The sequence below is a fragment of the Telopea speciosissima genome, chromosome 2, assembly GCF_018873765.1.
Source record: "Telopea speciosissima isolate NSW1024214 ecotype Mountain lineage chromosome 2, Tspe_v1, whole genome shotgun sequence".
Lineage (NCBI taxonomy): Eukaryota > Viridiplantae > Streptophyta > Magnoliopsida > Proteales > Proteaceae > Telopea > Telopea speciosissima.
Genome location: NC_057917.1, coordinates 48560379 through 48632467, shown reverse-complemented (window position 1 = coordinate 48632467; position 72089 = coordinate 48560379). Strand labels below are relative to the sequence as shown.

The following is a 72089-nucleotide window of genomic DNA, read 5'->3' as shown; positions in this document are numbered from 1 at the left end:
ATAAATGAAAAGACCTAATTGCCCTCACTTATGTATTACCCTAACCTAATTGAAAAAGACTATTTTACCCCTAAATATTTGTTCCTAAAAACCAACCCAACCTAACCGTTGCATACCCAGTGGAGAAAGAATTCAAGAAACGAAAAGCTTGGGAGGACCTACTGCTCCGACAAGGCGTCCAACTCCCTGCTCCGGTGACTTCCTTCCTTCTCCGGCTACGATCTAACCCTGCAGGTAACTCTTCTCAGCTTCTCCTTCTTCTATGCTCTTTCTTCTCTGCTCCTTCTCTGTCTCTTCTTCTGCTTTCCTTCTTCTTCTCCTTCTTCTGATTTCGCTGTTTAACCTAAAACAAGTGAGTGACTCTATCGAAGTAAAACAATCTATGTTGCAGCTAGAGATTTCCCCAGTACGTCGGCTGCAATCTTCTCCCACTGATTCTCGGAGTCCTCAGGATGAATTGCCAGGGCATTCTCGAACGCTTTCTCCTGCTCCCTACTCCACAAGGACCTACTGCCCGTCTCATCTGTGGTCATCTAGCCTTGTTCAAATCTGCCCAGAACGGTTTCATCCACAGGGAGATAGATAGCTTGAAAGGGGACACAGAATAGGAAATCTACCAAATTATGGGAAATCTACACCAGAGTCAATCCCTAAAATCATAAGTGAATGCACAGAAATTGAATTAAATCTAACAAAAGCAACTCTTTTAAGGACTCAATCTCATGAAATCCCTATAAAAACTGAAATCGTCGAAACCCAAATTCCTACTAAAAGGAAAGTGTAGACGCTGAATTTTGGCACCTTGGAAGTGTGACTCAACGATGATGATTAAAGCTCGACTGGCTTGCGTGGTGACCAAATGATAGAAAATTACCAATTTACCCTTATCCCACTTTTTGTAACCAAACTGTCCCAAGTAGAGCCCAAATCCCTAGGATAGCCTTGTTTAACCATTTTAAGCCCACATGTGAAATTTCACTCCAATCTGACACCTTTTTGTCAAAATGACTGTCTTACCCCTGGCTGGGTTCTCAGTATCTGGACAGCTCGATTTGGCCCGAAACACTTTGGATGACCTTATTTGATCATATTAAGCTTTCACGAAAAGTTTTGGCCAAATCGGATAACTTTTATGAAAATGACCGTTTTGCCCCTGGCATGGTTCTTGGTACCCGAGCCACCTGATGTGACCTGAAACCATTTGGATAACTTTATTTGGTCATATTGTGTTTACACGTAAAATTTCATGTAATTCTGATATCATTTGGACCTTGATCAGTGTGAAACACCATTTATGTGTTTTCCTCGATATCCATGTCACTTTTAGACAAAATAAGGCCATATGTACCACACGGATGGAAAATTCATGTTGGGACCTTCCCAACGATATGTGGTGCATCAAAATCGGCCACACGGATTGGGAGATATCAATGCTTGAATATGGACCCTTAAAATAGAATCTTTTGAAAAAAAAATGTTGACCGACCCAAGTCAGACCGGATTAACCCGACCAAACCAACCCGAGCCAACCCAGCCTGGCTGAGCCAGGGCCAATCCTTTGGGAGCCACACTAGGCCCACCAACCACCCCCACATGGGCTTGGCCCCATGCCCACATGCATGTGCCAGCCAAAGTCTTGGCTGCACCGGCCTAGGCTGCCCAGCAGGCCTAAGCACCCCAAAGTCATGCCTACCAGCTCCAATTGCCCACCCACCCTATCCCCAGCCATTAAGGCCCCAAGGGTCTTTGAGACATTTCCTCAAATGGATTTTCTCCTATAAATAGCAAGCCATTTGGAGAGGTAAGACATAGAGAAAATTCATGAAACAATTATCATTGTGAAGTTCGTTCTCCCCTCTGTCCATCCATACCAGAGACATTCCCATATCATGCTTCCATAGACATATAAAATTCCTCAAATACCCCTTATTCACCACTCTTGCCATTCGGGGCAAATACACTTGGAGTGGCTTTCAGTGCCTTTCAGCGATTATTCCGGACATCCAAGGATACGTAAACTGAGCCCAGACACTTCCACACTTCAAGGATAGTTTTTATATATTATTATTTATTTTTTATGTATTTCTTTTGATTTTCTTTAGTTAAAAGAGGCTGTTTGCAGTTCAAAAATCTTCCAAAATAACACAAGAGTAATAAAATTATGAAATTTTCATGGATGATGTTTACCATTATTCTTGATGTCCATTAATTTTCCAGAGCTCTAAATCATGTCTTATGTGACATTTTTACCCCTGTGAGTATTTTAGAGTTTTATGAAACCTGAAGCTGTGGGTGGGTATTTTGACAAAATCATTCAGGCCATGTTAAATATCATGTTTTCATTAGTGGGTGTGGACTTTGGTTTGATCCAATTCGGATCTGTGATGGGGATTTTGTATTTTTCTTTGTTTTCCCTTCTTTTTAGCATTTCAGAATATATTAAAAATAGTATAAATACCTATAAATTCATAAAAAATTTATGGGATACATATTTCATCAGGATTGATTTTATGGGATCATTAATCACTGACATTAATGTTTGATCATTTTCATAAGTGTTCCCTACCATGTTAGGGACGTAGATGTCATTTTTCTATTTGTTGTGAAAATCCAAGAAAATCAGAAAAAAATGTATTTCTAAGCATGAAAATCTGTTTCAAATTTTTTTATAATGTTTTCATATGCATACATGCCCACCATGAATCATAACCATGTGCAAAAAAGTCATTTTTTCCCTCAGGGGCATTTTGGTAATTTTCAAATGCAAGCCCATTGTGCCATCCAGTAGTCTTACTCGACATGTTTAGTAATTTCAGGATGTTTAATGACATATCAAATGCCTGAAATGACTTAAAAGTTCTTATTCTAGCATTTTTACCACTTTGCCCTTAGGGGTATTTTGATCATTTTGCGATTAAATCATGTTTAGGGTCTTGGAAAGGTTTCTATCACCTTATTTGCATGTTTTAACTTTCATAAGCATGTCTTGAGCATAATTTTTCTTTTTCATGAGTCTTTCATGCATTTTGCCTTCTAAGGGCATTTTCATAATTTTGGTCATTTTGATCCTTAAGTCATCTCGTTTATCAAACTTATCCATGATATTACCATTGCCCTAGGATCTTAATAAATTTGTACAATTGATCATTTTATTTTTTTTTATCATAGAGTTAGATTTTTTTAATTTAGGTAAAATAAATCAACTAGATTAATTAAGGCGCATAATGTACATAATCACCTAACTTATGGGTAGTAATTAGGATTAAAACATTAATTTTAATTAGTTTAATTAGGTCCATAAATTTCAACAAAGATAATCAAAACACAAAAAGTAAAATAGTTTAATTAGGTGCATAATATGTATAACACAACAGTATACAATAGAATTCGGTCTAGGAAGACCGGTCGTCGATCGAGCGGTTGCTGGGTGCCTAACACCTTCCTAGCCTGTAACTTGACACTTACCCAAAGATCTGGAGCAGACCATCCATTGAGTCATTGGAGTTAATTTAACGCCCTTCTCTGAAGGATGGACACCATTTGTGGGTCCTAGATCCTGATCTAGGTGGTGACTCCCTACACCATCAACTACAATCCCGACGCCACTCTCACACTCGGGTGCACCACGCCAAAAAAAGATCGCGGATCAATCTTCGTCCGTTGCACCTACAGAAAGATATTATTGAAACCTAAGAATCCGTCAAAATTTTCCCAAACGAATCCAAACCCTTTAAAGACGACACAAATATTTCCGATTACCGGAAAATCGGCCTCTCTGGTTGGAGGCTTGAATGATTCTAATCTGATCTCCCCCCCCCCCCCTCTGGTTGGAGGCTTGAATGATTCTAATCTGATCCACCCCCCCCAAAAAAAAAAAAAAAAAACACTTACAAATGTAACCTTGCAGAGAACTCCAAGATTTCAGCTGCTTTAAGCACGATTCAAGAAATGCCTTTCTTTCTAAGAAGTGACGGAGATTCAGGGTCTGTACTTGAAGATGAATCAAACCCACTTAGAATGTGTTTAAGAACGGATTTTTGAGCCAGAAAACGACATTCATTCACAAAATTTAAAAAATAAAGAATTAAAACGCGTTGTGGTCTTTTTGTAACCCAGAATTTAATAGGATAAATGCATTTTATCTGTGAAAACGAGAAAGCAATCTAATTGGATGAGTTCATAACTTAAAAAGAAATTTATAAAAAAAAAAAAAGAAGGAAGTGGTGGTGGTGGTGGGTATGTAAAAGAAGATGATGATTTGGGGAAGATGAGGGCATTTTGGGATTTTTAGGAACAAATATTTAGGGGTAAAATAGTCTTTTCAAATTAGGTTAGGGTAATACATAAATGAGGGCAATTAGGTCTTTTCATTTATAAAAATAAAACAAAGGGTAAAATGATCATTTTCAATTAGTTTAAGGCAACAAATAAGTGAGGGTAATTAAGTCTTTTCAGATTTAAGAAAATGGAGCAAAGGGTAAAATGGTCAAAATTTTGGCATCTAACGGTGGTAGTTAACGGATTGGACCTATATGGCATTGGGGGTGTAAAGCAAGGGTGGTACGTGGAATATTGAAGGGTGGTACATGGAATATTGAGCCGCTTAGGGTGATACGAGGAATATTGGATGCATTATAGAGGGGTACGTGTACTTTACCCAAAAAAATATGAAGATCAAACATAAAAACAAGAAATTCAAAATAAAGTTCACAAAATCATCAAGATAAAAATTCAAGAGATGCGAGAATTGTAGGGAGATCTGTTACTTAGGCTGTATTTGGTATGCATTCTTGGAATAGATTTGGATCTAGAAATCATTCTAAATCCCAATTCTTCTCTATTTTCTCACTTCAAAATACATTCTAGATCCAGAATCTATTCCGATAATGTATACTAAAAACAACCTTAGAATCAAAACTAATTTCTTTTGAGAAATGAAAAATGTAAAAGGTTTTATGCACGGTCCTGTCCCTCCTCTCACAATGGGGGTCAAAATGACAATAAACACCCCCCCCTCCCCCATATGATGCGTCAAAACTCGCTCCTGTCTCGTGCGGCTGTGCATGAAAACCCTCCCGCATAAAAAATTAGAGACCCAGACCAAATTGAGCTTATTTCAAGAATTGGTTTTTTGGGCTAATGGGCTTGAAGCCCATATGGCACTGTTTCATAACCGGTATAACCCAACTGTGGTCCTCAAGAGTTTAACGGCTTACAAATTATGACGGAAACTAAAGTAGTACAACATCTCTAGCCAAACCCGACCTGATTTTCCTCTGTGAAACGAAATGTACTGATCATGTTAATATTACACTTAATGCCCTTACCAACTCCTTTAAGACTATTGATTTTCATAATAGTCTGAAAGGAGGTATTTGGCTCCTTTCCTCCCCCCATCTGCACACTTCTGTCTTATTTTCTAATCCATCTTTTGTGGCCATCAATATTCGCGGGGATTGTGATGATAGTTGTTGCGTTATTTTCATTTACGCACCACCTCATGCTGCGGACAAATTTGTATTTTGGAATGATTTGAACTCTTTTGTCCAAACAATATCATGCAAATTCTTATTCATTGGGGATTTCAATGAAATTATTTTTCCTTCTGATAAATTTGGAGGGGCTCAGTTCTCCCTTCACCCATCTTCTTCTACCCTCTTAAACCTCATTCAGGAACATAGCTTGGAGAACATTAAACCTTGTGGATCATGTTATACATGGTCCAATAAACAAAAACCTCCCAAACTGATCAAAGAATGCCTTGATCGTGGATTGGCTTCACCATCTTGGATCCTTGATTTTCCTAACACTTCAATCAATAAACTTCCATCTGTTGGTTCTGACCATAACCCAATCGTTCTTAGTACGTCACCAACTAGGAAATCCTTTAAAAAATTGTTTCATTTTCAAGCAGCCTGGACCCATCAACCAGAATTCCTTTCTCTTTGTACCTCCAAATGGTCTCTTATGAATTTTGACAACCTCCAAACCAAACTTTCTTCCCTCAGTAGATTGCTAACTGATTGGAACAAAAATTTCTTTGGGCATATCAACTCCCTTAAATCCTCCTATTTTGAACAATTTGGCCAAATTGAGGAATCCGATCTTGATAACTGTAGTCGGGATTCACTTCAACTTTTGGCCGATAGAATTAAATGGATATCTGCCGCTGAGGAATTATTCTGGTTTCAAAAATCTAGGCATGCCTTTATTTCTGATGGGGATAGAAATATCCGATTCTACCACTCTGTCTCTAAAATCAATACAAGAAAAAGAAGGATCCCTTTCATTCTTAATAAGGTTGGGGATAGGGTTGAAGATCCCAGAGGCATGGCTCGAATCTTTGCTTCTCATTTGGAAAAAAAATTTCACTCTCAACCCTCTGGATACTAACTTTGTTGAATGCCTTTTCCCTAGGGTTATTGATACCCCAACTACTGCATCCTTAACCACATTACCCACTCCTAAAGAAATTCAACAAGCAGTATTCTCTGTTGGAGCCTACAAAGCCCCGGGTCCTGATGGGTTTCAAGCCTATTTCTACCATCAGTTTTGGGAAACTATTGGTTATGATATTGAAGCATTGTGACATCCTTCTTTTTTACTAGTTCTCTCCCAGTTGGGTGCAACCATACTCTAATTTGTATGATACCCAAAAAGGAGAATGCTTCTTTGGCTTCTAACTTTAGACCTATCAGTCTATGCAATGTGTCTTACAAAATCATAGCCAAAATTTTACCAATAAACTCCGACCCATCCTACCCTTGTTCATTTCACCTTTTCAGGTTGCCTTTATCCCTGGCAGACAAATTGTTGACAATATTGTTGTTGCCCAGGAGATTTTCATCTATCTCAACCGCGTTAAAGGAAAATGGGCTTTGCTGCCATTAAAATTGATATGTCAAAGGCCTATGATAGGGTTGAATGGAATCTTCTTAGAAATTTGTTTAGCTTTTTGGGGTTCAATGAACATTGGGTTTCTTTAACACTTTGATTTCAACTACCTCCGTTTCCTTCAAAATTGAAGGAAGTTCATTTGAATTTTTTAAACCATTTAGAGGACTAAGACAAGGTTGCCTTTTGAGTCCCTACCTTTTCCTCCTTGCAATGGAGGTCCTATCCCGGATTTTAGGTGCTTACAGAGACATTGGACTTTTTAAGGGTATCAATGTTCAAGAGAAGCCCATAGATTTCTCATCTTCTTTTTGCTGATGATACTTTTATCTTTTGCAGGGCTACTGAAGAAGATTTCTTAACCATTAAATCAATTCTGGATCTTTTCTCTGACATAACTAGCCAGGAGGTCAATTTTTTAAAAAGTGAGATCTTTTTCAGTAAAAATATGGTAGGCTAAAATAGGAAAAAATTATGCGCTCTCCTTCAAATGAAAGAAATGGCTACTAATTCCTTATATTTAGGTGCTAAACTGTGTCACTCCAGATCTAAATGTAGGGATTTAAAGTTTATTATTGATAGGGTTAGTTCTAAACTTTCTTCCTGAAAATTAAATTTTCTTTCTTATGCAGGTCAACGTGTTTTAATTCAATCTGTGCTTTCTTCTACTCCTTATCTAATGTCTTGTTTCCTTTTTCCCAAAAAAGTGTGCAGAGACTTAGATTCCATTTATAATCGATTCTGGAATAATGAACACAATGAAAAACAGAGATGTCATTTAATTGGATGGGACAAAGTCTGTCAACCTCCTAAGAGTGGAGGACTTGGAATCAGAAAATCTCTTGTGCATAATAAGGCTTTGATCCTAAAGCTAGGTTGGAGACTTATTATTGAAACTAACTCCATTTGGGCTAAAGTGTTAAAAGCCAAGTACTTTCTAAGGACTTCTATCTTTGATCCTAAAACAATTGCAAAAAGAGGCTCATGGACTTGGAATAGCATTGCTTCTGTTCTTCCTTGAAAAATATGGTGTTCCGCCAAGTGGGAAATGGCAGGTCAACCTCTTGTTGGTTTGACCCTTGGATCCTTTCATCCACAGGTAATTTCTCACACCCATCATTAGGAATTTTAATATCAATTTCAATACTGTTCAGGATTTCTCTTCTAATAATGAATGGAATCGTATTAATCTTTATTCATGCTTATCTTCTTTGGCTGTCAATAATGTCCTTAGGATCACTTTTTCAGACTCTGATGATTGTTGGAGATGTCCTCTTTCCAGAAATGGGTCGTTTTCAACAAAACTCGCAGCCATTTTCCTTTCATCTTCAATAAATCCCAAGCCCATAATTTCCAACTGGTGGAAGTTTTTAAAAAAAATTAATATTCATCCTCGATTTAAAATTTTCTTTTGGCGTGTCTTAAATGCAGGGATCCCTGTCAGAGCTTTTCTTTTGAAATGGATGCCCATCGAGCCTTCATGTGTTTTTTGTGGTTCTATCAATGAATCTATATGGCATCTTTTTCTATCATTTGATTGGGCTAAGCGTATCTGGGTTTCTGGCCCTCATGGGTTGAGAACTGAGCATCTCACAGCCCCCAATCTTACTTGCCTTTGTGCTTCAATCCTTGAAGCTCATCCATCTGATAAACCCTCTATGACTTGGGTCTTTTCTGTTTTTATTGTACCTTGCTATTTCATTTGGAATGTGAGGAACAAAGTGATTTTAGGTCATACCTTGGCTGATCCTCTGTTGGTCATTCGGGACGTGTTAAAATGGCTATCTGACATGAATATTCACCCCCCATCTAGAGGTTCATCTGAATTGGTTCATACACAAGACACACACTCTCTTTCTCTGCAAAAATTATATGCTAACGTAAAAATGGATTTCTCTGGTTTAAGTGTTGCTGGCATATATGAACCAGACCTTAAAACAACCTTTTACATTTTGAAAGATGGACTGTGCTGACAGATGCAGGTGAACTTCCAACTCATGATGCTCGGGAAGCAGAACTTTTTGGGCTCCTTAAAGGATGGAAATGCACTCAAGAAGCAAAAATTCTAATCAATCAAGTGTGGTTTTGCAATAGAGATCTTCGTGAATATTTTACCTCTACAAACTACATTAAAATACCATGGAACCTTCTCAGACCTTTCTTAGAGTTAGCGGAAGTTACTTCCAACTTCACTAGTATCCCATTCCAGACAGACACTGCCACTAGTAACTACTCAGTCACATAAAATAATTGTCTTTTAGGCTTTCTAAAATCTTTCATTCTTATCAAGAAGAAAAAAGAATGGCTCTTGGTCTTCTCTATATCCTCTTCTCCTTCTTTGTCTAGTCTGCCTTTCCATCTACTCCTTTTTACTTTCCTTTTTTGCCATGTTTCTTTATTCATGCTTTATTTTCTTCTTCAGGCCCCGAGCTAGGGTGGTGGCGTTAATACGCTCTGGAGGATGTAGGATGGGACGTGCCTCATTTATGGTTTCTCCACTCCTTTACGTATTACTCTCCTTCCCCCGCCTTCTTCGCTTCCCATTCTTGAACCCTTCCCTTTTACTCTTTCTTTCTGTTCTCTGTTTCCTTTTCTTCCCCTCGCTTTCCTTGCATGTTTCCTTTCTCTTCTTGTCTTTCTTTGTTTTTCGTCCTTTTGTTCTGATCTGTCTGGTTTGTTTTGGCGCTTTCTAGTGGGTTTGGTCAAGTACGATGTCTGGTGCTTCCTTTTCCCTCCGTCACGGTCTTGCTTCTGGTGGATCTTGTAGGGTCTCTTCTCGCAGAGTGTCTGGTGGTATTTCTTCTTCCTCTAGACATTTGCCATCGGCGGTGTGGCGTGTCTCCTCTTCACTGCTTGCGGGTCAGTCTAGTGATACTATGGCGCGACCACTTTTTGCGTCTAAACTCCTCTATGGGTTTATGCTGGGATACCCTAGGCCTTCATAGGATGCTTTGTGCTCTAAATTAGTTGATATTTGGCAGTCTATGGGAGCGGTTTATCTTTGCTGTTACGAGCGGGGTGGGTTTATGGTGGAGCTCAATACAAGTTTGGAACGTGATCGTGTCTGGGCTCTTGGTCCATTGTGGTGTGGCCGTTCTCTGATCAATTTGGTTGAGCATGCGCTGGATGATGATCGTTTTGCTTATGAAATGAAGTTTTTCCCTATATGGGTCCAGCTTCATCATGTACCGGCGGAGGTCTGCTCTTTTGATGCGGTGAAGCAGGCTGTGTCTTGTATTGGTAAACTCTTAGACCTTCATATCTTTGACCGTGATGAGGAGTCACCTACGGTGGTGCATGCAAAGGTCTTGTTCAGGATCAAGCAACAAGTGTGCTTGCATTCTACTATTCATCACAGTTCTGGCTAGTCTTTGCCAGTGTCCTTTAAATATGAAGCTTTTAAGATATGCTTTCGATGTGGAAGCTTCTTTCACGTTGTTGGCTTCTGCTCTTTTGTTCAACCTCTGGCTGGCCACCATTTGCCTTGGGGAAGCTTTGACAGGGCTCTTACAATTCCTCTTTTTATTAACTCAACTATTGCTCACCCCTCGACTGTGATGGATGTTGCGATGATGGACCCCGATATTACGTCTTCTGACGAGTTTGGTGTGTCCCCTAGTCCGGTCACTTCTGTTTCTATGGATGTTGATGACCATGTGCTGCTTTCGCTGCCTGTGATTGCACCCCCTTCTAAGTTGGTTGTGCCTCCCTAGGACGAAGGATACTCCTGTGGAGGTTGTCTGTGATGGTCCTGCTGTGTCGGCTGATGTTTCTTCTGCTATCGACGTTCCTAGTGGCCCTCTGGTTGTGGAAGCCTGCTTTGGTCTGAAGGAGCTCCGTCCTTCAAGTGAGGATAACTTTATCTCGTCTCTGTTTGTTGATCTCCAGCCTATTCCGCTATCTGGGGATTTTTTTGCTGATACAGTGTCGGTGGAAGCTTTGATTGGCCCTACTGATAGTCCTCTTCGTGGTGCTGCTAATGGTGGTTCTCTCAAGCCTGATCTTCCTGCTACTCCCTGCCCTGCCAGTTCGCGTTCGGATGGTGGGAAGCATGTGTTTTTTGGTTCTTCGGTTGTCTCTCCTCCTTCTAAAAAGCGCAAGTTCATACCTGTGGATGTTCCCCCTCACCTTTCGTCGGCCTTCACCTCGGTGAAGGATTTCTTTGAGTCTTCCCTCGCCAATGTTTCTGATCTTGATGGTCTACTCTCCCTATTGAAGGAGTGGATGAATGATCTGCCGCATGGATCTCTGCCTCCTGATGATGTACGTTCCCTCTCTAGCACGTCCTTGAGTTCAGACCCTGGAGTGTTGCGACCGCCACGAATCCTGAGCTTAGTACACTTTTTCTTGTTACACTCTCAATCGTTTCATTTCTATTCAGTTTTGCTTACTTTCTGTTATTGTGTCTCTATTACTCTTTGCCTGCTTAATTCGAGGTATTTGGCCCAGTCTTTTACCCATCGTAGGCACTTTTAGGTGTGTTTTTGCTGTTTGTTGCCCTTCTGCAATTTTCTTGTATGTGTTTGTTGGTTCTACGTTGCTATCTTTTTGCTTGGTTTTTACGTGCCTTATTCGTGGTATTAACAACTCTTATTCTAAGAATTGTGTAGGTTTACATGCTAAAGATATAAATCCTGATCTTTTATTTTTGTGTGAGACCAAATGCCATGATCATGCTGCTCTTCGCATTCCCAGGTTGTCTAAATTCTATACTTTGATTACTTTTGCTAATTGTCCTGTCATGACTAGAGGGAAATGTGGTTATTGTTTGTTTGCTAAAACCTCTCTTGTAATCTTGCATACTGTCTCGGAGCCGCTTTTTTGTGGTGTTAAGGTGTTAACCAAGGATGTGGGACCCTTTTGGTGTATCTTTATTTATGCCCCCCCCCCCATCCTCATTTGTGCATGGATTTTTGGCCTGCTCTGGGGCATTTCTTACTCCAGTTGGATGATCCCTTTTGTGTGATTGGGGATTTCAATGAAGTGCTTGATCAGTCTGAGAAATTGGGTGGTAATACCTTCAACTTTTCTCCTTCTTCTCGGTTATTGGTTGATTTGATTCATTTATGTAACCTCGAAGCAGTTAAACTCTGTGGTTCACCATTTACCTGGTCAAACTGTTGTAGACCTCCTAATTTAATTAAGGAATGCTTGGATAATGCCTTTTGCTCCCCCTCTTGGTTTCATCTCTTTCCTTTATCTTCCCTGAAGAAGGGCCCCTCTTTATGCTCTGACCATAATTCCATTACTTTCAACATTTCCCCCCATCCATTCCTCTTTTAAGAAAATTTTTCACTTTCAATTAGCCTGGACTCATCACCCTGATTTTAATTGTTTTGTTGATGAGTTTTGGAAGAAACATTCACCTGACCCCTTCCATTGTCGATTGACTTCTTTCTCTAATCTCTTAAAACGATGGAATAGAGATGTTTTTGGACACATTGATCTTCTAAAACAAAGGCTTGTTCACGAGTGTGGGTTATTGGAGGATCAATCTCCTTTTTGTAAGGATGATCTCATGCTGTGCTCTAGCAAGTTGAAATGGGTTCTGGAGGTTGAGGAATCTTTTTGGCTTCAGAAATCGAGACAGGATTACATTTTTTCGAGTGATAGAATTACTAAATTTTTCCATTGCATGGCTAAGCTTAATTTAAGACGACAGAAAATTGATTATCTAATTTTGGATAATGGTGATAAGCTTTCTACCCCTAAGGATATTGCTTTTGCATTTGCTGATCACTTTCAAACTGTGTTCACTACTTCCACTCCGTTGGATTCCAGTTTTATTGCGTGTCTTTTTCCCCCCTGTGTGGGGATTCCTACTGATGGCTCTCTATGTGCCCCCCCTTCTGAGGATGAACTCAAGAATGTGATTTTCTCTTTTGGTCCCCTGAAGGTCCCTGGGGTGAATGGTTTCCAGGCATGCTTCTTTCAAAAGTTTTGGGATTTTCTTCATGAGCCTCTCTTCTCTTTTATCTGTAATTGTTTTTCATCCCTTTCTATCCCTGCCTCCATCAATCATACTCTATTATGTCTTATACCCAAGTCCCCTTCGGCCTCTTCTGTTAAGGATTTCAGACCAATCAGTTTGTGTACTGTTCTGTATAAATTTATTGCCAAAATTATTGCTAATCGTCTAAAACCTTACCTTCCTTCCATCATTTCACCATTCCAAGGTGCTTTTGTTGCTGGCAGACAAATCTCAGATAATATTATTATCTCTCATGAGATTTTTCATTTCTTAAATCATAAGAAAGGTAAGTTGGGTTGGGTGGCTATTAAGATTGACATGGCTAAGGCCTATGACCGCATGGAGTGGTCTTTTATCACTTCTCTGTTTAACTTCTTGGGCTTTGATCAGCGGTGGTGTTCTTTTATTGGCCACCTTCTTTCTTCCACAACTTTTTCCATCAAACTTGATGGCACACCTTTTGGTTTTTTTAAGGGCTCTCGGGGGATGAGGCAAGGCTGCCCGTTAAGTTCTTACTTGTTTATTCTTGGTATGGATGCCTTGTCCCGTCTCATTGTTGCCTATAGGGAGCTTAACCTTTTTAAGGGCATCATGATTGCTAGAGGAGCCCCTGAAATTACTCATCTACTGTTTGCTGACGACATCTTTCTATTTTGCAGAGCTACCTCTGAAGATTTGCTTACTATTAAGGCTATTCTAGACCTTTTTTCCAATCTGTCAGGCCAAGAAATTAATTTGGTTAAGAGTGGTATGCATTTTAGTGCTAATGTTTCCATGGCCGATAGAACCCGCTTAAGCAGGATCCTTGGAATCTCTTAAATGAAGCAGGATTCTTCTTACTTGGGAACCAAGCTCTTCTCTCAGAGGTCTAAGGTTAAACACCTTGGCCCTCTGGTGCAACGAATTAAGTCTAGACTGAACTCTTGGAAATCTAATCATTTGTCTTTTGCAAGACGTTCAGTTTTAATTAAGTCTGTTTTAGGTTCTCTTCCTGCTTATCTTATGAGTTGCTTTTATTTTCCTACTTCTATTTGTAAACAAATTGACTCTGTTAGTTATAATTTTTGGTGTGGTGGCAATGACTCTTGCAGGAAGAATAGATTGATTTCCTGGAAATCTGTGTTCTCCTTGTCATTTGGGGGGTTTGGGCTTTAGGTTGGCTAGAATCCATAACCAGTCTTTGCTGCTTAAGTTGGATTGGAGACTTCTCTCTGAACCTCAGTCGATCTGGGCTAGACTTTTAAAGGCCAAGTATTACCCCAAAACTTCTCTCTTTGATCCTTCTACCCTGCGAAGGAGGGGATCTTGGTGTTGGAATAGTATTGCTAAGATCATCAAGCCCCTTCAATCTTTTAGTTTTAGAAGGATTGGGAATGGTAAGGATACCTACTTTTGGACTGACCCTTGGATTCCTTCAATCCCCTCCTTTACCATTAAGCCTGGATACTCCCAAAGAATGTACCCTGAGAAGTGTGACTTGTTTCTCAATGACCTCAGATGGAAGGAGAACCTCCTTTTTAATATTGTTCCCTCTCTCTTGCATCACATATTATTTGTCAACTGTTCTGACATGACGGACTCTTGGTGGTGTACTTTAACTAAGGATGGCCGCTTTAAGACTAAAGCTGCTGCTTCTTCTCTTTTGTGTAACTCTATAACTGATTTTGCTTCTATAGCATGGTGGAAATTTTTTTGGAAACTCAGACATCATCTTAAGTTTAAAATTTTCTTTTGACGTGTATTACATGTAGGGATTCCGGTTAAGGATTATATTTCGAATTGGATTCAGATCGATCCCACTTGTGCTCTCTGTAGCACTCATATCTTCCTCTCTTGTGACTGGGTTAAACACATCTGGGTAGCTGGTCCTTTGGGTTTGAAGATTGAACTCATTTCGGCCCCCTCTATTAAACATTTCTGTATCTTTGTGTTGCTTGGCCGCTTGATAAGGGCTCCCTGATTTGTTTTTTTTCTGTTTTTATTGTTACTTGCTATTTTCTTTGGCAGACTCGAAACATTTATGTATTTCATTCTGGTGGTCCCAATCTTGGTTTGCTTCTGCGAAAGATTAGCCAATGGCTCTGGGACATGAACATTTACCCCCCCTCTCTATAAAATGGATATTGTTTCTCCTGAATCGGATGATACTAACTCCTTTTCTTCTATTCCTTGTTTTGATTTACCTACTTTAGCTTTCCTTGTTTTGTCATGCGCAGGGTTCGATTCCAAAGATCTAGGTAAACCTGGATGGGCTTTTGGTTTTTTGATACATGGAAATTTTTGTTTTCTGTCTGCTGGGCGATGTAAAAACAATCATTTTTTGGAACCTGAGTTGACTGCCATTCTCAATGGTCTTGAGTCTGCTGCCGTGAGAGGTTTGAAGCTGAAAGAAGTTTGGTGCTCTAATAAGGTGCAACCTGGACTTCTTCCAACTCCATCCCTTTCCTCTTGGCCTTACGAAGTCCTGCCCTATTTTTTGAAGATTTTGGATCGAACAAGTGGTGTCGTCTTTAAAGACCTGGCTAACCCATCTATTATCTCTTGGTTTAAATCTTGTGTTAAATATGCCTCCCCTACCCCCTTGTGCATGGATTGTACAAACTCTAACCTTTAACTTTAATGAAATTTTCTATTTCACCCAAAAAAAAAAACCTTCACTAGTATCCCTTTCACCTTGTTTGATTATCAACACTATATCAAACCTAACCTTATGTAATGTTGTTCAGTTTCTTTAATAATATTTCTTTTTTCCCATAAAACAAAAACAAAAAAAAAACATCTCTAGCCATGTTAATCGTGTGTCAAAAGGAATGCGTTCAGTCGGATGGAAAAATTAAAAAAAAAAAATCCCATGGATTTGAGTTAAGACCCAACAATCATCACTTGTCTCCTGATCTAATTGCAGAGAGTGTTGCTCCCTCATATCTAATCCACTTTAGATCTCTCATGAAATGCTGCCCTGCAGATTCCTTAGACTCTTGAGAGTGGAGGCATTCGGGGACCAAAAGTTTGAAGTTTGATCAATCACAGCGGGGGCAAAATCTAAGGGCTATGAGGCCTGAAAAGAAAAAGGAGGGTTTGAAAGAGGCAGGCTCATTGTAAGTAAGATATTAATCTGCATATGATACAAGAATCCTGATTTCTAATACAAATCATCTGTAGGAGTTTTTTTTTTTGGTTATGTATCTGTAGTTGTGTAGATTCTCTACATGGCTTTTTTAACATAGCTTATCTATAACATGGTTCAAATTTGAATATGGTAGGGGATTAGTTAGACTTGTGTGTGTGGGTGGGTGTGGGGAGGGGGGGGGTGTTTGGTGTTATTGAGAGGCAATTTTATCTCTTTCTGTCATCTCAACAACCAGATCAGTGTTGAAAACAGCTATCAGGTTGACAGAAAAATGATCTGATCATGAATTAATGCTGTCAATTGCAAGACCTGAATAGCCCTAAACAAAATCCATCTCATATATTTCTTCTTCACCATTTTCTGATAACAGTAATAGGATCATCTAGAAATTTAAAACCCCAGAGCTAAATAATTCTCCCACATTACAGTAATTGAAACACGGAGTAATCATGTTTAAGCTGATCAGCATACCACCCAAAGAGCAACTATGACAGTTTTGATACAGTAACATACAAATCCACATCCATTTCTCTACAGCAGTTGTTCAGCTGTAAATAAAGACAACTGAGAGAAGTTGCAATCCTAACAGGCTTCTGATTGAAATGCCTCATTAAATGGATCCTGAACTTAATTACCACAAGGAAATGGTGTGAGTTAAGAATTATATCTTAAGTGGCTAACCTGGTTTCTAGCAGTTTCTAGCATAAATACTTGTCTGTCCTAGTTTCAAGCCAAGTTTTCCCTAGTTTCGATGGGCATATGTGTCGAAACCACTGAACTATGGTTGAAACCATCGAAACCAGGTCGAATCCAAGGATTTTATAAGATCCCCCTTCAACTCGTGTTGAAAACCTACTAAACCGAATTAACTCGATGGTTTCGATAGGTTTCAGTCGAGTTTTTCTTCCATGAGTGAGAATATTGTAGGATTCTACCACAATGTAGTGAGTTGGTAAACAGGGATGAGATTTTTACTTTTCCCATGAAAGTCTTCCATTTTTTGTGGGCCTTTGGAATAACACAGGGGTGGGATTTTCAAGTGGCATATCAACAGACAAAACATTTACTGTTGTTCTTCAGCTTTTGTAAGTTCATCACCCCAAGTTAAACAAACAAGGTTGGAGTGAAATTGATTTTTTTCTTTTTAATTCCATATTTTTTAAGGAGGGTTTTTTTTTTATACGAAAAGAAAATATATTAGAAGGCAAAAGGAAATGGTTGCAAACCTCTTTAACATATTCAAAACACACCTTCCAAAGTCTAAAACTTGTAGACTACATGTGTTAGAAAAAAGAAGGGCAATAGTTGATAATGTACATAAACACTACGAATAACTATGTCCAAGAAATTTACGAAAAGACAGATCACTAAGAATAACCAACCAATAGTCACTACGAATAATCAACAAATACACCTTAATTTGATGTAAGCTGCCATCCCCTTTAGAAATATAAAAACCAGGGACAGATTTTTGCTTGATAGAAAGTTATACACGTAAAGAACTTACAGCGGATACATGGGGGCTTGCCTATAAAGTATGAATCTCAACTCTTATCTGTTACTATGTTACAGTCATGATCTATACCACCAACATTACGCTCCAAAATCCTTTCTTATTCATCCATGCCGGTAGGTTAATCCAAACTATGCAAAGCCGACAACAAAAGAATGCTACTTTCAGATGATACAAGTAAAGCTACCAAAAAAATAGGGGACCATCCAGATAACTCTAATGGTTTCCAATGGTTACAAGTTTACACGAATCGTATATGTGATTTTATGCATCTGTGACTCTCCTGTAGAAAAGAACATAAGCAGCTGATGTCTTTATCTTGTCCTCACTAACAGGGAAAACATGGCTGTCGTCAAAATCATACCACTGATTGCCCCCATGCTACATAAGAAAAAGATAACAAAGTTAGTACATTCAGATGAACACACATTAAAGAAGACTTTATTTTTGGTAGGCATTAAAGAAGACTTCAATAGATATCATAACCATACCAAGGAAAAAGGTGAAGTATGATGACCAAAATCTTAGCCGTCCAATTTCTGACATATCCTCACTTTGAGAATGGAAATGGAAAAAACCTTGTGACAACACAAAACCAACATGATAAAACAAGAAAAGGTAGAAACACTACTCACATGGACAAATGCGGTATAATGACCACCTCCCATGCCCCCATAATGATTACTAATTGCATATAGCATGTAGCGCTTGGACAACTGGCTGTTATTGTGAGCAATGTAGGTAGACAAGTCAAGGTCATGAATGGGGAAGTTGACAAATGTCTCAAGTTTGTTCTTCATGAACCGGCTGTATGAGAACCTCTTTAGATGAATAACAAGAATCTCTGGCAGTCTCCAGAGATCTAGTTTCTTGCTTGCTTGCTGATGCTTCTTGCAGCCAGGGCAGTACCTAAAGTTTAGAGCATAAATCTTATCAAAAACATACATGCCAGACCACAGATGTTTGAAGAAGAGACAGAACAAAAACCTGCTGGTGCATGAAATACTGAATTATTTATGTAAGATTCACTGTCATATTCATCCTTTGATTAAAAGATAGCAACAGGACCTGCTAGGTATCATGGAACGGAAAGCTAGCCAATAAAAGAACAATCCATCTATGCAAAACAAATTGGATGTCTAATGGTGAACCAAAAAGAAACAGGAAGTAAAAATGAAAAGGAAATCATTATGAAATCCAGAACTCAGAAGTATATCCAATTCGTGATAGTATATAGGAGTGATTGATATGTGCTCATCACATGGGAAAAGGCAATATCTGCACCATCAAGAAGCACACATGTGCCTCTAAAAAGAAGACAGTAAGACAAAAAGAGCATCAATCATTTGAAAGAGAAAATATTACACAGCATAGACGGTTAAAGCACTTCAAGAACACAACAATGAAAGAGGATTCTTGCAACGAAACATGAACATTTGAAACAAGTTAAATGAGAATAAAGATGATGACAAACATGAGCAATAAAATTTTCAAATGACTTGAACAAGTTGTGGTTGACAGAACAAGCAATACACACTCACCACATATCTTCTGGTCCTAAAGGCTCCTCCTTCAGAAATGCCTCAAGGCATGCATATAGAGAAATGGATTCCGGAGGCCTTCTCATAATAAAGCTGGACTTGAAGACCTCGGGTAATGAACTGAGAAGGCATGTATCGTAGAACTCAATCTTGTCATTAGGCCAAGACACAAGCACAAAAAACCACTTAGACGACCTTGTTATCGGCACTGGCTCATTCATTTCTATCTTGGAGTCCTTTACTTTACACTTCCCATCTGTCAGATAGAACTGAAATTCAGTATCAGAAAGCGGTCCATCCCCCATTTCATCAGCTGGATTTCCACCACTACCAAGGCTTGTCACATCCTCCATCTCAGTAACTTCGTCTTTTGCATTGTTTTCACTATCACCAACAGCATCTAAGCCACCTTCATTGCGTATTAGAAATGGGTTCAGCAATTTCAGGAAAAGTTCACGGATATCTGATCCATTAACAACATCACAGAGCCTTGATACAAGAGGAATGCCAAACGACTTCATACAATTGGTCGCCTTCCCATAGATGTACTGCCTGACAATATAAATGTTCCCAACTTCCCATCAGAAAGTTCCAAGCGAATAAAGGGATACGATATATGCAACGATTGAATCAACTGAATCACTCAGATGGACACAAAATATAAATTATTTTAGCAGGGAAATAAACCATTGTTATAGTGCACATAACTACATACAGAGATGGTCAAGTACCTAATAAATAAGGGTGTCAATTAGAACCATAACCGAAATCCGTTTAAAACCGAACAGAATTGGACCGAAAAAAATTGGTTGGTTTTGGTTTTGGAAATTGAAATTTCATACGGTTTGGTTCAGTTTCGCTTTTAGTCTAAAAATGTCAGTTTGAACCAAACCAAACCGAATCTAAAATAATCAGTACCTTCCTTTTCTCCCATGGGTTAGAATGCTGTGAATAAGTGTTGACTCACTACCTAACTCCAAAGATTGTGTCCTCAAAGCATCCATGTTGGTAGAAAAATATCCAATGTTTTTGGGGGCTGAAGTTGAGACAAAATTGGAAATTTTGGGACTTGTTCAAGAATTGGTAAGAAATTTAGCAATAATCAAGTCTAGGCAAGAAGGGAATATTGGGTTTCTTGGAGATTTGGCCAAGGAGGGTCAACAGAATTTGGGATACCACATCTTTCATCACTATCAGTCTTATTCCAGTCAAAAAAGTAAGATTTATTGGGGTTTATGGGCTGTTGTAATTGAAAGAACAAATGGAAGGCTCTTGAGAAATGAAAATGGAGGTTGGGAGAATATGATGGTACAAACAACAATAAGATTTGGGGGTGTTGAGGATTAGGGGTATTTTAGTCTTACACCTTTGGGTTTTGGGTTTTTATGTGTTTTTTGTATTTTCTTGTCCTTAGTTGTAAGGCTGCTATATGTAAGGGGTTTTACATTCTTTTTCCTATTAGTTCAATATATATTTGAGAGGAGGCCTGCGATAGGTATTAGAGCTTTTCTATCACAAGCTGCCTTCTCCCTTCTTCCATCGGCAGTTTGTGCCTTCTCTTCTCTTCTTCTACTCTTTCTTTCTTTCTTCTCTCTTCTACTGATTAGTTAGGTTCTGGTTGGTAACATGGTATCAGAGCCATACTAATCAGTAGAAGAGTTCTTCCAATCATCTTCTGCTGATTTTCCTTTTCGGTTTCCAGTTTTTTGAGGTGTGCAGCCACCGTTGCTGCTGTTACTGTTCTGATGGATTGTAGACTCCTTATTGGTGGATGAAGTATTAATTTAATCCTCTTTGGTTCTTCTCTGTTCCTGTTGCTGCTATGAAGATTTATGTTTGAAGCATCGAGGGACTCTTCTTCTCTTGAGATCGATTTTTTTTGGTTCTCTGTTTTTCGATAGTTGCTGTTGCTATGTGGGATGTTGCCAGTATGCTCGATGGTTGCTTCTGGTTCTAGTGCTTCTACAGGTGTTTCTTCATGATTGATTAATGGTGGTTTGAGATCAGGTAAGATTCCTGTTCTGCTTCCCAAGTTTAGGGAAATCGATTATTGTCAGGTTTTTTTTTTTTTTTAAACCTGTGATCGATTTATTTTTGTGGTGAAAATCGATGGTTGCTGCTTGGGGTTGGTTTGTGTAAGTCTTTGCTACTGTTGTTACAACCTTTCTGTCCCAGAATTGATGGTATTTTTTTTCCTGAGGATCATCGGTTGCTGATTTGATAGTGTTCTTGCTACCTATTGCTATTCTTCTCGATTTGGATCCCTTCAATACTGCGATCAAATCGATTGGGTTGGTGTTGGGATTTTTTTGGGTGATTATTGGAAGCTATTATTGCTTTCTTGCTGCTGTTTTGATACTGTTACCATGACTGGGGACAAACTTTCAACTGTAGCGACCTCTGCAACTACTCCTTCAACCGAAACTATGAATGTTACTATTACCTCCATCAAGCTCAAGGGCAGGTCCAATTATTTGTTGTGGGCTCAGGCTGTGAGGGTGTATATCATGGCCAAAAAGAAGCTCAAATATATTACCATTGATCCTCCTCCCTCTGATTCTCGTGATTATGAGGATTGGATGCAAGAAAATGCAGTTACTTTGATATGGTTGTGGAACAACGCGGAACCTGATATTGCTGTAAATGTGATATTTCACACTACTGCCAAGGGTGTCTGGGATGATCTGAAGCATAGTTGTCATGGCGTCGCCACGGCGCCGCCATGGCGTCCTAGCGCTGGAGGAAGGTTGCATGGCGACCTACGCCATGGCGTCCTAATGTAGCCTAGGTGAAATAAATCTCACTTAGGACCAGGTTCTGTCTTAGGGTTGGCCGAATGGACAGATTAGGGTTACTAGGGCAGAAGTTAGGGTTAGGAATGGGAGATTGAGTTAGGGTTTATTGGATAATGGTCTGCAGGTTTAGGGTTGTTGGGTGTAATGGAGAAGAGAGGAAATTAGGGTTTAGTTGTTGAGATGAAGGCTGCAGGTTAGGTCGAGTGGAAGGTCTGCTGTGAGGGATCTGTGGTTAGAAGTTTAATGAAAACTGATGGTCAGATCTGTAGTTACGAAGGAATCCTAGTTAAAATAGGAGTTGCAGATTTAATGGGGTTGAGGATTATGGAAATTGATAGAGGATGTAGGGCTGGGTTAGGGAATAAGAAGGAACTAATTAATTGCAGAATTCTGTAACAGCTTACTTGTAATAGAAGAACTTCAATGGAAGCAACTCGAAGAGCTTGATTGAAGAAGAAGAAGAACCTCCCGATCTGCGAGATGCAAGGAGTCGCTGGATTTCTCCAACCCTAGCCCTTGATATAACACACAAGGGGTCTTGATATGACACACAAGACAGAGAAGCAGCAGCAGTCATGGTGGCAGCAGCAAGAAGAAACAAAATTTCAAACATAAAACATAATAGACTTATACTCTAAATAGGAGTATAAGCTTAAACAAATAAAATAAAAAAACACCTATCCCTCTAAAATCGTGGAGGGAGAACTTAAGAAAATTAAATATAAAAAGACTGTTTTAACCCTATCATAAGAAAAGTAAAAAGGCTCCAACGAAAATCAAAGAACAGCCAATTAAATCATGGTTTCGGCTTCTGCATCAACTCTCCCCGACTTAGAAACATTCATCTCCGATGAATGGGTGAAATCCATGCAACGCTCTGGCAACTTGGGGCTGAGCTTGTTGACTTCATGAATGGGAGTCCACGTACCATGCTTGTGTGAAGAAACTCGTCCACGAACCTTGTGATGAGGAGGAGGAAGTAACATGTGGGCAGCAGCTTCAACACTTCCCTGGCAGAATTCTGTTGAAGTTATAACAGTGGGAATATGGTCTTCAAGTCGTGGGGCCTTCTCTTCGAAGAACCAAGGGGGCATCACAAAATCAATGTGTTCAACCTCCATAGGGTCTTCAATATTTATAACCTTCTCATTCAGCCCCACCTCTTCAAGAACAGCAACTTGCTTGATACTGTCTCCCTGTGAAATGTTCCCAATTACCTTGTCACAATCAACCGCATCATCCATGAGAACTGGAGCAATTGTATGGACACCTTGAGCACCACCATCTAGATCTTCAAGGTGACGGTCTAAGTCTTCATCACTATCAGGGGGTAGTGCATATATGCCATGCTCATCGTGCTCTTCAGAGGTTTCCCGCCCTGGCAGCCACATTAACAGGTCTATGCTTTTGTGGGCAATCTTTGGCATAGTGCCCAAGTTCATTGCAATGGAAACACTTGTGGGGTTCATTGTTGTCCATGGGAGCTTTACCTTTATAATCAGCACGTGGAGGATGGGAAGAACTACCAGCGGAGTAGCCTGATCGAGTAGGACCAGCAGTAGAATTTCCAGTTCGATTGTGACTAGTGGTAGTAGACTTGAATGCTGAAAAAGTTTTGACAGTACCCTCCAGTGGAAGAATCAAATCCTCTATTCCCAACCAATAATTCTTCAGCCTTCAATGCCTTCTCAAAACAATCCTTGATGTCCAGAACATCCACAACGCCAATAGCTCTGAGGATGTCAGATCTCAATCCCAACCGAAATCGGGACAACATCTGAGTAGCACTTTCTATTGTGTCAGTGCGAGATGAGAGAGAGTCAAACTTTTGCATGTACTCGGATACAATCATGTTCCCTTGACGAAGGGAGTTGAATTGATCTTGCATCTGAGCGGTGTAGTGTCTTGGTAAGTACTTCTCTTTCAAATCATACTTCATATCCTCCCAGTTGGTAGGTGCTTTACCTTCACGTTCCATGTCCCGCTCTGCCTTGTGCCACCATTCTCGAGCAAAGCCAATTAGTTTAGTGCGTGCCAGTCTCATCTTTCGGTCTTCAGGCAAATCATACCAGTCAAAGTAATCATCTAGGGCAGCAAGCCAGTCATAGAATTTTTGTGGATCACCATGCCCATCATACTCTTTCAATTCTAGCTTGACCTTCTGTGTATCGAACCGCCGGTTAGTAGCTTCATCTCCAGTGAAGTAGGACCTCAAATATTCCTCAAAGTTAGGTCTTCGAGGTGCTTCAGTAGTTCTGTCCCTGTCTTCTCTGTAGTCATCTCTGTCATACCTACGTCGATCCCTGTAGTCTCGGTCATGTCTAGACTGATCTCTGTGGTCCCTGTGACGTCTGGGATGATCTCTGTGATGTTCATCCCTTCCCAGAGTTCCATGAACTTCCGAACGGACTTGGGGTCTATCCTCCTCTACGTATAGAGGGTTGTTTACAATAGGCACAGCTTGCCTTTGTTCCATGGCTGTCATAAAATCACCAAGAGCTTGCTGGTCAGTGGAGATCTTCTGCAGCATAGTCATGATTGCGGCAAGGGAATCGGGTGGGGCTGGTTGTGTAGGATACACAGCAGGGCTGCCATGTCCTTCCATAGCTCTGATACCAATTTAATGTAGCCTAGGTGAAATAAATCTCACTTAGGACCAGGTTCTGTCTTAGGGTTGGCCGAATGGACAAATTAGGGTTACTAGGGCAGAAGTTAGGGTTAGGAATGGGAGATTGAGTTAGGGTTTATTGGATAATGGTCAGCAGGTTTAGGGTTGTTGGTTGTAATGGAGAAGGAAATTAGGGTTTAGTTGTTGAGATGAAGGCTGCAGGTTAGGTCGAGTAGAAGGTCTGCTGTGAGGGATCTGTGGTTAGAAGTTTAATGAAAACTGATGGTCAGATCTGTAGTTACGAAGGAATCCTAGTTAAAATAGGAGTTGCAGATTTAATGGGGTTGAGGGTTATGGAAATTGATAGAGGATGTAGGGCTGGGTTAGGGAATAAGAAGGAACTAATTAATTGCAGAATTCTGTAATAGCTTACTTGTAATAGAAGAACTTCAATGGCAGCAACTCGAAGAGCTTGATTGAAGAAGAAGAAGAACCTCTCGATCTGCGAGATGCAAGGAATCGCTGGATTTCTCCAACCCTTGCCCTTGATATAACACACAAGGGGTCTTGATATGACACACAAGACAGAGAAGCAGCAGCAGTCATGGCAGCAGCAGCAGCAAGAAGAAACAAAATTTCAAACATAAAACAGAATAGACTTATACTCTAAATAGGAGTATAAGCTTAAACAAATAAAATTAAAAAAACACCTATCCCTCTAAAATCGTGGAGGGAGAACTTAAGAAAATAAATATAAAAAGACTGTTTTAACCCTATCATAAGAAAAGTAAAAAGGCTCCAACGAAAATCAAAGAACAGCCAATTAAATCATGGTTTCGGCTTCTACATCACGTCCCTCTTTGATTTCTTCTTCCTGTCTCTCTTTCCCTCTTCGATTTCTTCTTCTTGTCTTCGATTTCTTCTTCCCTCTTCGATTTCTTCTTTCCCTCTTCGATTTCTTTCGATTTCTTCTTTCCCTCTTCGATTTCTTCTTCCTGTCTTCTTTCCCTCTTCGATTTCTGAATTTTCTTCTTAAAACTTGAGAAACAATAGAGAAAAAATAAAACATGGCTTGAGTATACATCTATTAAAACATTAAAAATAGATAAAATAAAAAATAAAACATGGTTGACATGCTCGCCATGGCAACGCCATGGCGGGTGACATGTCGATATATCGACGTGACACCCCTCCACCGACTTGGATCGCCGTGACAACTATGATCTGAAGGACACCTATTCTCAAGAAAAAAAACATGAATCGGGTATATGACCTTTATGAGAAATTGTTTCAGCTACGTCAGTCTGGTAAACCTCTCCAAGACTACTACAGTACCTTTAAAGATCTTGTTGAGGAGTTAAATGTTTTTCAGCCCCTCACAACTGACATTGAAAAACTCAAGGCACAGCGGAATGAGTTCTTGTTTTCAAGTTCCTCGCTGGCCTGGATTCTGATCTACAAAAAGTGAAGGGCCATATTCTTGTTGGTGAAATAGTCCTTATTCTTACTGACACTTTTTCTCGACTTCAGCGTATAGCTTCTCCTGTGAAACCTGATTCCTCTCCCAAAGACAATGCTGCCTTTACTACTAGTTATGGTCGAGGCCGTGGCCGTGGCCGTGGCCGTGGCTCAGGGGGAGGACGTAGTGGTGGTGGTCGAGGCAATAGTGGCTCTGGTGGTTCCTCAGGTGACAAACCTCATTGGGGGAAAGAATGGCCACACTATTGATTATTGTTGGGACAAACATGGTAAACCAGATTGGGCACCTCAGTCAGCCAATCATGCAGTGACAGATGGGGGTCATGATGGTGTCACTACTGGTGATTCTCCACAAGGTCCGATAACAGGTGGCAGCTCTACTACAACTCCTACTCGTGATGAATTTTCTCAATTATTACGGCAGTTACAGAATCTAGAGGCCTCCACTCATACATCCATTGGACCACCTTCCTCCTCTGCAACTCTGGCTCATGCACGTACACCAGCCTTCTTTTCCGCTACTACTTCGCCTTGGATCATTGACTCTGAGGGCTTCTGCTCATATGACTGGTGAGTCTTCGTTGTTTAAATCTTTTCCCCATAATACTCAGTCTTCACCTGTTATCCTAGCTAATGGCTCTTCTACCCCCGTGTCTGGGCATGGTACAGTATCTCCTTCTTCCTCCCTTACTCTCTCCTCTGTGTTACATGTTCCTCAATTACCGTTGAATCTTCTGTCGTAAGCGCATTAACTAAGTCTTTACATTGCTTTATGACATTTTTCCCCACTCACTGTGTTTTTTAGGATCTTCACACGAGGAAGACGATTGGTGGAGGGGGTGAAAAGGATGGATTGTACTATCTTAATTGTGGTGCTGCTATTTCTATACTACTACTGCTTCTGTTGGTGGTGTGACTCCTTTCCAGTGGCACTGTCGGTTAGGTGATTTGCCCTTACATAGGTTAAAGTTATTATTTCCTTCTTTTAAGTCTTAGTCTAAGATTGAGTGTGAAGCCTGTGAGTTGGGTAAGCATCATGGTGCTTCTTTCCCTTTTCGCTCTGTGGCTCGTAGTTCGTCTTTATTTTCCTTGGTCCATTGTCATGTCAGGAATAAGAGTGGGTTTACGTACTTTGTTACTTTTGTGGATGATCACTCTCGTCTTACATGGTTGTACCTCTTGAAGGATCGTTCCGAGTTTCTCTGTATTCCAAAATTTTGTTACCGAAATAAAAACACAGTTTGGCTGTTTTATTAAAGATTTTCGTTCTGATAACGCTTTAGAATTTGTGCAAGTGAGATTTCTGAATTTTTTGTTGCCCGTGGTATTATTCATCAAACTAGCTGTTCGTAAACCCCACAACAGAATGGGGTGGCCGAGCGCAAGAATAGGCATTTACTTGAGGTTGCTCGTACTATAATGATGCATATGCATGTTCCAAAACAATATTGGTGTGAAGGAGTGCTCACTGCATGTTACTTGATTAATCGAATGCCCTTGTATGTTCTTGCCAATAAATCACCATTTTCCGTTGTGTTTCCCGGGCAACCCGCTTTTTGATTACCGCCTCGTATCTTAGGTTGTGTTTGCTTTGTCCAAAACTTGCATGTGACCACTGACAAACTGTCACCAAGGTCCACTCAGTATGTTTTAATTGGTTATTCCTGTACCCAGAAAAGGTATGTGTTGCAACCCTGTGGCCCATAGGTATTTGGTCAGTGCTGATGTTACCTTCTTTGAGGGAAGTTATTATTATCCATCGTCCCCCTCCATGTCTGTGGATGATTGGCATGTTGTTACTCCTCCTCATGTCCCTGTCTTAGTCCCCTTCCCTGATGCTCCCAGAGCACCATTACAGGTTTATCAGCGGCAAGAACGAGCAGTTCCACAGGACTAGATTCCACCAACTCCAACGGTATCACCATCTCCACCTTCCTCTTCCTCTTCCTCTGATGACTTACCGATTACCCAGCGCAAAGGTACTCGTCCTTGCACTCAAAGGTATAATGTTGTCTATTCCATTGATAAGTATGTCTCCCTTCCCACCTTCCACCTTTTGTCCACAACTTTGTGTTGTCTTTATCGGCTACTACCATACCCAAAAATCATACTGAGGCTCTTTGTCTTCCATTTGGAAAACAGCTATGGATGTGGAAATGGAGGCTCTCTTGTCCCGTAATACTTGGAGTTTGGTAGATTTACCTCTTGGTAAGGATCTTGTTAAGTGTCGTTGGGTGTACGCTATCAAGTACCTTCCTGATGGATTATGTTGAGCGGCTCAAAATCCGTCTGGTTGCCAAAGGGTATACACAGATTTATGGTGTTGACTATTTCGAGACCTTCAGCCCCGTTGCTCAGCTGAATTCTATTCGTCTCCTTATTTCTCTGGCTGTTAACTTTGATTGGTCGTTATTTCAGTTGGATATTAAAAATGTTTTTTTATATGGTGATCATCATGAGGAGGTTTATATGGAGAACCCTCTTGGGTACGTTGCTCAAGGGGAGAATGGTACTCGGGTGTGTAAATTGCAGATGGCAATCTATGGTCTCAAACAATCGCCCAGAGCATGGTTTGAGAAGTTCAGTACTACAGTGGTGTCATGTGGGTTTTCATAGTGCTACTTTGATCACTCTGTATTTGTTCATCGTCGTGATGGCAAGTTGGATGTCTTAGTGGTTTATGTGGATGATATTATTGTCTCGGGTGATGATGTAGCAGGCATTGCAGAGGTGAAGTCTTATTTACATCGGCATTTTCAAACCAAGGACCTAGGTGCTTTTCACTACTTTCTTGGTATTGAGTTTGTGAGAAGCAAGAAACGTATCAGTCTATCCCAGAGAAAGTATGTTTTAGATCTTTTGTCTGACACTGGTATGCTTGCATCAAATCCAGTGGATATTGCCATGGATCCTCACTAGAAGTTTGGGGTTGATGATGGTGGTCCTCTTAAGGATGTTCACCAATACAGAAGTTTGATTAGGAAGCTGATTTACCTCACTGTTACCAGACCAGATATTTCTTTTGCTTTGGGAGTCCTTAGTCAATTCATGCAGACTCCACAAAAAGCACATTGGATGTTGTTGTCCACATTCTTCGTTACTTGAAGGGTGCGCCTGGTAGAGGATTGATTTATTGTCCCAATCGACACATGGATCTGGTTGCGTATTCCGATGCTGATTGGGCTGGCTCGGCAGGAGATTGTCGTTCTACCACAGGCTATCGTACGTTTATTGGGGGCAATTTAGTGTCGTGGCGTAGTAAGAAGCAGACTACTATTGCTAGATCCAACGTTGAGGCTAAGTACAGAGCTATGGCTCATACTACAACAGAGTTAATGTGGCTCAGGTCTCTCCTTCTTGAGATGGGTTTTTCTATGCCCACACCAATGAAGATGTATTGTGATAACCAGGCAACCATATATATTGCTAGTAATCCAGTCTACCATGAACGGACTAAGCATATTGAAGTGGATTTTCATTTTGTTCGTGATGCAGTCATGAAGAAGTTAATTGAGACTCCGTTTGTTTCCTCTTCAAATCAACTCGTTGATGTGTTCACCAAGCCGTTGCTTGCTCCTAGTTTTTGCACTTGTTGTAACAAGCTGAGCATGGGTGACCTATATGCTCCAGCTTGAGGGGGAGTGTTGAGAATTAGGGGTATTTTAGTCTTACAACTTTGGGTTTTGGGTTTTTTTGTGTTTTTCGTATTTTCTTGTCCTTAGTTGAAAGGTTGTTATATGCAAGGGGTTAGGGGTAATATTGTAAACCCCTAACTAATTTACATTCTTTTTCCTATTAGTTCAATATATATTTGAGAGGAGGGCCTGCAATAGGTATTAGAACTTTTCTATCGCAGGCTGGCTTCTCCCTTCTTCCATCGGCAGTTTGTGCCTTCTCTTCTCTTCTTCTACTCTTTCTTTCTTTCTTCTCTCTTCTACCGATTAGTTAGGTTGTGATTTGTAACAGGGGGATCTAACGTAACGACACACAATTTAACGCCTGAAATTAACGGCATTGACTTAAATGGCTTTAGGTTGAAAAGTAGGGGGTGTACGTGGAATTTTCAAGGGGTACGTGTGGCAAGGTTTTAAAACTCAGGTTTCGACTAAGTTTCGATCAGCCAGAAAACGAGTCTGTCTCAGTTTTGACCATATCTCAGTCGAAACTTGGGAATTTCTCCAAGCTAACTCGAACCTTGGTTTCGAGGTCCAGAAGTTGTTTTTTTGCCCTGATTCTTATTGTGTTGCCTATTTTTGACATTTTAAACTCAATCCATGCATTAGTTTCACATAGAGAACACTAAAAATATTGCTTGTGGTTTTTATCCAAGTTTGATATTGTATATTGTTCTTGGACATGGTATCAAATAAGGTTTGACCGGAACATAACACCTTCAATATAAATGAGATTTAAGCAATCTGGGATTTGTTAGAAAGCTTTGTTTTGATAGCTTTCCAACAAGTCCAAGATTGCTTAAATCTAATTTATATTGAAGGAGTTATATATCGGTCAAAATTAATTTGGTGTGCGCGAATGCTGTCAAAATCGCTCTGAATGAAAATAATTTTTAAATATCAAAACAAATGAATATTTTACTGCACTTTTGGTTTTTAGCAATGTATTACCATATTAAGATTTATGAAATTTTTAGATTTGAGAAAAAAACCAGCATTAGAAAGTTGAAAATTGCACCTACCGTCGAAATTCCAGTTTTTATTCTTGAACTAGGGGGTTGACTTTTTTTCCTTTTGGAATTTGACTTTTTAACTATTTTTATTGGATTCAAATAGGGGGTATTTGCTTATTTATGAATAATATCTTAAGTAAATGAAATACAAAACATTTACTTAAATGATATTAGACATAACTAAGTGTCTGTCCTGGTTTCTGGCATAAATACCTGTCTATCCTAGTTTCGAGCCAAGTTTTCCCTAGTTTCAATGGGTATATGTGTCAAAACCACCGAAATATGGTCGATACCAATCAAAACTGGTCGAAACCATCAAAACCCGATCGAATCCAAGGAGTTTATAAAATCCCCCTTCAACTCGTCTCTAAAACCTGGGAAACCGAGTTAACTCAGTGGTTTCGACAGGTTTCGGTCGAGTTTTTCTTCCATGGACTGGAATTGCCAGAACCTTAGGTGTGCATGAGGAATATTGGGTACATTTTAGGGGGGGTATGTGTATTTAATCCTATTTTTTATGATAAGTATCACTACATACATACACACACAAACATTAAGTTATCAAATAGCTGAAACTCATCTCAGCCAGCTCATATTGGGCTTGGCTGGCTCTGTGGTCCACCCAACCCACTCATCTGAAACTTCTCTTTCCTTTTTGGTACAAAGGCTGGACATTTTACAAAACAAGTTCCGCGGTGCAAAGTACAAACCCACTCTAAGTTGCCATCCTGTCCATCTTATAAAACCCAAGGATATGGGAAGTTAACTGTCTCACAGTGTTAAGATGTATTCAACAGTTATCCTAACCATAGTCTACATTTTCTTCCTTTAGACAGACGCTAACTACACCAAAAAATTTGGTAGTTTCAGTCATTAGCTAATTAGTACTCTTACTCACCAATAAAAGAAAGCTACACTTCAACATCATAAAAAAATCAATATATTAAGAAGAAATAGTACTACAACAAACCTAAAATTGAAATCAATGAACATACACAAAATCAGAAGAACAAGAAAACACCAGGCTAACAACAGATTATAATAAGAACAATATATGGCTTACTCCTCCACCCGCTGATGCATGAACACAACCAAAGGGAAACTGTCAAGATCTTTTGGTAATCGATAAGCAACAAGTCGATCATCATCTCTAATCAAGGATAATGAATCAGATGGGTCCTCTAGATAACGAAGAATGCGATTGGTGTATATCTGCAAATAACTTCATATACTTACAACTCAAACTAAAAATGAAATAACATATTAATGCATTACTGCTACTCCCAAGTCCCAAGGCAAACCCCGCACCCCCAGACCAGGTGTGCACATGCACACTGTACACAAACTAATTGTAATTCCACACAAGACTGGCTCATTTCAACAAATTTATCAGAGCATACCTCTGAAACCAATAGGGTCTCATCACTCCTTAAAGAGCAAGCATTGCTCAAGGCCTGAATAAGATCCTTGCAATATCCATCCTTGGGCACAGTTACTGTTATTGGATATGGCAGTGTAGTTCCACCAGTGCCCAAGATTGTCACAGTCATTGTCCGCATTGTTGTTGAAGGTAAAGGTAGCGATAGGTACATGAATGGATCAAATGTAACAGAGACCTTCTTGCAAACAGGGCAAACTAATGTTGACCTGTATTGACCCTGCAGCAGAGATAGGAATGTTCAGTTGAGGAAGCAAAGGAACTAAATCCGAATGCTACAAACCAAGTACCACCTAACTGCAACCATAGTTTGTGAAGAGAACTATGAGACCAGCCCTCTCAAATTATAAAATCATAAAACAATAGAATAGAACCACAGTTGGTACTAAAATTCATTGAAGACTTCTCTGAGTGGGTAGGTTCAAAGTCTTTAAACAAGAAAATTTACAAATAGTTACAAAATTGAATTGGATTTCACAATTGTAAGATTATAAAGAGTTTCATATCAAATCTTCCATAAAAAAATGAGTACTTACACTGAAATGGTGGAATGGAATTCATGTAGCCACACCCAAATAGTTGGGAAAAGGTTAAGATGAAATGAACTACCCAAGACTAACTGTTATTTATGCACCATAGGATGAAAAAAAAAAGAGTAAAAACAGGGGGGAGGGGTGTTGAAACCTAACAATACAGAGGAAACCTAGTGCGAAATACTCACTTGGCATACATCAACTATGATGGAGTCATTACGAGCCCGATGATTCCGCCAATATTCATCAGCAACTTCTCCATCTGGACGACCATCAGCATCTTTGGCTTCTATGTAAGGCTTGAATTTCACACGATTTAGATCTTCATGGAGTCCATCCAACAGAAAAGCAAGAAGCTCCTATGGAGCAACAACTGCAACCCATTATTATTTCCTTCTCACTAGCATAAATCAAGAAACTTAATGGATCATTAAAAAAGTGCCTTTCCAAGATTAATACTGACTTGGGAATCATGCTGGTTAAAGCCACTAAATTGGGGGGCAAAATGAGAAAGCTTTGACTTGAACACTCTTGGTGCCACCGGAGTTGCCCCAGGAGCCCATAACTTCCGTAGCAAGTCTCCAAATGCTAAGGCAAGTTCACCCTGAACAAGAAGAGGCATCACTTAAGAGACTAAGAAAGAGAAAGATATCTCAAGCAACAGCTGAAAGAGTGGAACATTTTCCAAGACCACAACAAACCCCCTAATTTAAAATTTAAAAATAAGAACCAAGGTACTACTACTTCCAAACCATAGTTTTATATACCTAACTGGACAACTGTTTTAAAGTCAGGTTCCAGTTCCCCCAGCTTTACCATTAATATCACTAAAATGATGGTCTCCTATTCCAGACCATAGTTTTATAAACCTAACTGGACATCAAACTGTTTTAAAGTATGGTTCCAGTTTCCCCAGCATGACCATTAACATTCATCAAAATGATGGTCAAAAAGGAAGCCAGGAAGTATTCAGTGGTGGCAGTTCCAATTTAACCCGGTTTGACTGGCCAGACTGGTTCAGTTTCTAATACTATGTTTCAAAGTATAAGCTTTTTTTCTGAGACATGAATAAATAAAAAAGACATAAATAAAAACATACATCCATTCCCAATGGGTTGTCCTGATTTATTTCTCTACTGTAATCTCCAAGGAAATAGTCAACAAGCTTCGGTGTATGTGCCAAACACTGGATAGCACTGTTCATGAAACAAGTATTTCCAAGATTCTGCAACCCTGTCAAACCCAGAGAACCAGACTCTCCAATGCTGCCATTAATGAAAAGTGAGCTACCACATGAAGAAACTGCCATCTTAGACTGTTGGACTACCATTTCATTTTTCCTCCCTTCGCTACACTTCATTGAATCTGACAATCCATAAACTTGCAGCTCCAGAAGAATCTGCAGACAAGTACAGCAGAACGAGAATAACAAAATAAGCGACCAAACAGTTAATGCCAGAAATGACATACAAATCACCTAAAATAAGAAAAATTACTGAGTAAACAAGCCATTGTACTTTGCTTCGAAACTATCCTTTAAATAAATGCTACTGGAATGTCCAGCATTCAATGTATTTATTTGAAGCTTTAAAACTGATATTCAACCCTAGCATACAGGGCATTGCCTTAAGAATAGTTTCTATAAGATCAAAAAAGAGAGAAGGCAAGAAAAAGATAAGAAAATGCCAATCATTCATTTACAAGAAATCAGGGGAAACACGGCGAAGTTGGTCTGTTTTCATCAAGAACAAAATCGAACAAGCTGGAATGGGACTCAATCCTAGTACATTTAAGACTTTGGTTCAATAGGAACCTGAAAGCCTGTAATTTGACCCAGAGAATCATGTGGCTTAGAATGCCTAGCGGTGTTAGGAATGCTGAAGTCAGTATCAATAAAGAAGAACACTAAATTTAGTTAGTTCAGTATGCTTTGTTAGTGCATCACAAATTTCAATTGCTAAGTAATTTCAGTGCGTAGAAGAGGGATATTGACCCCCAAAAGATTTGACCCTGTTCTTTCTCTTCTAACTTTCCTCGTCTTCCATACTTTACCTAATCATCATCAATTTTTCAAATTAAACAACAAAATAAACATTTTCTTTCGGTTCAGAACCCTCGAGTTACAATCATCTGACCACCTTAACCGCTACAATCAGGGATTTGGATAAATGAAATTTTCAGAAAGGAAATGGGATACAAGAAATGAAAAGTAATTTTCTTTTTTCAGGGATTACGAAAACAATGCAGGAAGGGCTATCAAATCACTAGTACCTGGAGAGTATGGGCCCAAACCAGAAATGAAAAGTAATTTTCTTCTTTGAGGTCCATTTTTCATTTAAATCACAATCAAGGCTTTAGGGACCCTAACTAATAGGGCCGGGGAAAGATATCTTCCTTGTTTGACTGCCCACATGGCCACATTACCATCCATTCCATAAGGGCCCCCAAAAAATAAAAAATAAAACTGAAGGGAATGTTATACAAATTCAAGAACCCCATCTTCAAATCTGATCAGTTTTTAATAGAACATGCTCAGACAGTTACGGAAATTCAGAGTCGTAAAGTATAACCAATGGTCCCTACAAACATTGAAGTCAATCTTCCAACCTAACTCTAACCACATGACTTTGCTGAACAAAATTAAAATCGGAACCACTATAAGAACATGTAAAAAAATACTAAGAAGATGAATCCCAACAAGATTTCAATAGAGTGGGAAAAAAAAGAAAGAAGAAGGAAATAGGCAGCAAAGGCACAATGGTTGTTTTCTTTGGCACCAACAAAATCACCAGGATTGAAAAATTAATGTCAATTTCAGAAATTCATTGACCAGAAAACCATGCTGATGAGGTTTAAATCCACTTAGAGAATAGGGTTCAGGAAACCAACAAAACCAGAATGCAGACTTGCAAAATATTCAAGAATTCAAGAAAATTTCAAGAAAACAAAATCCAGATTCATATGCAAACCAAGCCCAAGCCGAAATTAGTTCTATATGGGAGAACAGCACTCTAGAGTCTCAGGTTAATCCAAGCGTTGGATTCTGAGATCAATGAGCTTCCTGTTGCTGATAGGAACCTCAAACACAGGGTGGTAGGTGCAGAACAAGAAAAGTAATGTATCTCAGCCAACATAATTCAGAACAGGGTAAAAATTTGGTCTAAGGGTTTATTAAATAAGAGGATCAACTGATCAAAACCTCAGCCAAACCTCATGAAGGGATGGAGAGATATTGAAATGTTTTACTGGAGGAAGGAAGCTCAAGATTAGTGATAACCGATGGACAGAACTTGCTGATCATATGAGATATCAACCAACAGAAAGAACTGCTTAAATCATCCCCAGATCAAGTATTAAGTAAACTTAAAACAAAACCAGAAACTGTAGAAATAGGGATGTGCAGGGATATCTGACATGTATTCCAGCAACAAGGAATAGTTCGAGAACTCGTTTCGTTTCGGTATTTCGGGCTGACCAAAATATCCGAAATATTCGAAATTTCGGATATTTCGGTCGAAATATTGTATTTTTTCTGGTATGTTTCGATAGGTCATTTCGGTGGGTTTTAGGCCAAGTTAAGGCCTGAAACTTCATGGAAACCCTATTTTAGGCTATATAAACACATTTAAATGTTCAAATTGCAAAAATAGTCACCCAAAATGGAGTTTTGGATGTGCACCATTGATTAGCAACGTACGGTCGAACCCTAATGTATAAGTGTATAACTTAGTTAATTACACATTTACACATACACATTGTACATTAAACAAGTAAATTGACCTGGAACTAAGTTGGAAACATAATGACTCATAAGTTAAGTCATAAATCATAATATTAAGTACATAAGACATCAAGTCAATAACAAGTTAACAAATAACAACTTAAGAGTTAAGATTTAAGAAGATGATATCAAACATTCCAAATCACAATATGTCAATATCCTCAATTGTCCCCTACAAGGCTACAAGTCAAGTAGTCAACTAGTCATTATTCATCTCAAAGGTTTACAAATTTGCTAATAATAACTACTCCTCCGTCCAGGATCAACCCCACTCATGGTTTGCTGGAGCCGACGTGTATTGCTCTCCGACTGTAATGCATGCCACGTCATAGTCTAGGAGAAGAAGCGAGTGTCGTCATCCACAGCGGCCATGTAAATTGCATCATCAACATGCTGAAGGTAACCTATCCTAGGATATAGGTCACCAAACTGTGAAGAAGTACTACCCACTGATCCACTGTGAAGAAATGAGCAAAAACCTTCAAAAATCAAGCAAAAGTGCAAAACCAGAGCTGTTTCTCAGTCTCGGTCGAAATATCAACCAAGACTGACGAAACATGTTCATTTATATAAAGCAATTTCTCGAGAAACTCGAAATCTAGCGAAATTTTGAAAAAATCTCAAGATATCTCAAAATTTCAAGAATTTCGATCGAATTTTTGTATTTTTTTTATTCGAGGTGGCATTTCGTTTCGAGGAGGATGAAATATCCGAAATTTTCGAAATCTCGATCGCGATTTCGCGAGATTTTGAACTATGGGGCTGAGATAGTAGTACGATTTGAAGACCAAGTTAGAGACTACTCGACGTCTCACAAAGCAACCCTCAACGCAAAGACGAAGGTAGGAGAAAAGAGGGATATCACCAATGGAATCAAAACCAACCAATAAGTCTCATCCCGTGAATGTAGCAGGGAAGGATGACGATGATGATTTGAATATTTTATGCACTTATCCTTTAGAGGATGATGGTCCTGATGAGTGATGACAAAGAAGTTGAAGCTCACTCTGCTAGTCTTACATCATTCTCAAACAGACTAATTGATAAAGTTCCTCTCTTCAGACAGAAGGGTATTCTTCTGCACGGTGCTGGTTTTATAGATGTTCATATAGTCATTGATACCGGGCAGAAGTAAATGTTATCTCTGCTGAATTTGTTTGAGCACAGAACCTTCCACAAAAACGGCTCTTCAAGAAGATTCATGTGCAAGATTTTGAACCTATAACTCAAGAAGAAGCCAGTGCAGTAGCTCGAGTACATCTGCAGTTTGAGCCATTACAGTACCATGTGTGTTGCTGAGTCACCTAATTGGCACATTGTGACATTCTTCTAGGGCGACCTCAGCAATGATAGGCTGGTATTCTTTACAATAGGTGCACGGAATACCATCAAGATAAAACAAGGAGACCGTAAATACTTGATTTCGCCACACACATTATCAGACACGCCTCGTCGGGAACAGTTTCTTCCTCCAGTTATGAGTCACTCTTTCCTCCCCACTCGTGGAGTTACAGTTCAACCGTCTTCCCTGAGATACGTGCCACACCAGCTTCAAGATAATTACAAGGGTAGCTTGGGTTCGCAACTTAACTTGAGGGAGTCGAGTTATTTTAAGAACGGGAGAGTTGATGCAGTTAGGCGTAGGGTTTATTAGGGATGATTGTGTAAATTGTTTTTTTATTTGTCTTTATCTTGTTAGATTCGTTAATAGCAAGTATAAGATAGAGTTTTAGTTGCATTCAAATTTACCTTCAGTTTTTTAGTCCAAGTGAGTCCAAAGTAGATTCAAAGTCTATTTCAGAGTTCACATACGATTAGGGGTTAGTTTGTTATTTATATGCAACCATGTAGTCCCAGCGTTGGATAGTATTGATGATTGAAAGATGTTGAGTTTAGTTTACCTCTTACGGCTGTGGAGCTGTGCTTGTTCTCTCTTCTCTCGTTTCCTGTACTCGGTTCTGTTCTTTGTTCCTCTTCTCAGGTGTGATCCATCTTCTCCTCTGTTCTTCTTCTTTATTCTTGCTGTTATTCAACTGTGCTTTCTTATACCATATCTTCCTTTTGCTTCATTATCATTGTTTCCTCCTTTCCTTTACTGTTAGCGATACTGCTGGACTGGGAAAAAAGTCCTTCGACTTCTTCATCCCTGCTCAGTTGGGTCTGAGATTTGGGTCGAAGGAAGCCCATCTCTAGACGATTCAAACCCTAGAAGACCAGATCTAAAAGAGTCCTCTGGTGTGAGAACCAAACTGAAACTGGGGCCTGCTTTTCCTCTTCTGCCAGTCACTTTCAGAGATTTGTTTCTGTCAGTCGCAGATCGTAGGTAATACTAGGGCTTGCATTTAGTAGGGTTTTGGAGTAGTATCCTTCTGCTGAAATCTCATTTGGATTGGACTTGTATTGAGTGAGTTCCCTGAGCTGAAACGAAACTTGTTCTTCCACTGGTTTGCTGGTTCGGAGGTTGAAGACAACCTTCACCCCACCCCACGATTCTAATATCTTTTATTTCTAACTTTGCTTTCCAAAACTTACCCTCTTCTATTCTAATTCTGTTTTGTCCTTAGTTTTATATTGGCTCCAAGATTGTCCTCTTACAATAAATCCTATTTCCTTTCATATCCCAACACGCGTTTTAACTACCAACTTACCCCTTTTAAGTTCCCTTTTATTTACAGCCTTGCCAACCTATTGTAGATTTCAATTCATTTATAATTCTGCCATTACTCTTATAATCTTCACAATATTTACTGTTTTGCCACCAAGCTCATGATTTGAGTCTTCTAATACTTGTGTGGGTCCATTAGCAAACCCAACAAGGTTTCTGAACCCCGGGATCGCATCAGTAACCCAACAAGGCAACAAGTAGGACAGAAAATTATTGAATTGAAAATTGGCATTTGAGTTGTTGTGGTGTGGCATGGGCCTGCTGGTCGCAGTTCCCTTCTCTCTCTTCCCTCTCTCCTCTTTCTTCCCTGCATTCCAGAACCTCCTATCACAGGAGTGTTCTTCATCCCATCTTCCCTGTTTGTCCTACCCTTTTCTTCCTTCCCTGCCCTGCCCTAATCTCTTACATCTTGACTCTTTTCTTCCTCAGATTTTGGGTGGAGGTTCTTTTGTCCTAGGCAGCCCTAACTTTTAAAACCTTGGCCATTGAAATCCTCCCTGTTGTTAGCTATTCTCCCGAAACCCATCCAAGGCCTGCAACTACCGCAATATTCAACTCAGGAGCTTGTCTTTGGACTGATGCATGTTCGATGAGGTTTAAGTGGTGTGGATTCAATAGGGGTAGGGGTTACAAACCCGTTCATGATCTTCCCTGAAATGGATGACCTTGATTTAGGAGCTAGATTGAGCGATTGACTACAAATGAAGATTTATGAAAAAAATAAATACTTGTTATAGAACAAAACTAGAAAAGTTGCAGGGACATGAACACAAGAGTTCAAACTTCAAAACTGATTCATGTTTAGGAGTACAACTAATGTAGAACACAAGAGTTCAAACTTCAAAACTGATTCATGTTTAGGAGTACAACTAATGTAGTCCTAGATAGGTAGGAGACCTACTAGGAGCCGCTGGTTCGAATGGACAGCACTAGGTTTTAGGTTAATTCTAGGGTTTAGGATGGGAATTTGAGAATGGGTCTTATATGGCTTTAACGTGTAGGTCTAGGAGGTCATTATGGGATAAAAATAATTGGATTTGGTTAAGTTTAAAATTCTTCAATTCTGGACAGAATTGAGTTGCAGGTTTTGAGTTTAATGGAGTGGAGGAATGGCGGGGATATAGTGGGGATTATGGACTGGGTTCAAGGTCAAATGTAGGGAGAGGTGTGGGGGTTGTGTACTGGAAGTATAGTTCGAAATTGATGGCCAGATCTGTAGTTATGAGGGAGTCCTAGTTAAGGTAGGAGTTGCAGGTTTAATGGAGGTTAGGGTCTGATGGATGGAGGGAAGGATATATGCAGGAAACTAAAATTACTTACTGGTTTGATCTCCTTCAGAGGCAGCAGCAGCAGCAGCAGCAGCTTGAAGAAGCTTGAATGAAGAAGAAGAAGAACCTCCCAGTACTGGACAGACGCAAGGAGTCATGAGAGTCCACCCACCCTAGCACCTTGAGATCCACAAGGCAACACGCACACAAGGGAGCAATAGTAGCAACAAAGGCAACAAGCATAAAGCTGAGTTTTTATTAATCCAAATTCGTATGTAATGCTGGCCTCCCTTACAAACTTATATAGAAGACTCAAAAATAGACTTAGACACTAAAAAGGAATGGCCTAACCCTATCCCTAACCTATTAGGTAACTTAAACTGACTAGGAAACTAGAATACTAAAGGAAATAGGCTCAAAACATGGCTGGACTTATAGAGTCCTAATACAGCCCAACTTACATCACATGACCACTTAAGTTGTCACATGACCACTTAACCAAGTCACATGATCACTTAAATTGAACCAATTGGATGCAACCAATTTGAACCGGTTCAATTAATAAACATAAAAATAAACTAAGTATTGGGCTAATCCCGTATGCAACCTATATACCCATATTTTAGGCCTATAAAAGTGGTCTATTACATTAGAAACCCATGGGATCAAAGGCCCAACATGTATATAACCCAACCCTAGGCCTATTTCTAAAGAAATAAGCCAATTTCTATGATGAACCTGCATCAACAACTCGTTACATAGAGTTGATATGGATTTAGGAACACATCCATAATAGTATTATAAGAACAAACATCGACCAACTTGTGAAATTTATCACTCATTTGTATCTAGAAAAGACAAGGAACAGATAGGATAGAATTCATAAAATAAGATAGATGCTAAGTCACACACAGTATGGCACATCTCGATTTCAACAGTGGTCGAAATGAAACACTAGGCGACCCAAGAAGAATAAATTGTTTCGACCAAAATTTTGGTTCGAAATGCCAAAATGACTTAAATGTTACGGTCGTTTCAAACAGATGACGCAAACACATGTATATAATACCATATTTCAATCAAAATTGATTTCGACTGCAAGGGGGGTTTCAACCGATGTTGTGGAATAGTAATTAGTATAACACATCTACATCGATCTTTCGCTGGATTTGAATCAAGATTTTGTGCAAGATTCAAATTTGAAGGTAAACCCTTCTTCCTTGAAATTATTTTTTGCAAAAAAAAATAAAGTATATATATAAACTTTGACCTTCAATTTTTTATACGTTGGGCCATGGTACAAGATCTCGCTGAGATCTCGAAATTATCTCAGTTTTGCCAGGACTCGAGACGAGACCACAGGCGACACAAAACAAGAGCAATATCTCGATTGAGATCTCATGACTTATCTCAGTCTCGGTTCCACCCTCTGTGTGCAAGATTTCAACCCCAAACTCGAAATCTCACTCTTTCTCGTCTCTCTCGGTCTGCTGTGAAGGGAAAACACAAAGAAGAAGGTTGTTTGGTGCTTTTTTTTGGCTAATCTCACCTCCAACTGAAGATTAAAGCTTGTGGATTCAACATTGAATCCTCAACATCAAGAGAGGGAGTTACATTGCATCTCAAGAACACTTTTAGGTAAAAATTACTTCTTGAAAACAATTTTTTTCATAGAAACATGATCAATACTTGTTTGTTGACTATGCAGTTATTATATGTGATACAATGTGGATTGACGGAGGCAGAATTATTTTTCTGTTTTTAAATTATTTATTTATTTTTCTGTAAAATAAAAATATTTTCCTGCAAAAAACAATTGAAAAAAAAATATGTTTTATACTAATTGTGGAACTATATTTAATATATGTTGGACAACGTTGGCCGATCTACGGCCTCACGGTGTCTTTTTTTCACTTAGTAAATTATTTATTTTAATTTCTGAAATTTAAAATATATTTTAAAAAATTACAGAAAAATCTAAAAAATAGTAAAAAATATATGTTATTCTATTTTGTTTTGAAAAATATTTAAAATTAATGCAAGCATTGCTAATGCATTTTAATATGGAAAGTAGTGATTCTTGTTTCATACATTATAATTTTGTATTACTTATGGTATGATTATTTATGAAAAAAAAATTATCGAAATTATTTTTAATTAAGAAAACATACAAGAGGTAAGGGGAAAATAGGTAATAGCTATATGATTAATTTAGGACTTTGAAATGATGTTGAATAGCTAATAATGCATGCATTTGTTGATGTAACAGTGTGCCAAGGTTTAAAACTGCTGCACAATGGCTGAAGATGGAGATATAGCATGGCTGCATAGAGAGCCAATGTCAAATGACAAGAAAAAGTCAAGATGTAACTACTGTAGAAAAATTCTAAATTCTGGAGGGGCTACCAAATTAAAGCAGCATTTGGCTGGTGGGTACAAGGATGTAACCAAATGCACACAAGTTTCTTATGAGGTGCAACAAAGCATGTCTAAACACTTGAAGAGAGGAAGATTAAAGAAGGAAGAATAGCAAAGGGCAGAGGAAAAGTTTCATGAGGTAGTCTTAGAGAAGCACCCACAGCCACAAGATGATGAGTACAAGGCCAGGCGGGAGGATTTTGAGGCACAGGCAGAGTGGAGACAGCAAGGAAGAATAGCAAAGGGCAGAGGAAAAGTTTCATGAGGTAGTCTTAGAGAAGCACCCACAGCCACAAGATGATGAGTACAAGGCCAGGCGGGAGGATTTTGAGGCACAGGCAGAGTGGAGACAGCACCAGAAAGTCTTGGCTGAGAGCCGGATGACAGCTGAGATGGAAAGGGTTAGGGCTACAGAGATGTGCCGAGAGCAGGTGGCTCTGATTCTAGACCAGCTGGATCAGATGTAGTACCCGAAGGGGAGAGGAGGAAGAAGCAGAGACAGAGAGATTTGCTCTTCAGGAGAACCCAGAGTGTGAGGGGAGATGCACCCCCATCCCCACCCCCACCCTTTGACCTGATGATCCCATTGAGATTCTTTCACAGGACCCCTTATATACAATCAACAGGACACCGAGTTCTTCTATCATAGCATCCTAGCTAATGCTGCTCAAGGGACATATTACCAGGCTATGATTGACACTGTTGGGAGGGCTAGCCCAGGAGTGAAGGGGCCCACTCCATGGGAATTGATGAATGTGTATTTGCCCAAGCAAAAGCAAGAGCTTGAAGAATACATCAACTCATTTAAGCGAAAATGAGAGAACTATGGAGTCACTATTATGTGTAATGGTTGGACTAGACCCACTAGACAGTCCATCATCAACTTCATGGTCTAGTGCGATGGCAAGACCTTCTTCTTAAAGTTAGTGGATGCATCCAATGAGAGAAATGATGCAATGTACATATAGAAGTTGTTGAAAGAAATTGTGGAAGTAGGGCCACAAAACGTCGTCCAAGTAGTGATAGACAACGGGAGTAATTTTAAGAAGGCATAAGAGATAATGATGAATAGAAAAAGCAAGAGGATGCATCTTTTCTGGACTCCATGTGCAACACATTGCATTGACCTCATGCTTAAAGACGTGGGTAAGAAATCCTTGGTAGCGGGAGTGGTCAAGCGAGCAAGACAGGTGACCACATTTGTGTTAACCATGGATATTCTTTACAATTATTGAGGGAGAAATGCAAAGGAGATTTGGTGAGGCCTGGAATTACTCGATTTGCCACCAACTGTGATGCATTGCAAAACTTTCAGGATAAGATGGTTGGCCTGAGATCATCTATGTTTGCTAGCGAGAAGTGGTTTGGTTGGAGAGAGTCGAGTTCACCAGGGGGTAGGGCAGCATAGACTACCATCTCTAGTAACCAATTTTGGCATATTGGATCCAGTGGTAAGGATCCTGAAGATGGTAGACACAAAGAAGAAGCCGACCTTGCCACATGTGTATGTTGCCATGTATCTAATGAAAGAAAGAGTGAGAGTAGCAATACCTAGAGGTGGCAAGGGATATATCAAAATCATTGAGGACTGATGGGAGAAGTACTTGTCCCATCCATACATAAAGCTGGTGAGTTTTATACTTTTATATGTTTAGTCCAAGGCATTTTATTTACATTTGATTTACAATTTTAAATATTCATAAACACTGACAAATTATGTATGAAATTTTCAGCATACTATCTCAATCCAAGGTATCAGTACAAGTATAACCTTGGACCGGATGATGCACTGATAGAAGCAGTGGAGTTAATGGTGGCAAAGTTGGTCCCTAAAGCATCTGAGCAGTCAAAATGCAACAATGAAGTGAGAGTTGGTACTTGGTACTTATAATAATAATTATTATATTGTGTACTAGTTTAAGGCATGTTTTAAATGAGCATAGATAAAGGTCTTTAGGTATGTAGTTGGTAGTTTCATCCGTGTAGCCGCAGTGAATAGTAGGCAAACCGTAGACCCTGGTAGGTCCACTGCATTATTTGTCATCTTGTCTCCATTTGAATCATGTACCTATACACAATCCTAATGTGCTAAAATTTTAATGGAGGCGAATGGTAGGTCCTTTATGGGAAAGATGCACCTCACTTAAGAAGGGTAGCAATTAAGGTGTTCTCTTAAACTTGTTCCGCCTCCGGATGCGAGCGCAACTGGAGTACATTCTCACTCATCCACAACAAGAGGCGGAACCGACTGGGTTACAAATGATTGGACCAGTTGTTGTTTATGCATTACAGTATGAGATTGAAGATGCAGCACATACGCCAAGCCATGGAGGGTAAAAACGTGCCAATCGAGCTTGCCAATGTTTTCCAGATGGACTCACATGATGAGGAGGATCCCTTATACTAGTGGGTGAGGGATCGAAGTAAGCCAGTTATCGATCAGGCTGGGGTAGTCCCAACCCGAAAATAGCTACTCAGATACGTACTGATGTGGACGAGTATATGTCGTCTCGCGAGGGCCGTGCACATTTATCGATACCTCGACCTTTCAAGTCTCAGGCTGGTGGGGTTGATGAGGAGAACCCTGAGTTGTCAAGTTCGGGTGATGATGATGGTGGTGATGATGATGGTGGCAATGATGATCGTGGTGATGGTGATCATGGTGATGGTAATCGTGGTGATGGTAATCATGGTGATGGTGATGATACTGATGATGATGATGGGGATGATGGGGGTATGCGCGAGAGGTATCACTACCACGAGTCGAAGCTGGAGCTGGAGCCAGAGCTTGAGCTAGTATGCTTCAAATGATAGACTCAGTACACTCATGCCACACAGAATGAGGACCATAGTGGACTTACCTATAGGAGAGGCTCACATAGCCGATTCACTCCATCAGTTGGGGAGCAGCAAGATAGCATGGATGACACGATTAGGAGCTTGACTGACAGTATTGGTGGCATGAGTATGAAGAGTGGTATTCATCATGGGGAGAAGTGGTATGCACCATCATCCATATATGGCATGGGGAGCACCGATTCCAAGTATAGTCACTATATTGGGTATGGTCAGTTTGGAGCCTTTGTGCAAGCCGATTTTCATCCCCTCTGCCTATGAGTATGAGGGTCAGTTAGGTTTTCCGAAAAGCATCTTTGGGGTCTCGGACCCCCAACCATAGATGTCGGTGCCAGTTCGGGTTCCACGGGCACCATCTAGTAACAATGGCTCTAGATCGAGTTCCCTGCATTTCGGAGCTATATACCCTAGATTAGGGTTCCTCCAATGCGTTGATGATTCGGTTTATAGGGCTGTTGTGGACAACTTTGAACATTACTTCTAGCATAATATGTCATGACCAGCCTTTGTGATTCAATTAGAGCAAATTTGATTCAACGACAACAACAACAACATAGTCGTTTTGATGATCCGTCCCGACACTCATTTCAGTACTAGGCTACTCTCAAATGGTAGGACTTGTTACACACTTACACTTGTATTTGTTTAATCTATGTCGCTTTCCAAGTTTCTAACAATTATTAACAAACCATAGAACCATCACCATGTATGATTATGAAATATGAATATGATGCATAATGCTTAAATGGTTTATGGTCTGATGTTTTTTAATTCTTAATGCTTATTTAAGTTGTTTTACACCTCTACTTTAATTATATGTATTCTAAATATTATATGGAATAGCCTAGGGTAGACCTCACGTACGCCATAGACTACCAACCTAGGGTCCGAAGTCAAATTACAATTTTATGTTTGAATTTGTAAAAACTAATGTTTCCATTATGTTTAGAAGGCCTAAGATAGGGAGGATGTCAAGTTTTAGGACCTATCTTGGCCATATGGCCATCGAAAACCAACATCGAGTCAAGACGGGAAAAAATACACCATCTCGCCAAGATCTCAATAGAACTTGGTTTCGTGGCCTTGCGAAAACAAGGACGAAACCGAGTTCTAATACCTTGCATTGGTCACCATTAGCCGATCTACAACTCCACAAAGTCGGATTTTATTTTCTATTAAAATAATTATTTTTTTTTACTTTCTCAACTCAACTCAGTCTTATCCCAACTAAATGGGGTCGGCTACATGGATCCTTTCCCTCCAATCAGCTCTATTCAAAGCCGCACTTGTTACAAGGCCTAAGCCATGCATGTCTTTCCTCACACTTCTCCTAGAGTCATTTTAGGCCTACCCCTGGCTCTTTTAGCTCTTCAATCTGAATCAAATCACCCTCCTCCATTCTAGAGCATTAAAGACTTCCATTGTACATGTCAATGCCACCTCAAACAACTTTCTTGCAGCTTATCTTGCATCGGAGCTACTCCTAAATTAGCCCTAATTTGTTCACTCCTTGTTTTATCCTTTCTAGTTTTACCACTCATCCATCTCAACATCGCCATCCAGCTTTCAGATTTTAAAATTATATTTTAAAAAATCGAAAAAATAATAAAATAAGGAAAATGTTCTGAATTGGTTTATGGAAATATTGTTGATGGGTTTTTTAGTGATTATTATGGTGTTAGTGGGCGAGTCTTGGCACAATGATTAAGTTACGCTATTGCAACCTATTGGTTGCGGGTTCAAAACTTGGAAACAGCCTCTCCTGCGAAGTAAGGGGGTAAGGCTGCGTACATTTGCCCCTCCCAGACCCTGCAGTAGCAGGAGCCTCGTGCACTGGAACGCTCTTTTTATTAGTGATTATTATTGTGTTGTTCCTTAATTAATTTAGTTAATTGGCTAATTATTATTTTTAGTGGGCGAGCCTTGGCGCAACGGTTAAGTTGCGCTATTGCAACCTGTTGGTTGCTGGTTCGAAACTTGGTAACAGCCTCTCCTACAAAGCAGGGGGTAAGGCTACGTACATTTGCCCTCCCAGACCCTGCAGTACAGGGAGCCTCGTGCACTGGGATGCTCTTTTTTTTAGCTAATTATTATTTTTTTTAAATATATATAAAATAGTTTTAATTGTTTTGGTTCCTTAATTAATTCACGATGACACTTTTTGACAACGCATTGTAGATTCCTAACGTTCTAAGGTTTCACAGTTTGTTAATTGTGTAATGCTTTCCAATGTTATGGTTGTTCATTCCTACTGCATTTTCCAATTGTTTTTATTGAATGTTGTATGTTATAGGACTAAATTATATGCAGAATTAACTATATAAGGGAAAGGATACAGCAATCTATGGCATACACTGGCAATCTAGGTCCCAAGCCAAACCACCACTTTGGGGGTTTTTTTTCTCCAATCTAATGATTCAAACTGGTGTAAACATGCTTACATAGGTGCTACAAGACGTTTCTCGGAAAAATTCCGTCATTGGGCCATCAAAATGGCCATTACACTTTTACTTGCGTAATGGATTATATTTCAACCATTTCGACGGTTCATTCTGGTTTCGACCTTTAGGAACCTTGCAGATGGGCACACAAGATTTGACAAGGAAAAGGTAGAATAGAATTCATAAAATTAGCTAGATGCTAAATCACAGACATAGACACACCCTAAGAAAGATTCCATCAAATACATTAGCTGCTTACCTCTTCCGACTGACGTTGACCATCTTTAGGAAACTTATTTCTGTCATTTACGAAAAACAAGTCTATCTGCCCAGAGAAGTCCCAAATGCGTACCTGTCATTAGCAGAAATATACTATCATTTGTGTCAAAAAAAAACCAACTGCTACACGAAACAAGTTTAAGTTAATCATTTGGAACCTACCAGCTCTGATTCAACACTGAAAATCTTGCAGGCTCTTTTGTAGAGTTCAACTGCATTGTCCTGTAGGATACGCCTTAAATTTTTAAGATATAAACATACAGAACCATGTAAAGAAACAAGTTTAGCACTGTAGTCTTATGATTTTAAAGCATGGAAACATCAAGAATTAAATGTCACCAGAATTGAATATATATATAAGCTACGTTAATGGAATGGAGAAAAATGGGAAGGACAATAACAGCACTAGGAAGCAATAATATTAATCCCCCACAACTGAATGGTTGGAAGAAATATATCATATATGTAGGGCTTGAGTTGGCTTCACGGTCCATTGGGAGAAGCTCATCACGCAACCCTAAATATCCGCCAGATACCTGTTTAGTTGGACTCAGATATTGCGGACATCTTCCAAACTATCCTCGACTCATTTGATAAGTTTTATCCCAAAAGCAATACACTATATGGCACAATCAACAGATCATTTCAGTCGAGATTTGGATGGTTAGGGAAAAGGTTCAAACCTTTTTTTTTTTTTTTGATGGGTAAAAAGGCTCAGACCATGGAACTAAACCGCAGTCGAAACTGCAAGTTTCAACCGAGAAGACGAGATGGTCATCAATTTTAAAAGTCCCATGTTTCGACCCAACTCGACCAGTTTCGGCATGTTTCAACCAAATTTCGACCATATTTCGCTAGTTTCAACCTAAACACCTATATAAGTGTCATTTATCCCCATTGAAACGTGAGAAAACTTGGCTGGAAACCAAGACAGGCACTTATTTATGCCTAATATCATTTAAAATATTATTCATAAATAAGTAAATACCCCCTAGTTGAATCCAATAAAAATAGTTCAAAAATCAAATTCCAAAAAGATAAAAAAAGCCAACTACCAATTCAAGAACCAAAACTAGATTTTCGGCTGATGCAAATCAAAGCATGAAGAACAAGACAAAAACAGATTTCAAAAACAAAGTTACTGTTCACATAAACAGTACACAAGGTACTGTTCACGTGAACAGTGTTGTGGGTCCCAGCTTAGATCATGTGTGCCTCTATTCTAGAAGCCTTGGACAGCAAGACACTATAGGATCGATGGAACAGCTTCAAGAAGAGTGAAGACCAAGTTAGCTTCCTTTTTTGACAAGGATCTAGTTTCTATTTTGAGAATATTATTAGAAGATCATTGGTGGGGACCACATGAGAATCCAAGCTTTTACAAAAAGAGGATCAGCTGCTAGAAGACTTGAAGATCCAATTTTATTTTATTACTATTCTTTTAGTAGTACTTAGTTACTAAATCTATTAGTTTCTATTTAAGTTATTATTGCATGTGGCTGAACTATAAAGCCTAGTAGTTTCTAATTTTAGTTACCTTCTATTTTAGTTAGGTTTTAGTATTTTCTATTTGTCCTACACTCCAACTTTTTATTTTCAGTTAGTTTCTATTTTTGTTGTAAGCTTGCCTAAGCTGTTAATAGGCCCCCTATTGTAAGGAAGGAACAGTATTAATGAATGAAGTTTTGAGGCATTCTTACCCTCGATTATGGGAGTAAAACCCCTGTTCAACAGCTGGGATAGCTGTGGGTGAGAGACCTAGGGCTGGCTGAGATAGCCCACCCCCTACCCCCTTCTTCTTCTATCTTCTTCTCCTATCATCTATTGATTCCCTGCTGTAATAGTTGTTTGAATCAACAAGGGCTGTTTCTATACCTGAGAAGGACCAGAACTCGATCCAGACTACTGTTGGAGTTGTTGCTGCTGCTGCTGAGACACTCCAACCTGCTACTGTGCTACAATCTTGAAGACCTAATCAGCCACTAACCATCTCTGTGAATTGTTGCTGCTGCCTCCCATCAACAAAGGGTTGCATCGTATTGATCCTGGCTGCAATCGATCTCCCACTGGTTTCCCTGGTTCGAGGTCGACTTTTGTATTATTTCGGTGACAGGTGAAATTTTCAACTTTCTAATGTTGGGGTTTTTCTCAAATCTAAAAATTCCATAAGGCTTAATATGATAAAAAGTTGCTAAAAACCAAAAGTGCGGTAAAATATTCATTTGTTTTGATATCTAAAAAAATATTTTCATCCAGAGCAATTTTGACAACATTCACACATACCAAATTAGGTTTGACCAGAACATAACTCCTTAAATATAAATCAGATTTAAGCAATCTTGGATTTGTTGGAAAGCCAAGATTTTTGGAATTTTATTTTTTTACTATTTTTATTGGATTCAAATAGGGGGGTATTTGCTTATTTATGAATAATATCTTTAGTAAATGAAATAACAAATATAAAACCATTTACTTAAATGATAGTTGGCATAAATAAATGTCTGTCAAGGTTTCCAGCCAATGTCCAAGAATAATAAGCACTATCAAACTTGGGTCAAAAACCACCAGTACCATTTTGACTTTTTGGAGTGTTTTTGTTTTTTTTATTTTGGTGACAATAGTTCACGCATTGTGTTAGAATGTCAAAAAAGACCAAAAAACCAGATCAAAAAAAAGCATTTTTGGGCCTTGAAACCACCAACTCGAGTTGGCTGGGAAAAAGTCACAGGTTTCGACCAGTTTCGATCATATCTCGATTTCTGGCTGGTCGAAACCTGAGTTTTAGAACCTTGGCTCAGAAATTGTTGGCCATAAAATTTAGTTTAGCTTCCATATTTGACAAATGGCCAACTCGCATGGTCCCCTAGCCATCCACTGTTTTGACAACAGAAACTACATCAGAAGAAATCCAAACGATGATGTGTATACGGTGGAGATCATCCATGAAATTTGACACACAAACAACACAAGGGGTGCTTTATCTGTCTAACAGTGAGATCAACTAGTACCAACCATAAAGCACTGTCTCATGGGATGCAGCAACCTAAGAGCATCAAATATGCAAAAAAATAACTTACGAAACTACGGTCACAGTTGGAGTTTTGCAAGGTATATGGAACCACAAAGATTGGGCAGGTCCAGGTGGGTTTGGCCAGGTTGAGCTGAAGGATCACGTACCATCAGCAGAGTCTGAAATCACCTAACAGAACAAACTACGCAAGGAGGAGCCTATTCACCTGCTCATGCCCAAGGCAATCAGGGGGTTTGTATAGCCACCAAAAAGAATGAAAATTTTCAATTTTAATTTAATTTTGCCAGCAGAGCCTGGCCAGCCAGTGCAAAAAAATTATGGATTTATAAAAAAAATAAGAATACGAAGCACAAAAGCTGTGCACCAATCCTTCCATTGCAATGAAAAAGATAGAGAATCGAACACAACGGCAGATTTGAGAACAGGATAGAACTAGAGGCACAAACACATGACATCACAACTACATTTAAAACTCCACTACATAAGAGGATACGGCAGCTCAAAAATTTAGAACCTCTAGTCTCTCCACTCTCAGTTATCCATCAGCCAAGGGATATGCTGATCACTGCATGCACTGGAACGAGATTTTCCTTCAAGACCATGTGCCCTAGCATGTCAGATCACAAAATAGCATTTCGATGGATATATCTATTTTTCCATTCATCCAACTAACCAGCTACTTTCAAGTCTCACCTACCAGTAAGTGCTGAATGTCCAGCCACGGATCAAGAGCCAATGGCAGCTTAAGATCCACTGATACAGAATCAGCCTCACCAAGGGGACCTGATCAGACCAACACGGTGTTACCTTCAAAGTCCTTAATCAACCCTCCTGTACCTGCTCCTGGTCCAGGAGTTGAGTTTCAACATTCCCATTGGAATGGTGTCCACTCAGGCTGAACAAGAATGTCAAAGGGAGACTATCACTGTAATCCCCATTCCTAACAATGGATTCAAAAGGCGTATATTGGAAACATTCAAGGGTGACTGCAAATCTTGATGCTCAGAGTATAATGGTTTGAACAATCTACCAAAGATACAGCGACCACCTTTGAATATTCTATTGTTTCTCTATCATTACCTCCACAAGAGTTTCTCCTATTGCACATAGAAGTGAACTCTCAAAAACACATCTCCCTGCCATGCAATATCCATAAGGTAAACCAATTTACTACAAACTATCCAACAACAAAAACAGCCTTATCCCAACTAAATGGGGTCGGCTACATGGATCTTCGCCCTCCAAATTGTTCTATTCGATGCCATACTTGATAAAAGGCCCAAGCTAAGCATGTCTTTCCTCACCACTTCTCCTATGCTTAATTTAGGCCCGCCTCTGGCTCTTTTAGCTCCCTCAATTTGGATTAAATCACGTCTCCGAACTCTGCCGACGGCATCCATTGAACATGGCCACGCCAACCCAATCGACTTTCTCGTAGCTTATCCTGAATCGGATCTACTCACAAGTCAGCTCTAATATGGTCATTCCTCAATTTACCCTTCAAGGTTTTGTCACACATTCATCTTAACATCCTCGTCTCCGCAACACTTGGTTTATCTATATGACACTTCTTAACAGCCCAACTTTCCGCACCATACATCATAACCGGTCGTATGACTGTCCTATAAAATTTTCCTTTAAGCCTTAAAGGGATATGTCAATCACACAACACTCCAGACACACCTCTCCACTTCAACCATCCTGTTTTAATTCTATGTGCAACGTCATCCTCTACGTCACCTTCTTTATTTATGATCAGACCCAGGTACCTAAAATAACTACTTTGTGGAATCTCCTTCTCATTGATTTTCAGTGCCTCATTATCCATCCTAGTGTGACTAAAGTTACACGCCATATACTCTATCTTTGTTCTACTTATCTTGAAACCTTTTGACTCCAAGGTTGATCTCCATAATTCCAAATTGGCGTTAATCCCTGCTTTTGTCTCATCCACGAGAACAATATCATCAGCAAAAAGCATTACACCAAAGAACCTCATCTTGAATGTCTCTCATTAAATCATCCATAATGAACGCGAACAAATATGGGCTTAAGGCCGATCCTTGATGTAACCCAATTAGGATTGGGAACTCGCTACCTTGCCCGCCCACAGTTCTTACACTAGTCACATTGCCATCATACATATCTTCTCTTCTCTAGAATATGCAGGATTAACTCTCTAGGGACTTTATCATACACCTTTTCTAGGTCAATAAAGACTATATGAGGTCCTCCTTGGATTCTCTAAATCTTTCCATGAGCCTCCTAAGTAAGTAAATACCTTCTATCGTAGATCTTCCTGGCATAAAACCAACTTGGTTCTTTGAGATAGTAGTTTCTTGTCTTAGGTAGGTTTCAATAACCCACTCCCATAAATTCATAGTATGGCTCATTAGTTTTATGCCTCTATAGTTATTTCAATACTGAATATCACCTTTATTCTTGTAGATTGGGACCACAAAGCTTCTCCTCCATTCATCTTGCATAGTCCTTCTACTCATAATCTTATTATACAACTTGGTTAACCAAGACAGGCCACCCAACCCTAAGCTCTTCCACACTTCTATAGGTACCTCATCTGTGTCGGGTGCTTTGCCCACTTTCATCTTCCTTACAGCTTCTTTTATTTCATTCACCCTGATTTTACATATATATATATATAACAGAACTATCCCAGGGACTTTTCTTAATCTTTTCTTAATCTATCCTAATCTTAAGGTATCCAATTCGAACTAAAAGTCTTTTAAGAACTTCATACCAGAACTGTCCCAGGGACTTTTCTTAATCTTTTCTTAATCTATCCTAATCTTAGGGTATCCAATTCGAACTGAAAGTCTTTAAGAACTTCTTCGAAAGCTTCTAACCAAGCAGCATTTCCGTTTAATTCATGTATTAAATCAGTAAGGAGATTAATGCAATGAATCTGTAGATAACTAATTCTATTGTCTAGAACACGAATATTATGCTTGATATTTTCTATTTGAGTCTCTTGATGCTTAATACACCGTACAAGTAATTGAATACGCTTAAGAATATAAAGTCTCATAAGTGCAATATATTAATATTTTGAGAAATAAGTTTTCTCCGATTCTTTAATTCAGAAAGCGAACGATGATATTCATATAAACATTTAATAATTATAGGAGCTTCAAATAAAGAACAGTTATAATGAAATCGAAAATCTAAGAAAGCTATACTTTTAAGACAATTAACAGTCTCTTCATTAACTAGTGATAAATCTTCCTTCAATTGTCGCACATGATGGTAAATCATAAATTTAGTGCCAAGAAAGACTTACATATGGATATTACAATGAGAATCTGGATGAGGAGAAAAACAAAAACACACCGCTTCAACTACAAGATATTGGTTATATAGGAACTCAAATCCAGGAGATAAGTGATACACCTAAGAGATGATATCAAATATTTCACTTGAGTTCATACACTCTTACTAAAACACTCAAAATTAAAATCACTCTTGCAGAAAGTAAAAGCACACTCTTCTAAACTGCTTGATAGAAAATAAAACACACTTCTTCACTTTTCTTCTTCGTGTCCTTTAAGGAGAGGAGAGTCTCGCTCTCTCTATATATATATATAAAAACTTCACGGACTTCAGAGTCTTTCGAATCCACCGACGCTTGAATAATTGATAGGCTCTAGTGAATGAGGGAGGTTGTCCGCATATGAAAAGTAGAATAAAGGAGATTCCTCTTTAATAAAGTAAAATATACTTTTGACGAGGCATTCCAAAGATTAGAGGATCTAGTTTTCCACTTTATGTCTTTATCAAAAGAATATATACTTTAATCTTTATCGTGCTGAGATAAAGCCGAAGATCCTCTCCCTCTCCAAAAATCGTGAATTTTTGCAGGGACAAAAGGGGTAAACAGCAAATAGTACCTTCATTTTTAGGAATGCAAATGGCCCTTTCTACCCCTTCTCCATCAAAATCCATACAATCCTCTCCCTCTCCAATCTCTTCTCAATCTCCTTCGCCATCTTTCCACCCAATTACGAAAACTCCATTCACTGAAACTTCCACTATCCAAATAATGCTCATTGAAGAATATTACATTCACCACTGACTTTCCCCTTCTAAAATTGCGAACATATATCTTATAGATCGTCCCAGTTCTGATCATGATCTCAAAATCAGAGATTATTATGAAAAAATTCTTATAGATACTGGTTGTGTTAATATCACTCATACATACCATGATCCTTCCAATTTTATAAAAGAATATTCAAAGTTCTCAATATAAATATTCGATCTTTTTTTGATTGGGGAAGTCATTTGACGACTCCTAGATCATTCTTGGATCCTTCTGAACTCCAGTTCAAAACTTATACATATTTTGACTATCTCATAGCTTGGAATCAAGTCCTTTTATATCAAAATGATAATGGAACTCGCAATTGGTGATGCAGACCCTAGCCTCCTTGAATTGAAGAAGCCACCCTAAGCCTAGGGTTTTAGTAGGAGCCTTAGTTTAGTTTATTTCAGTTCTATACTTAATTTTTATTTTGTGTTTTTAATTGAACCGGTTTAAATTGGTTGCATCCAATTGGTTCAATTGGTCTAATTTAAGTGAAGTTGGTGATGCAGACCCTAAGAGGTTCTTATATCCTATTGGCTAGTAGGGAATGTTCTTTTATTTCAAGTAGTTTAAGTTGTTTTAAGTCATTAGGGTCAATTGAGTCTTTTTATACCTTTTAAATTGTTTTAAATCGCTTAATTGTATTTCTCCACGATTTTGGATGGAGATTAGAGTTGTAATAGTTTTAGGAATTAGGCCTTTGGCCTCCTATTTAATAATAGAAAGTGGGAGAGGCTCCCCCACCAATTATGTTTAAAAAAAAAATTGAATTTTGCTGCTGGCCCTGGCTGCTGCTGCTTCTCTCTTCTGAGAATTGTCTTGTGAGTCATATCAAGACCCCTTGTGAGTCATATCAAGGGTGAGGGCTGGTGGATTCTAGCGACTCCTTGCATCTTGTAGATCGGGAGGTCCTTCTTCTTCTTCAATCAAGCTTCCTCAACTTGTTGCTACTGCAGATTTGCAGATCCGGCGAGCTGTTTATTAATTTAGTTATTCCCTTTTTCCCTAACCTTCTACAGCCAACCCTAACACCCCCTTTTTTATTTTATTTGAGTTCCTTAACCCTGAATCACTCACAACCCCATTCCTCCATTAACCTTAATCGATTCCCATAACCCTAGCTTCACTCTAAGATCTGTCCAGCCTTATCCCTCCACTCGATCTCAGTTGCAGCCCAATCTGTCCATCAAAACCCTAAATCCAATTCTGCCCTAAGTTGCAGAATTTCGTAACTCATCCAAACCCTAACTTCTTTATACCAAAATAACCCCCTAGACCTGCCCATTAATACCCTATAAACCCCTTTCCCAAAATCCACCCCTAAACCCTAGATCCTGAAAACACTCCATTTTTACAAGGCCTCTAACCCGAAACCCTAGATTTCCAACTTCATCCAAATCAATCCAAACCTACACCAATAGACTCATAAAAACCTGCACATCATTACCAAATAAAACCCTATCTCGAAACCCTAACCCTAACCCTAATTCTACCCTAATTAGCCCAAGCTGTCCCAATCGGCCAGCCTTGTTTGGTGATCCTATTACACTGGTTCCTAGTGGGACTACTCCTACCTAGGACTACATCAGTTGGTATATACAGTTCCGTCTCCAGAATACACTTTCTTATATACCTCACTGATTTAAATACTAGTTCTTTATATGGGGTACGTCCTACCAATTCGGACTTCTTTCCACTACCCCTCAAAGAATCCATTATAAAGTTCAAAAAATTCAACAATACATTGAGTCCTAGAGATATCAATATACAATTTTTTATATTATATGAAATTCCGTGGATCATGCGCTGGCAATATACTATTCCAGAAGACGATAATCAGTAGGACTATATTCCAACTCTATATAGACAAGTACATATAAAATGGTGGGACAAATTTAACTATGCTCGGCTCATCCCTGCGAAGATCAATCTCAAAAGGGGTATTTATTCAACTTCCTTTTCCTTTGGCCAAAGCTCCAGACTCTAACGATCTCTCAGATATGCTTGTTTCTCTTCAAAAGAAACATCCCCATTGGTCTCTTGAGACTATTCGTCAAAAGATTCTTGTTGCATTACAACCCAAAGAAGAATCCGAAGAAATGGACAAGATGTCCGGATCAAACACTATTGATCTTGCACACAATGATGATTTTCATTCGGCGGGATATGGACAAAATCCAGAATCTTCGGCCTTTTCTCAGCACGATAAAGATTAAAGTATATATTCTTTTGATAAAGAGGAAAACTAGATCATGTGATCTTTGGAATGCCTCGTCAAAACTATACTTTACTTTATTAAAGAGGAATCCCCTTTATTCTACTTTTCAAATGCGGACAACCTCCCTCATTCACTAAAGCCTATCAATTATTCAAGCATCGGTGGATTCGAAAAACTCTAAAGCCCGTGAAGTTTATATATATATATATATATATATATAGACTCTCCTCTCCTTGAAGGACACGGAGAAGAAAAGCGAAGAAGTGTGTTTTATTTTCTATCAAGCAGTTTAGAAGAGTGTGCTTTTACTTTCTGCAAAAGTGATTTTAATTTTAAGTGTCAAGTCAGATATTTGATATCATCTCTGAGGTGTATCACTTATCTCCTGGATTCGAGTTCCTGTATGAACAATATCTTGTAGTTGAAGCGGTGTGTTTCTGTTTTTCTCCTCATCCAGATTCTCATTGTAATATCTATATGTAAGTCTTTCTTGGCACTAAATTTATGACTTACTATCATGTGCGACAATTGAAGGAAGATTTATTACTAGTTAATGAAGAGATTGTTGATTGCCTTAAAAGTATAGCTTTCTTAGATTTTTGTTTTCATTATAACTGTTCTTTATTTGAAGGTCCTATAATTATTTAACGTTTATATGAGTATCATCATTCTCTTTCTGAATTAAAGAATCCGAGAAAACTTATTTCTCAAAATATTAATTTATTGCTCTTATGAGACTTCATATTCTTAAACGTATTCAATTACTTGAACGGTGTATTAAGCATCAAGAGACTCAAATAGAAAATATCAAGCATAATATTCGTGTTCTAGACAATAGAATTAGTTATCTACAAATTCATAGTATTAATCCCCATACTGATTTAATACATGAATTAAACGGAAATGCTGCTCAGTTAGAAGCTTTCGAAGAAGTTCTTAAAGACTTTCAGTTCGAATTGGATACCCTAAGATTAGGATAGATTAAGAAAAGTCCCTGGGACAATTCAGGTATGAAGTTCTTAAAGACTTTCAGTTCGAATTGGATACCTTAAGATTAGGATAGATTAAGAAAAGATAAAAAAAAGTCTCTGGGACAGTTCTGTTATATATATATATATATACAACATTAAGAGTTTTGATAGGTAGTGTAGTCTTCAAAACCCTATTCCCCGAAAATCTATCATTCAGTAGGCTGCGGAAATATCCTGACCATCTCTCGTGAATGTCCTCGTCACTTATTAGTACTCTATAATCTTCATTTTTAATACATCAAAGATGATCAAGATCTCTACTCTTTCTTTCCCTCATTTTAGCTTATCATATAGATAATTTTTTCTCTTCCTTTGAGTTGAGATTGTTATAGATATCTTTATACTTCTTCTCCCTTGAATTCCCCACAATCTTCTTAGCTTCATTTCTGAGGGCGGACCTTGGTGCACTGACCAAGTGGTCGCGGGTTCGAGTCTGGAAACAGCCTATTTGTGAAAGCAGGGGTAAGGCTGCGTACATTAAGACCCTCCCCAGACCACGCAGTGGCGAGAGCCTCGTGCACTACGTACGCCCTTTATGTCCTCCTTAGCTTCATTTCTGGCCAATTTATAATTTTTTAGGTCCTCTACATCCTTAGTCCTTTGCCAAGTCTTAAAACTAGCTTTCTTATCCTAAACGGCCGCTTGCACTTCCTCATCCCACCACCAAATCTCCCTAGGGGACTGACATTTTCCTTCAATTCTCCTAGGATCTCTTTAGCCACCTTCTTGATATAAGTGGTCATCCCATTCCACATCGTGTTAGTGTCTCCCTCAAAGTCTCACTTTCCTTGCTTGATCACTTTATCCGTAAATGAATTCAAGAGTTCTCCTTTTAAGTTCCACCACCTAATCTTAGGGCCAATAAGCTGCCTTGTCTTACGATTCTGCGTATTGAGGCACAAATCCATGACCACCAATCTATGTTGAGTGGTTAAGCTCTCCCCAGGTATAACCTTATAGTCCTTACAAAGCATTCTATCGGACTTTCTAGATAGGAAGAAATCAATTTGGCGTTAATGATGTCCGCTTTTGTAGGTAACTAGGTGCTCCTCTCTCTTTTCAAAGTAAGTGTTTACAATGGATAAATCATAAGCTAAAGCAAAATCTAAATTGAGATCCCTCTTCAATCCTCTCTCTGTACCCATAACCTCCATGAACGCTTTCATATCCTCCCGGTCTCTCTCAACATGTCCATTTACATCACCTCCTATAATAATCATTTCCCCTTGTCTAAAACCTTGCACTAAGCCATCCATGTGATCCCAAAATTGTAGCTTACTACTTTCATCTGATCCTACTTGGGGTGCATAGGCTTATTATATTGACAACCTCTCTTTTTGATGGTATGATCCTGTCTCCAACTCTTTTAACATCCACCACATCATTCATGAGGTTTTAATCCACTATCATGCTCATCACTCCATTTCTATTAATTTGATCCCCAGTATACCAAAGTTTAAAATCGTCCAGCTCCTTAACTTTTCTACCCTTCCATATCGTCCTTTGACTACATGCAATATTAATGTGCTCAAATGGTTCTAGTAAAAGCACAATGGATGAAGAGATGGTCAACAGATTCTTCATCTGCATAGCATAACCTACGAGCAGGAGGGAACATTAACCAACTCTTCCTTTTCCTCTGAAGTCCTTCACTACTATTCGCATTGTTATAATTTACTTCCCAAAGGAAAGCCTAGAGCCCCTAGAGCTGGAGATTTCCAAATGAATTTGCAAGGGAAGAGGGAGTTTTCATGAACATCCTTTTGGGATCTATTAAACTGAATAAGGAACCATAAAACATGAGTCAGGTGAAAATTCAACATTAGAGGTCAGAATCTAAATTTACCTATCAATATAAACCTCAAGGAAAAACTCCATCTCAGATACCCAGCAAATGACCAATAGCCTCAATTCACTCTCTCAGATCCTCCTCAAACCAACGTCCTATCTCAAACTGCAGTCAGACCTAAATATACAGCCACTTATGACTCTAACCCAAACTCTAAAGGCTCCATAACTCACTAACTCCAAATCACTCAATATTTGGTTATTAAATTTCACTTTACTTCATAGTTGTCAAAGAGTCTAGGCAACCCAAGGCATAGGAGTAGGGATGTAAATGAATAGCCGAAATCAGTTTCCGTGTCCGTGTCCATATTCGTTTAGCACTATCCGAATCCGTCCGAAAGCTAAACAGATACGGATACGGATACGGATAGGCTATAGCTATCCGAAAAGCTATATTTACATGTAAACGGATAAAATATCCGATCCGTATCCGTGTCTGTATCCGTTTAGCACTATCCGAATCCGTCCGAAAGCTAATCAGATGCGGATGCCGATATCGCACTATCCGAGCCGAATCCAATCCATTTACATCCCTACATAGGAGAGGGGCTTAAATGCAAGGCGGCCACCAGTCCTCCAAAAGTCTAACTTGATCACCTCTCCTATATCGTACTAATAAAATACCAGGATAGCAATCATCCAGTGCTACCCTCCCCTGCCCCCCACCCACTTCTAATTTGTTGATAGTGTTTGAATGCCTTGACAGTGACAACCAATAATGGCTTCCTTAACTCTTAGGCTTATGAACCAATTTTCTACGTTATGACTCACGAATCACAGTATCATATTACTGTACTTAAACCTGGGTTTAATTTTCCAATGTCTACTTCAAAGTAAGTTAGTAGCTCATTGGAGAGCACCGAAATGTACAAATCCAGAACTCTATTGAGTAAAAAAAAACCCTGGAGTAAGGAAGACAAATATTTCTCTGCAAAATGGATATGCCTCATGTATCAAATAATCGAACATTATAATCCGTAAAGAGCCTTTACACCACAAGCCTACTTCAGAGAGATCATGAAGGGAAATAAAAAGGAAAATGGAATAATAAGGATTGACCTTTTTACTAATTTTCACAGCCAACGAATTTGTTTCCCGTATAACAGAAAGCCTGAGTTGTAAGGGATAAACATCTGCAATATCATCCACTGCAGACAAAGAGGTCCTACCATCCTTCATGGCCGCTTTAGAATCACTGTGCCTACAAGTGCAAGAGAACCAAAATCAATACAAAGGATATACCACTAATTCAGAAAAATAATAATAATAATAATAATAATATATAAAAGATGGGGGAAAAAAAACAAAATAAGTAACAAAAAATTCTTAACTATAAAATCACCAGTAGCATACCATGACTCCAACTCAGATACCTCTTCCTTTCATATTAATACTGCAGTGCATTTGTTTTGACAGTCAAAACAATAAAATTTGGGGGGGGGGGGGGGGGGGGTAGTCCCTGAAAGCATTCGCTGTTTTAATGCATCTCAACACTCAATGGACTGATTAACAGAGAAAAACAAAAAATAATTCCAATACAAACTTCTCGGGACGAGGACATGCAGAAAACAGCATAAGTTGAGAAGACAGTAAGCGACATACTAGAAAACCACATTTCTTCAAGGGAGCACATTTAATAACAAAATAAAGAAACAACAAAAGATTTACACCAATAACTTTACTTAATTTTTTTACCGTAATTTAGTCAAACAAACAGCAGTCCAGGATTTTAAGTTCTCCAACAATAATTTAATCTTTTTATATTTTTCCCCAACTGGCACTGTAAGTGTGATCCCTAGGAAGATGTAACGTAGATTTTGGGGAGGAGAAAAAGAATAAAGGCAGGGAGCATTTACAGCAAATAAATGAAATCAACTACAAATCCTTAAAATATCATAATATGAAAGTGCCAAGAACAGACTCTTCTTCCAATTTTTTCATTATTTCTAATAATTAGGGCTCCCAACTAGATCTTAGACGTCCAATGAAAGAAGATAAGCATTTAAAGCAAACCAATATATAATAAAAGTAATTAAATTAATAAAAATCATCCCAACTTCACCCTCTCACCATTTTAGCGCTTGTAACCACATTTCCCCTGGAACCAACGCATAATCCCGGCCTGAAACTCCCTCCTCGGCATGGTCATTTTGCTCATAATCCTCTTCTCTCCTAAGGTTAAAATCGATATCTGAATAGAATATGCTGTTAATGATCTTCATCGGGCCCCCATAAGAAGTAGATGTCGCTGTGTATGAAATCCCTCTGTCCTCGTCAGCATCTTCAGGAGACGACTCTTGTGCTTCTTTCCACCACCTGAAATCCACTCCATCCATCAGACATAAAATCAATGTTTCTAAGAAACAACAACGAACCTCCTCCATCTTCCAAAGTAAACAACAGAGAACAAAACTAACTGCATCCAACTACTTGATAAACCAAAGCCCATAATTACGAGAAAAAAAAAATCCCTAATTTTTTAGTTCAATGGAACAACTAATTTCAGATTCAGAAATCAAACTCTTATTAAGATCTATCGAGAAGATGAACTTAAAAACAATTGAGAATAGAAGAAGAAAAAGTACCTGTAAGGCACGAAGTAGACCCTTTCATCTTCTGAAGAGGGACGCTGAGCCCCATCGGAGAAGTCGTCAGAAGCGCAGCCGTCCATTTCTAAGGAATTCAGTCTCTGAAATCAAAAATGGTGGAAGAGATTTCCTGATTATACAGAAATGCATACCATTTGAAGCTCAGAACAGAGAGAGAGAGGAACGAAGAGGAAGAGAGAGAAAATGGCGGATTTGCGTCAAAGAAATTGAGATTTTTTTTGTGAAGAGGATTCGTCCAATCGAGGAGGGAAATTTTTATAAAAATTGGGGAGAGGGTTCTCTGAGCAATCGGAGAGGAAAGTACAAACGGAGTGAGTCCATGTTTTAAATTATCGGTATCGGCCTTGCCGATACTTACACATGGTTCGTAAACTCGGATCGGATTGGCCGATATTGGTTGGATCGGATCGGTATTGGTTGAGGCTGATCCCGAGATTAGACCGATATGGCAAGGTTTGACTGGATCGTTCTCTGGATTGGCCAACTCGGTGGATCGGCTGATTCGATCTGATCCTTGACCGATCCGATTGAATATTTTTGGATTTTTTCAAAGTTTTTAAGTTTTTTTTTGTTTTATATTATCTTGATCGGTACTGACCAATACCAACAGATATTAACCGATCCGATCCAGATAATATCAGCTGATCGGATCCTAAGATCACAACACCCAACAACTCTGGCTGATACATGACCTGATCCATAAAAAAATGATCCCAACCAATTTGTATTGATCAAATCCCGATCCAGAAAAGTTTCGGCCATGATCGATATTGAGTCCGATACCTGGATTTTGAACCTTGTAACCTACACGGATCCGTTTGGATAAGCCTATATTGGACAATTTTACCTATTTTTTGTGAAAAAACAAAAAAAGAGCATTGGACAAAATTTTCTCCTGCATTAGACGGTTGTCAATACAAAATCGGTTAATCTACCAACACCGATATGGAAATCGGATTATCCGATACCAATTCTTTAAACCATGGGTGTAACAAAATGATTTGGGCAGCGAGGTCATCTCATGTAAAGCTGACAATCGGTCGGTTCAGTCCGATTTTGGTTAGGCTAAATCTGTTTATAGGCCAAACCAATAAGGAAGTTTCAGTTCGCTCGATTTTGGTTTTTATCCAATTTATCTGATTTATTATCGGTTTGTAATTAGAATGTTATCAGGTTGTTCAGTTTCAATCTCACATGATTACATAAGGAAATCAATAAAAAAAATTTTGGGTTTTTTGGGTTTCGACTTCTTATCAAGTTACTATCAATCCATTCTCGGTGTTTTAGTGTGGTTCAGTGCGTTTTCGGTTTCAATCATGCAGAAGGTTGGTCCAATTTGATTTCAAATTCTACCGGTTTCATAAAACCCAATCCAAAACCAAACTGATAATGGTTTTGTTCGATTAGTGCTAAACCGATCAATTTCAGGGTGAACTTTGACACCATTAATCTCATGTAATTATAAAAAAAAGTCGAAGAGATGGTGCTAGCATATCCTCCCTTGATGGCTCAAATAATCATTTCCCTAAAAATTAAAAGGGATTGAGTTCCTTGTATGGCTGTATAGGGTACACTAGCCTCCCTGTGTCTATCTCTCTCCTCTCACAATAAAGGGTAGATATGTCATTTCATATGAGGGATAAGAGAGATAGACAAAGGGAGGAGTTAGCATACGCTACATAGCCTGGCAAGGTTCTTTTTTCTAAATTACAAACACAAAGATATGGACAACGGAAAACCAAACAAGAGGAATGAAAATGCTGCATAGCCTGACAACATTCTTTTTTCCAAATTAAAAACACAGAGATATGGATAGAGGAAAATCAAACAAGAAGAATGAAAATGAAATGAAAGTACGTATAGTAAGGGGGTTTTCCTATGGTTCTTCAAAAAATATATATTTATTTTTCAGCAAAAGGTTTTATGCATGACGTACATAGTCGTGTCTTCAACCGTTAGACGGGGTTGCCCCAAAGAAAACTGTTAAACAGAGAGAGAAGGGGATTTATAATTACACTTACCCCATCCAATGGTTGTAAAGAACAATCATGCCATGCGTAAAAACAAAATCCTTATTTTTTAAAAATATGGGCAAGAGATCGTTATCAAGTTACATGGCCCCTACACTAGCACAAGGACCAATGAGAGTGCCATCAGGGCATCAACATGGATGGGATTTACGGATTCAGAAGGGTGGGGTAGTAATTTCACAAGCTTTTGCGTCTGACACAGGGGTCACACGACCAAGCAATGTTCTTTTTCCCAAAAAGATCAGAAAGAAAAATCTTTTTTTGTAGCCTACACCCCTCTCATCTCTCTTTCTTTCCTAAGATGACAAGTACAAAATCATTCTGTTGTCACACCGTTGTATGCTCTTTTATACTGTTTGCTTAGAAAACCTCGCCTAAAAAGTAATTAAAAAAGGGCAAGAGATCGTTGTCTGGTAGTGTTGCACTTGCACCAGAGTGAGGGCTAATGAGAGGGTACATGGGGGCATCAACATAAATGTGATTTTTTATTTCATGGAAGACAAGGCAGGGTAGTACTTTTGCGTGCTCTTATGTTTTGGGTGCAAGAGCCACAAGATTGCATTTTTTTTAAATGAATTATTAATAGTATACATATGCTACTCGATCAAAGAGACTTTTTTCTATAAAACTAATGGGAGACAAATGGGTATGCTAGCGGTATACTGTATGCTAGCACCCTATGTATCTATCTTTCTCCCTCCTTTGAAATGACTTCCTTACCCCCTCAAAGAGAGGAAGAGGGAGACAGACACATAGGGAGCTAGCATACGGTATACCACTAGCATACCCAACCTTTTCCCAAAACAAATATTATTTTTTCATATTATTTTTGTAGAGAAAAGGAAGTTCTCAAAAGGGCTTGACAAATATGGAATTTGATCTAGGTTGTCCAATCGAAAATTAGATCTGCATGAGTTTAAAATGATTTTTTTTCTCTATTTAGCCTTTAAGGATAATGGAAAACAAAATTGGTGATTCAGCAGTAGTCCGAGCATAAACCTGTTTTTAATTATTCGATTGGATGATAGGTCATAGACCTAACCTATGATCCTCGAGTCTATCATGAGAGGCTGATACACCCAAAATAAACATTTAATGGCTACCGACACGTGACAAAGGACTAGTCAAAGGAAGGAATCAGGCCATAGCTGGAGGGGACCATTAGGAAACAAATCTTCGACATCAAAGTCCTGGCGGGACTCTAACTCCGCACAAAGAACCAACTCTCCATTATCAAGGTTAGTTCAACATTTGAACTGCACTCCATCACGAGGAGATAGGGCATGTTCCCCAAATTAAGGGAAGCACAAGTCCCACTCTGTCACGCACAAGGGAATATTCAAATTTCCCAAATAGGGAAGGACTCTAACCTCTTTCAGGACTCTACAACTACCTTATGAATTGCCCCTCCTTTATAAGAAAGGGGAGGCCCATGGATCATCTTTCAACAGCTGACAAGCTATAACTCTTTCATATCTCCTCATAAACTGTTGCACGAATCTGACTTTAGCATCGGAGAGTACCCCCTCAGATTCCACTCCTGGTCTCTCTTATGCAGTTCTTTCCTCTTGCAAATCACCCATGTCACTTGATCAGATTTTGACGGCAACAGATTGGCGTCGTCTATGAAAACAAAAAGAGTTAAATAGAAATAAACATCGACATTGATCATCACGACAACAAGGGCAGCACGCACTCCAAAAAGTTCCCAAGAGAATCAGAATGCACCTGTGTAGCCGTGGGAGTCAAAAATTTGAGCAGGCTTCGGCAAATCAAGTTGGGATTCCCCCAATAGCCCATCGCAACACCAATCACAGTGGTAGAAACCAAATTCATGGTACTTGGCAGACCTACCGCCAACGTAACCAGGCCAATCCTGATGCAGAGCAACTTGATCAACAAGCCCCTATGGCTCAAGTACAATTCAATGCTCTACAATAGCAACTTCGGGACCTGACGCAGGCTATTCAACAGAATTCTAGGGTGATTAATCTAGCCCATTCGCATGAGGCGCCACCCTGAGTAGCCCAAGACGTTCAAGGTAGGAAACACGGTAGTTCAGGATCCACCGAATCAAGTCAAAACCCGAGGAACCGAGTGTGTGGCAAGCGATCCAAGCTCGACAACTGCCGGAATGAAGTGGTTTCAAAGCGACAGCTTGAAGAACTTCGTAAAGGGGAGGTTGAGCAACAATATCTCAATAAACAAATTAAGAGCACTTTCTAAAGTTGATGAAAAGCCAACTCGAAGCCGAAAGCCACTCTTTTTCAGCAAGACAACACTATCTGATGAAATCATGGGAGTGACTTTCCCGAAGGGTTTTAAAATGTTGATGTTCATGTATCATGACGTCACTACAAACCCAGTACAACATCTCGAAGGATTCAAATCACTGATGGCCTTATGTGGAGCTTCCAATCCCATTATGTGTCGAGCCTTTCCCACTAATTTAAGGGGAGCAGCCAGGACTTAGTCACACACCTTGAACCCAAGTCGAATACTAAAAAAATATAAACAAAACACACAACCTTAGGACCAACAATCTCCCAACTTTTTTGGAAAAGAAAAAAAAAGAAGCTTGAAAACCATCGATACTAGGGGCTTTGAATGCTCCAATACTAAACATTGCCTCCTTAACTTCTTTTAATGACTGTAACTGGCATAAAGAATAATTTAAAGGACTAGTGATCGCATGAGTAAATAAGGATTCCACAAAAGAGATGGTCCATAGGATTAGTTGCTACATAAATAGTCCTTAAATAACAAGAAAATTCTCTAGCTATGTCTGGGGCCAAAACCATCTTATTACCTTAAAGTTAATCAAATATGCAATCCTAGTCCTCCTAAAGTTATGTTTTGTAATAGCGTGGTAAATTCTAGTGTTTCTATCACCATCTCTAATATAAAAATGTCTAAATTTCTAAAACCAAAAGATCTCCTCAACTTTAAGAATTCAGTTGATAATTTTCTCAGATTCCAAGGGTCTATCCCTAGAGGTAGAAACTCCTTATTATCTTCAGACACAAGAAAATTATGAAAAAGTTACACCTTCAGTTGCTCTAAATGTCCAAACACCAAATAATTCCATCTCCTAAGAAGTCTACTAAGAGTTGTCAACTTGATCATCAAATTACAATCACCAATAACTTTTCATTTATCCCCAAGGAATTGCCTGAAATTATACCAACTCAAACACGCATCTTAGAAGTGGAACAATTTTTTATAGGACTTCCTAGCATATTGTATCTAAGACAAATGGGGATTATGGTCCAACCCAGCCAAAGATAATTTCTCCAAGGAAGTAAAAGGCCAAACAAACAACCAAGAATGAGAAACCAGACATTTGTCTAAGCATTCCTTGACAAGAAACAAGGGGTTTTTTTTTGTGTATTAGACCAAGTGAAAGGAGAACCTAAGAGTCGAACCTCTTCTATGGAGAGTTGCGACTGCATCGACATATGGATTTGGGCTGCAGAAGATCTCCGCCCAAAAGGAGACCCTTCCAATTTATTAGATTGGTCAAGAACTTCATTGAAGTTTCCAATAATGATAAAAGGACAAGAGGTGGAGCTGAAAAAAAGTCTCACGTAAAGATGTAGAAGGCGGAGCATAGAGATGCACAATACACCATTGACACCCAACCAACGAATCATCCACAAAAGTAACAGTAAACCATGAACATCAACCATGGGAATAGAGAGGTAAGGAGAAGCCAGGACCTAGAAACCTCCTTTATGACCCCTCATATAGTTTAAGTAGCAAGCAAATTATTCAAAATCTATTTGTTGCGGGTGAAAACCTCCGATGCTCTATTCGCCCACGGATGAGCCTACAAAAACCAAGCGATAAGCACAAGAGAGCCGGTGTGGCTCCGGCCAAGGACTCTCCGACGCTCAAGTCAGGTCTCCAATGCAACAGCGTAACTGTGTAGTGAAAGCAAGATGAGGAATGGTGCTCCATACCTGGGTATTTATAGAGTGAGGATGAGATGAGGAGGTTGGGAGAGTCCTAGTATGGTAGGAGTCTTTCTTTTGGAAGGCTCTCTCACATAGAGCAGAGTGGAGAGCTATTTTCGGGGTCGGGCTCTTATTAAGGTAAGAGTCCATGTAAAGTGTGATTTCGTATTGCGCTGGGATCGTGGCTCAATCCTTATCCCGTGATTCTCAGGATGTGCTGACGTGGCCCCGCGATCCCCGGTGGGGCGCTATGGTAGCTTCTGTGGAGGAGGGCTCGGCCTCGGAGGTCGGCCTGGTAGGTCGGTCTTGGCAGTCACCTCGGCCTGAGAGGTCGGCCTGTTAGGTCGGTCTCAACAGTCAGCTCGGCCTAGGTTGTCCTGTGTATGCTGGGTGAGGAGTTTATGGCTGACTTGTGTGAACTCGGCTCTGTCAGGTGACCTATCGGAGACCGGGTCGGCCTGGTTTCCTGCTCAGCTCAGTTCGGTTCTTGGACTGACCTCAGGTCGGCCACGTGGTAGCTTCTAATTGGTGAGGTGATTTTATGCCCTATCACGGCCTCAGTGCTCGGCCTCGGCCTCGGGCAGCTGTGGCCTCAGCGCTCGGCCTTGGCCTAGGCTTCAGTGCTCGGCCTCGACCTCGGCTTCAGTGCTCGGCCTCGGCCTCGGTCTCAGTGCTCGGCCTCGGCCTCGGATTTAGTTTCAGTACGTTTACGTGGTAGCTTTTGGTTGGTTAGGAGAATCTATGACGCATCACTATTATAGGTTGAAATGGGACTTTCGAACAATCCTAAAAGTAATGCAACTATCATTCTAGAATCATAGACACCAGAATACACGAGCACATCTCCCCCCCTCCCCCTCGGATGCTTAAATGCAATGAACAAAACTGTCTATTTTGAGGGGCTCACTCACATGAATCATTTCTTAAAGAGGCCATTCTTTTATGATGATAAATGTAGAAAAGCTTCCTTTCAGCGAAACCATATCTATTTTGACCATTGAAAAGAAGCATCTGTCTCTATCTATATTCATTCATCTATTTTTTATTATGATGATTGTAGAAAAGTTCCTTTCAACAAAACCATATCTATTTTGACTTCTCAAAAGAAGCATCTCTCTCTCTCTCTCTTTATTCATCCATTTCTTAAACTATAGCCGTAAATGTACCCCTCGAAAGCCATACCATAGTCACAGATTGAATTCCATGACACACCATCAGCAACTTTAGAATCAGTTTGCACTACTGCTAAGTTCCAGCTCCATCATCCACAACCATTACGCCAATGTCCGCCTACATTGATGAAAAGAATAGTGTTGCTATCACTAAATAGACTAACTTAGGCATTCATCAGAACGCGCATAGTAATAGTTCCCCTACACTGAGCTCATCGTGCTATGTTATAGTCTATAAGCTAAATACATCAAGTCCAATTCACCAGATGGTTAGCATCAAACCATTTACTAAGATCACCAATATCTGTCCCAATGTCTAGCTCTTCAAATCCTTGTTCTAAAGCTCCCTGCAACCCCTGCAAGAGGCCTCTTGCTTGTGCTTCTTATGAACATCCTACCAAGCCGCCCATAGTTCATATGTCCTCAAACAAGAATCAGTTTAAATATAGTCGAAGCAACCATCCAACCTTCCAATGGAAGGCTCAAAACAGCTATGGAAAAGCAATATTGGATGGTCCTGATGTGGGAGGTTAAAAACTGAGGAATTTTTTGGCATTTGTTTTTTTGAATGTTCCTTTTCAAGTATCGTTTGGTTTGGATGTGATGTTGGGCTTCAAATCTCGGATCATGGTCTTCTTTTCTACCTACTTTTATTTTATCTTCTTCCAAATTTGAGTTGCTGCAATTTTTTTTTCATGTCTTTTGTTTTATATTTTATTTGGTCAATGGAATCGAGTTTTTCATGACCAGGACAAGCCCAATCCCCATCAGGTTCTATAATATAAAGACCTGGAAGTCTACTTTAATCTTATCTTCATCTCCAACCATTCCTTCCCAATCCTTCACTTCAGTATCTTTAAATACCACCTCACAGCTCTCGACTGACTCATGTCTTCTCGCTCTACATGAACTGAATTCACCAGAAGGCTACACTTACTCCTAACTGATGGGAGTTTCAAACCAGACACCAAGATGGACCTCCATACTCTATCTCAATTCCACTGTATTTGTTTTTTCATTTGCTTATGGAATTGTAGATTCTGCAAATGAGGCAGAAGGAAAGTCAATCGAACAGGGCATATGATCATCAAAAGGCAAATGCGTCAAACACTTAGCTGTCTGGACAGATTTGAAGAACATGGTTTTTTGGCTTCAAAAAGAACATTTCCATTGCTGGCCTTGGCAAATGTTTCACCTGCTACATAACATAGTTTCTTTTTTTGAGTTTTTTTGATAATATTATTATCCAGAAAGTTCATAGGAATGTTATTCAGCCAGCCCACATCTTAGCTAATAGGGCTAGTAGCTCTAAATGTCTAAACATGGTAGAAGGTCCTCTCTCTGACTTTTGTAATCTCTGCTAGTTTTGATACATTTTCTTTTCACCAAAAAAGAAAAAAAAACTTAGAGAACACACATAACCAGATTCAGAATGGAGATTGAACTGTGCATATCAATTAACCATCTAGTAATATTAGATATAACAATACAGGGATCGGGGCATTGTTTATGAAAGCAACGCTTGTTCCTACGTCGCCAGAGGAAGTAAAAAGTAATAGCAGAAACAGCAAAAAGCACATGGTTTTAAGAAAACTTTAGAAAAGATAGAGAAGTGAAATTGCAGACAACCCCTCTGTACTCAGACTTAAGGGCCTGCAAACCATACCAACTTGTGAGAACTTACAAGACACAAGGACAAGCCAGTCAAATTCACAAGCTTCACAACATAGTAAACACAATTTATTGAAGGTAATAAAAGCAGCCAATTTATCTTTGGTAACTTAAATGTTGGTTA

At 39.3% G+C, this 72089-nt stretch overlaps 1 protein-coding gene across 4 annotated transcripts; it reads right to left on the bottom strand.

Annotated features, from left to right (window-relative positions):
* Nucleotides 1-17390: 17390 nt before the first annotated feature.
* On the bottom strand, nucleotides 17391-63286 carry LOC122651995 (ubiquitin carboxyl-terminal hydrolase 8-like). Of its 4 annotated transcripts, XM_043845608.1 has the most exons (14): nucleotides 63113-63286; nucleotides 62598-62843; nucleotides 61587-61728; nucleotides 48460-48519; nucleotides 48278-48370; nucleotides 33689-33988; nucleotides 33053-33193; nucleotides 32778-32948; nucleotides 32019-32276; nucleotides 31682-31830; nucleotides 19050-19601; nucleotides 18144-18417; nucleotides 17754-17889; nucleotides 17391-17639 (listed from the first exon to the last, which is right to left on the bottom strand). In XM_043845608.1, the coding sequence occupies exons 1-13, from the start codon at nucleotides 63196-63198 to the stop codon at nucleotides 17773-17775; spliced, it is 2589 nt and encodes an 862-aa protein (XP_043701543.1). In that variant the 5' UTR covers nucleotides 63199-63286; the 3' UTR covers nucleotides 17391-17639; nucleotides 17754-17772. The 4 variants fall into 4 exon arrangements, with proteins under 4 accessions (XP_043701543.1, XP_043701542.1, XP_043701544.1 ...); XM_043845607.1 differs by having other exon boundaries at nucleotides 17391-17889; XM_043845609.1 differs by having other exon boundaries at nucleotides 17391-17889; nucleotides 31685-31830.
* Between the last annotated feature and the right edge of the window lie 8803 nt (nucleotides 63287-72089).

Bases quoted from the DNA above. Each gene is read 5' to 3' on its own strand.
- LOC122651995 (XM_043845607.1), bottom strand. From the start codon at position 63,198: ATGGACGGCTGCGCTTCTGACGACTTCTCCGATGGGGCTCAGCGTCCC. The intron at 61,729-62,597 runs GTGAGAGGGTGA...TTGCACTTGTAG, and splicing joins TGGTTACAAGCGCTAAAATG to GCACAGTGATTCTAAAGCGG. The intron at 48,520-61,586 runs GTCAATCCTTAT...CGTATCCTACAG, and splicing joins CTGTGAAAATTAGTAAAAAG to GACAATGCAGTTGAACTCTA.